General features: G+C 38.2%; 5 protein-coding genes and 1 pseudogene across 8 annotated transcripts in view; 4 read left to right on the top strand and 2 right to left on the bottom strand.

Moving 5' to 3' along the window:
• Positions 1-3,090, bottom strand: part of TRIM5 (tripartite motif containing 5) — a 25,827-nt gene extending 22,737 nt beyond the window's left edge. For both annotated transcript variants that reach the window (XM_017507271.2, XM_017507272.2), the window contains exon 1: positions 2,998-3,090. The gene's annotated coding sequence lies outside the window, so the exon portion shown is untranslated. The remainder of the gene's footprint in view (positions 1-2,997) is intronic.
• Positions 3,091-8,121: 5,031 nt separating this feature from the next.
• TRIM22 (tripartite motif containing 22) lies at positions 8,122-24,560 on the top strand. 3 transcript variants are annotated; one of them, XM_017507270.2, is made up of 9 exons: positions 8,122-8,273; positions 8,361-8,452; positions 13,848-14,342; positions 15,541-15,636; positions 16,286-16,516; positions 20,496-20,518; positions 22,019-22,119; positions 22,447-22,473; positions 22,729-24,560. In XM_017507270.2, the coding sequence occupies exons 3-9, from the start codon at positions 13,923-13,925 to the stop codon at positions 23,322-23,324; spliced, it is 1,494 nt and encodes a 497-aa protein (XP_017362759.1). In that variant the 5' UTR covers positions 8,122-8,273; positions 8,361-8,452; positions 13,848-13,922; the 3' UTR covers positions 23,325-24,560. The 3 variants fall into 3 exon arrangements, with proteins under 3 accessions (XP_017362759.1, XP_017362757.1, XP_017362758.1); XM_017507268.1 differs by lacking the exon at positions 8,361-8,452; XM_017507269.2 differs by lacking the exon at positions 8,361-8,452 and having other exon boundaries at positions 8,123-8,273; positions 13,865-14,342.
• Positions 24,561-35,376: 10,816 nt separating this feature from the next.
• On the top strand, positions 35,377-37,313 carry LOC108288293 (olfactory receptor 52H1-like). The gene has a single exon (XM_017507177.2). The coding sequence runs from the start codon at positions 35,388-35,390 to the stop codon at positions 36,327-36,329; it is 942 nt and encodes a 313-aa protein (XP_017362666.1). The 5' UTR covers positions 35,377-35,387; the 3' UTR covers positions 36,330-37,313.
• An 11,645-nt stretch (positions 37,314-48,958) lies between these two features.
• Positions 48,959-49,902, top strand: LOC108288264 (annotated as a pseudogene).
• A 5,292-nt stretch (positions 49,903-55,194) lies between these two features.
• LOC108288263 (putative olfactory receptor 52P1) lies at positions 55,195-56,447 on the top strand. Its single transcript, XM_017507151.2, has one exon. The coding sequence runs from the start codon at positions 55,195-55,197 to the stop codon at positions 56,173-56,175; it is 981 nt and encodes a 326-aa protein (XP_017362640.2). The 3' UTR covers positions 56,176-56,447.
• Positions 56,448-64,142: 7,695 nt separating this feature from the next.
• Positions 64,143-68,643, bottom strand: LOC108288292 (putative olfactory receptor 52P1). The gene is made up of 3 exons (XM_017507176.2): positions 68,420-68,643; positions 65,640-65,750; positions 64,143-65,321 (listed from the first exon to the last, which is right to left on the bottom strand). The coding sequence occupies exon 3, from the start codon at positions 65,207-65,209 to the stop codon at positions 64,238-64,240; it is 972 nt and encodes a 323-aa protein (XP_017362665.1). The 5' UTR covers positions 65,210-65,321; positions 65,640-65,750; positions 68,420-68,643; the 3' UTR covers positions 64,143-64,237.
• Positions 68,644-72,089: the final 3,446 nt, after the last annotated feature.

The following is a 72,089-nucleotide window of genomic DNA, read 5'->3' as shown; positions in this document are numbered from 1 at the left end:
ACCTAAAAAATGGAAACATCCCTGCCCCCCACTAAGAAATAAGACTCCCATAGTGGGGTGGGCTAATTACAAAATAAGCCAATTGGCTTTGTGTTGCCTTGTAATGAAACACACAGTAAAAGTAGAACACTGTCTTCTCCCATAGTATCTGCCTCCTTTCGGGGACCCAAAATCCAGTATAAAGTAGCACTCTTAATTTTAGAAACCTGACTTTGCCTTCAGCTGTGCCTGCTTATTAGGCCCTAAATATGCATGCTACCTGGTCCTGTTCCTCAAAGGGCTCCATCCTAAAGCCAGTAATCCAATTAAAAAACTGGCAAATAAAAAAATCTTACAAGTGCTGAATCTTCTGTCTGTGTTCCTATATATGTGTTGTGTACAATGTCTATAAAAAGAGATTTAATTAATTGGCTTAAGGAAAATTAAGCACATACATCAAATATTGGTTAGTTCATGTAACTTGAAGAAATAAAAACTGTCTTAAGGATTATTGGTAAAATGCAAATGCAAACAGGTGGTCTAAATCATACAACTTAGATACTAGGTTTGCTGAATGTTCCAAGGTTATGTACTGCTTGGTTTATAAATAGATAAGTCCCAGGACACATGGAGCTAGATGCTGAAAAGTCAGACTTTATCTGCACTTCTGTCTGGGTCCTAGGAACCACACCTGGTACCTAATTAAAATTGCTTACTAACCAGGTTTCTTAACGAAAAATAAAAGTTGCTAAAAGTTAACAGTGCAACATGTATTTGAGATCACTAAACAGTTTTACATGCAAGGCATATAAAAACAGTAAAATGTGTATTTTAGTGAAAGATTATAAGAAAGCATAGAAATGTAAATTTTGCCCTGGGATGAAGGATGTTAAATTTGATAAGATGGAGTTAGAAATTTAAGCAAGTTATAGAAAGATTGTAAAAAATAATCTTTCAAAAAAATGTGTAAACATTAACTAAACTCAAAATGGTATTATATACCCTTTTCATAAATTGAGGACCGAAATAAAAGCACAGCAGGGAGTTCTGAAGAGACTAATCTGCCCGTTAGTAAAAGGGTTATAAAAGGTTTGTAAAGATTTCACCTCATGCTCAAATTGGTTAAGATTAGATGAAATGATCTATAGGATTTCATTTAAACAAATTGGAGCTAACTTTAATAAATCAATGCAAGGGTAAAATTTGGCTTTAAACAGGATTATCATGTCATAGTGTAGGTTAATGAAAGGCTTTTGCCTTTTGAGTCATTTGGCAAAAAAATTAATTTATGTCAATTTTATAACATCAAGTGTTTTAAACCTCTAATTTAACAGATGTGCCAAAATCAAACTTCAAACTTCAAAACAGTCTTTTCTAATGCCTGGCTTTTTGGATGGTTCAGAGAGCCCCTGAAACATTCATAAAAGAAGTAAACTGGACCCCTTCCTGACACCTTACACTAAAATTAACTCCAGATGGATTAAAGACTTAAACATAAGACCTAACACCATAAAAACCCAAGAATAAAATCTAGGCAAAACCATTCAGGACATAAGTGTAGGCAAGGACTTCATGACCAAAACACCAAAAGCATTGGCAACAAAAGCCAAAAATAGGCAAATGGGATCTAATCAAACTCCACAGCTTCTGCACGGCAAAAGAAACAGTCATTAGAGTGAATCGGCAACCAACAGAATGGGAAAAAGTTTTTGCAGTTTACCCATCTGACAAAAGGCTAATATCCAGAATCTACAAAGAACTAAAACAGATTTACAAGAAAGAAACAAACAAACACATTCAAAAGTGGGCAAAGGATATGAACAGACACTTTACAAAAGAAGATATTCATGAGGCCAACAAACATATGAAAAAATGCTCATCATCTCTGGTCATCAGAGAAATGCAAATCAAAACTACATTGAGATACCATCTCACGCCAGTTAGAATGGTGATCATTAAAAAATCTGGAGACAACAGATGTTGGAGAGGATGTGGAGAAATAGGAACACTTTTACACTGTTGGTGGGAGTGTAAATTAGTTCAACCATTGTGGAAGACAGTGTGGCAATTCCTCAAGGACCTAGAAATAGAAATTCCATTTGACCCAGCAATCCCATTACTGGGTATATATCCAAAGGAGCATAAATCGTTCTACTATAAGGACACGTGCACATGAATGTTCATTGCAGCACTGTTTACAATAGCAGAGACCTGGAAGCAACCCAAATGCCCATCGATGATAGACTGGACAGGGAAAATGTGGCACATATACACCATGGAATATTATGCAGCCATAAAAAACGATGAGTTCGTGTCCTTTGCAGGGACATGGATGAACCTGGAAACCATCATTCTCAGCAAACTGACACAAGAGCATAAAATCAAACACCATATGTTCTCACTCATAGGCGGGTGTTGAACAATGAGAACACATGGACACAGGGAGGGGAGCACTACACACTGGGGTCAGTTGGGGGGAAATAGGGGAGGGACAGCAGAGGGTGGGGAGTTGAGGAGAGATTGCACAGGGAGAAGTGCCAGATGTGGGTGATGGGGAGGAAGGCAGCAGATCACACTGCCACGTGTGTGCCTATGCAACAATCTTGCATGTTCTTCACATGTACCCCAAAACCTAAAATGCAATAAATTAAAAAAAAAAAAAAGAAGAAGTAAACAGGATCACTTAATAAGAGAGTCAGCCCGGAAATGTAACCAGCCTTCCAGGAAACAAAGCCTTTTACTTTACAGCTCTCCCTTCTTTCAGAGCTGCCCACTTGCCAGGCAGCTCTGTTCCCATTAGTCAACCCTGGCAGCAGAAACTCTGTGTCTTTTCCCCACTCCAGAACAGCTTTTAGGTAAGTTAAACTCATCAAAGCAAATTCAGTTTTGTCCGAAAGACTTCCTACTTTTGCCTTCCACAAACCACTCAATACACCTTCAGACACCAGTACAGGAAGTGGTGAATCTGGGGAGAAGACTGAAGGCAGGCCAGGGAAGTTATGGTTTGGATTCACTTACCAATCCAGGGGCCTGATCTGCTCAAAGGAATCTTTCTAAGAGGAGCTGCAGGAAATTCTTGCTCACATCCTGGGCTGGAAAGTGAAAGATAAAATATTGGGCCAATGGCATTTAGCCACGTAGAGCCCGGTGAATCCCACCCCCTTAATGAGTCAGCCTGCTTTGTAGCTGTGCCATTCACAGGAGGAGCCATGGAAAATAGAGGCATTCCCACTCTATCTCCCTTTTCTCTTGAGTCTCAGGATCTTGTTATCATGCCACTTCTTTTCAACATAGTTTCAGATTAACCCAACCAAGTATTAAAAATTAGAAAAGGTGCCCTTTACTGAAATTCTTCCAATGTGCTCCTCTTGTTCCTGATCTCACATCTGGGTTCTGCTTCTGGGTGATAGATATGCCCCAAAGAGAAGGAAAAGCAAGGTTAATGATTTTTAGAGAACTGCAGTAGGTTTCTGGTCTGGACGTAAAAACCTTATAGGACCTATGAAAAGAAAAGGAGCTGCAGATAGGACAGATGTCATATTATTAAGGCTTCCAAACCCAGAGAGAGGACAGGATGCTAGAAATTTATCTGGAGAGCCATGAAGAAATACTGCATTATTACACTGACTGCAGTTCAACTATTAACTTTTCAAAGAACTCTCCAACTTCCCCGTTTTGTTTGTTTGTTTTGAGACGGAGTCTCACTCTGTCACCCAGGCTGGAGTGCAATGGCACAACCTCGGCTTACTGCAACCTCTGCCTCTTGGGTTCAAGCCATTCTCCTGCCTCAGCCTCCTGAGTAGCTGGGATTACAAGCGCCCGCCACCACACCTGGCTAATTTTTGTATTTTTAGTAGAGATGGGGTTTCACCATGTTGGTCAGGCTGGTCTCAAACTCTTGACCTCCTAATCTGCCCGCCAGCCTCCCAAAGTGCTGGGATTACAGATGTGAGCCAACGCACCTGCCTCCCACCCCCTATTGTTTTTTTTGAAGAATCTATTGGATCCCTGAGCAGGGCCAGGGCTTCCTCTCTCTTCTCTTCTGGTTACTATGCAGAACTGGTCCAGAAGGCTGAACTGTGGTCCATGTACCTCTCCATAGCATCTCTTCTAAGCCTTCCCTCACTGGGACATCTCAGGAAGTCCACACTGGAATTAGGATCATTGGTAGACGGGAGAATTTAGTTTGAAAAAGAAAACTCATGAGGAGAAGGCAATGGGGAGCACTGCAGCGGGCAGCCTGTCATCACTTAATCCCATCGCCGGTAACCCCATCCCCCCTTCACACTCTACCCCCCAGCTCTAAGTTTCATGAAGTCAGGTATGGGACTTTTACACTTTGTTCTTTATTGTCTCAGATTTATCAGAATATAGTGTAAATAAGGAGTAATATTTAAAGAGAGATAAGAAGGCATATAGTTATTAATATAATTTTAATTGAATTGAATATCTTGATGATGTTACATTTCTGTTCTATTCTTGCTGTAATGATAACTGCTGTGTCACATAGTTTAATTCAAATATTCTTCTGGCATTAGTAATAATTATGTGGCCAGGTGCAGAGGATCATGCCTGTAATCACTTGAGGTCAGGAGTTTGAAACCAGCCTCACCAACATGTTGAAATCCCATCTCTACTAAAAATACAAAAATTAGCCAGGTGTAATGGCGGACGCCTGTAATCCCAGCTACTCAGGAGGCTGAGGAAGGAGAATTGCATGAACCTGGGAGGCGGAGGTTGAAGTGAGCTGAGATCGTGCCACTGCACTCCAGCCTGGGCGATAGAATGAGACTCTGTTTCATACACACACACACACACAAAGTAATAATTATGTAATTTTTTTTTTTACAAATTTTAAATGATTTTTAAAAATATCCTCTCTTTTCTTTCTAAGTATTATTCAGAATCTAACCATATTTACTGTTACTTTGCTCCTTTTCTTGAAGAGAAAAATGTTAAACATCCATGGACCCAAAGGTGGAGATATTTCGTTTGATTCCTCTTCAGTCAGGATACATAAGGTTTACAGAGAAAACACAGATACCCAACAATAATTAATTTTTTCTACAATTTAGAACATAAGTTGGAATATGGAGCCTGCCAACATGCTCAACTCTGGTGATAAATTGTGTATGGTACATTCAGGTTTCCAGTTGGCCCAGGTTTTCTGGTATCTTGTCAGGACCTGTAATATTCCTACTGTTTTCTTTCAGCTGCAATTAATACTTCATGAGATAAATCAGACCAGGATGAAAGGTCAGTTCAGATGTTCAAAGGCAGAGAGGAATAAAAGGATGGTTATGAGATCTATGGAAGTGCTGAGAAGGGAAGAAAAATGGACAGAGAAAAGGTCTGTGGATAAATGAGTTCATTTACTTTGTCCATTGTGGTTGACACTTGGACCACACCCTGTGCACTCTGAACAAAAACATTCACTCACTGAGCCCTCACTCCCCTACAAATGTCAATAAGATAGTCTATTCACACATGGAATATACCTAAAATTACAACTCTTGCTTATTTCTCTGCATTCATGCCTGTATTAGTCAGGGTTCACCATAGAAACAGAAACACTAAGCTGTGAATTTATATGGAAAGAGACTTGAGAAATGTCTCATGTGATTTTGTAGACTGGCAAATCCAAAGTCTGCAAGGTGAGCCAAAAGGCTCTGGATTCAAGAAGGAGTCAATGTTATAGCTCAAGTCTGAAGTTTGTCTGCTGGTAGTATTCCCTTTTTTGGGGAATAAGTCAGTTTTTTCTTCTATTCAGTCTTTCAGCTGATTGAATAAGGTCCTCGTAGATATAAGTGAGTAGGAAAGAATTTATAGCCATGATTAGCTTGTTATTCTGATAACAACAAATAATACCAAAATACCTATTCTTTCAATAATAAACATTGATTAGTCAGTCATCCTACATGTGTATCATTGATTGAAGATTGCCATGCTCTGCAATGTCATTCAGGGATCCAGGCTATGGAAGCTCCATGAGTTGCTTTTTTCCCTTTTATTTTGGGGTGTTTACATGTGTGTGTGTGTGTGTGTGTTGTGCTGGGTTTGTCTGTTTTTTGTAGTGACAAGGTCTCACTATATCATGCAGGCTGGAGTGCTATGGTGCAATGGCACAATCTTGGCTCAATGCAACCTTCACCTCCTGAGCTCAAGTCATCCTCCCATCTTAGTTTCCCAAGTAATTGGGACTACAGGTGCACACCACCACACCCAACCTTTTTTTTTTTTTTTTTTTTGTATTTTTCTTAGAGATGGGATTTCACCATGTTGCCCAGGCTGGTGTTGAAGTCCTGGGCTCAAGTGATCTACCCACTTGGGCCTCCCAGAGTGCTGGGATTACAGGCATGAGACACCAAGGGCCTCCATCAGTTTTTAATGGCATTATTTGGCATATGCAGTTAAACAAGAATACAATAGACAACAGGGCACAGAAGTATGTGCATGACATATAACATGTATCGGTGCTAGTTTTTAATTGATCGTGTGAAAATGACCAAACTTTTCTTAGAAAAGTAGGGAAAAGTGGCCGGGTATGGTGGCTCACTCCTGTAATCCCAGCACTTTGGGAGGCCGAGGCAGGCAGATCATGAGGTCAAGAGATTGAGACCATACTGGCCAACATGATGAATCCTGTCTCTACTAAAAATACAAAAAAATTTAGCTGGACGTGGTGGCACACACCTGTGGTCCCAGCCACTCGGGAGGCTGAGGTGGAAGAATTGCTTGAACCCAGGAGGCGGAGGTTGCAGTGAGCCGAGATTGCTCCACTGCACTCCAGCCTGGTGACAGAGCAAGACTTCATCTCATAAAAAAAGAAAAAAAAAAAAAAGTAGGGAAAAGTGGAAAATTATGAAAGCATGAGGGTGACCTAGTGAATGATTATAATTAAACAGCATCATTTATTACTGTGACATGGTAAAAAGCCCCATAAAACTGCATACCTCAACCATACCTTAGCTTTCTGTTGAAACTGCTCTGTATAACCCAAATGTGAATAAGTAATTAAGGACTATAATCGCCACCTTACCCAGACGGTGTGTAAACAAATGCTAATCTTGATTTTTGTGAATCACTTAAAAAATAACCAGAACGTCAAAAAGGCCTCTGGCCCTTGGAATGTCCGGAGCTCCTCACCCCATCTTCGCCCAGGAATCCACTAGAATGTCCGGAACCCCCACACTGCCAGACCCTGTCCCACACCCTCACTCCCAAGGTGATTTTTATGGGTATAAAGGGTCTTCACACACTCCTTTGGGGGCCACGGGTTGGAGAGATGTGAGTCCTCCGTGGCCGCCGGCAATAAAGACCCTGCAATTTGGCATACTTTTGTCTTGGTGTTGACTTTCTATGCTCGGGCAAATACAACATTACCTTCCATGTCCTCACCTGCCTCAGTGGCAAGGTAACAGGACACGGACAGTTTAACCTCTATTATTCTCTGAAATCCATCCTCATCTGGCCTGTCTGGATTAGGAGCAGAAAGTGGTAATTAATTGATGGACTCTTAAGATTCAATGACATTTTGAGAACATTTTTTTAATGAGTTCACACTAAAGATCCTTTTATTTATAAAAATAATTTTATTTTTACCATTCACAATGACAGCTGCTAATCCTCATCTTGTCAGCCCAAATATGTTGAGCTTTCTAACTATCTTCCCCATCAGACTGCATTTCAAGAAGCTGCGTCCCAAGTCTCTGGATCTTTATTTTACTTGCTTAGGTCTTAAATATAAGATAGATTTAATCCCAGCTACGCAGGAGGCTGAGGCAGGAGAATTGCCTGAACCCCGGAGGAGGAGGTTTCGGTGAGCCGAGATCACGCCATTGCACTCCAGCCTGGGTAACAAGAGCGAAACTCCATCTCAAAAAAAAAAAAAGATAGATTTGACTAACAATTTTAGAACTCCATTGGAATTCTAAGTGTTCAGGCAAGCTGTAGAATGTATAACTGTAACTCACATTCTTTTTATTAGAATATTCTTGCTTAAGTAAACTGCATTAAGAATAATAGTGAATGAGTGCCCTCCTGGTACAGCAGAAGCTAGAAAGTACTGAAGCATTACTATTCCCCAGGGTTTATTGTTATGTAAGCTCTTGTTCAGCTTCCTTTGTTTTCTTTCACTTTTGAGAACTTAACTTTCGTTTCTCACTCAGCTTCTGTGGGGAAACGCATTTGTGGAGACCAGCCGTCTGGCTCATGAGTGAATCTGATCCACACCTTCTCCTGCCTTTCCCTCACTCTTCTCCCTTGATTCAAGACTCCTCCACTTTGGACTGAAGGTGAGTGCGGTGAGCTGAGGGAGCATAGAATGGGAGGCTTTTTTTTTTTTTTTTTTTTTTTGAGGCAGAGTCTGGCTCCTTCTCCAGGCGCCCGGCTGGAGTGCTGTGGCTCGCTCTCGGCTCACTGCAACTGCCAGGAGGCTTTGAGAAAATGAGAAGAACAGATTGATTGTGTTTGGGTGAGTTTAATTTGTGGTTCTGAAGCTGCTCTGCATAACCAAAAAGAGGCAGCTTGTGAACTGTCTGCTGAGATGGGAGAGGAAGAAAGCACTGAATTTGGGAGAGGAGTACCTTTAAAGAAGAGAGGTTTGCAGAAGCAAAAAGCCTTGTTTCATAGAGGGACCATTCATTTCTTGAACCTAGGTACCCCTATCACCTTCTTATTCTGTCATTTTGATTTTTCTACGTTGCCAACATTGATGAGAACATTCTCTTATTCAGAGGCAGCAAGTTTCTTCCTCTTTTCTCCCAAAGAAGCTTGTGCAGTGAAGCTCTGATTTTATTTTTCGTAAAGAGACCCATGATGAGGTTCAGCAGGGATGACAGCCCTTATCTGGACCTGGGTGTGGGGGGAAGGAGGCTTAGCTACTCATTCTTCAGGAGTAAGGCCCTTTCGAAGCGTATCCTTTTACTTGCCTTCTGGTAACTTCTTGGATGCAGTCCACAGCTTTCCTGATAAATTAGCAGCCCTTTGGTTCGTCTGATGAGAGAGGCTGTGGTACTGTCAGACTGCTGCCCGTCTCTGCAGATCCCCTTTGGTCACCTGCCTCTGAAGGCCCAGTCACAGGGAACTTGTTCTTCTGTGAGCGCCCATAGCTTACTCTTACCTCAGTAGTGCCTTATGGACCTCTGGTGTCCTCTCCTGCTTTAGAAGATGCTTTTTATTATTCTCAGTGCACCTTTTCATCTTGTGTTACCTCAACACCCTATTCAATTTTCCCTCTCACAGAGTTAAGGCAAGGAGTTGGTAATTTCTCCTGAGTCTTACCCTGATCGTATCTCTGAGCATTCTGTACCTTGATGCCTATGTCATCCATATTCTGATATGTACTTTTCTTTCTTTCATTTTTCAGAGGTCCAGGTAACTGTCTACTTATGTGTCTTTGCCGTACATCTTGTCAAGGTCCATATCTAGTATTTATTAATTGCCTACTCAAGTCTAGTACAGGGCCCAATAAATAAAAATGTACTTTTAATTTATTATTATTTTTTTTTTTTGAGATGGAGCTTCGCTGTTGTTGCCCAGTCTGGAGTGCAATGGCAAGATCTTGGCTCACTGCAACCTCCGTCTCCTGGGTTCAAGCAATTTTCCTACCTCAGCCTCCCAGGTAGCTGGGATTACAGGTGCCCACCACCACACCCGACTAACTTTTGTATTTTTAGTAGAGACAAGGTTTCACCATGTTGGCCAGGCTGGTCTCGAACTCCTGAGCTCATGCTCTGCTTGCCTAGGCCTCCCAAAGTGCTAGGATTACAGACTTGAGCCACCATGCCTGGCCTGAAGATATTTTTGATTAAATTCACAAAACAAAAGCATACAGCTATAGTAAAAATAAATTGCGGTCTATTTGATACATAATCAATATTAAATAACTGAAAGAGATTATACTCTAGGGAAAAGGAAGTAAACACGCAGTTGAAAAAAGGAGGTAAACAAGCAGTTCTAATGTAGCAAAAAGGTAGCAGCTACTGCAGGATAGATGTAAAACCAACAAAACAAAAGCAGGAAACCAAAAGGGTTGCGATAGGATAGGGTATTTGTAGTGCTCTTGTCAAGGGCTTTGCAATTTTAAATAGATTTCAGAGTAGGTCTCACTGTGAGAAAGTGATTTTGAGCAGTCTTCAATAAAATGATGGATTTAAGAAGTGATGAACTAACCATGAGAGAAAGCGATGAGACTGTGGTTGCTTTATGAAAACTGTCCTTTGTTACAAAATGACTCATCTGAGACATATTGACCAGAGAGTTAGAACTCTTGGAAAAAGGGTAATTAATGTGGGGAAAACTAAACCCTGGACATGTTAATGGGTCCTTGAAAAATGAACTCTGAGTTTAGAGGAATAAGAAGTGGTAACAATGTTTCTGAGTTTGCCAGGTTTCCGCATGCCTACTTTCTCCACTGGTAGTTCCTGACCCAGGGAATGGGGAAATTTAAAAGATGTTGGCTAGGCCAGGCATGGTGGCTCGTGCCTATGCCTAGCTAAAATCCCAGCACTTTCGGAGGCTGAGACAAGAGAATCACTTGAGTTCAAGAGTTCAAGATCAGCCTGGGCAATATAATGAGACCTCGTCTCAAAAAAAAAAAAAAAAAAAAGATATTGGTGGCTAAACACCTCATAGTAGTTTTTCTCCTTATGGTGTAGCCACTCTAATTTAATTTCATTTATTTTTTTTTTTTTCTGTTTTGAGACAGAGTCTCCCTTTGTTGCCCAGGCATGATCTTGGCTCACTGCAACCTTTGCCTCACAAGTTCAAGCAATTCTCCTGCCTCAGCCTCTTGAGTGAGTTGTTGGGACTACAGGTACCTGCTACCAGGCCTGGCTAAGATTTGTATTTTCTTAGTAGAGACAGGGTTTTACCGTATTGTCCAGGCTGGTCTCAAACTCCTGACCTCAGGTGATCCGCCCACCTTGGCCTCCCAAAATGCTGGGGGCTTGAGCCACCATTCCCAGACATTTTTTTTTGAGATGGAGTCTCACTCTGATACCAGGCTGTAGTGCAGTGACACAGTCTGGGTTCACTGCAACCTCTGCTTCCGGTTCAAGTGATTCTTCTGCCTCAGTCTCCTGAGTAGCTGGGACTACAAACATGTACCACTATGTCCGGCTAATTTTCTTTTTGGATTTTTTAGTAGAGATGGGGTTTCACCATGTTGGCCAGGGTGGTCTCCATCTCTTGACCTCGTGATCTGCCTGCCTCGGCCTCCCAAAGTGCTGGGATTACAGATGTGAGCGATCATGTCCAGCCCATTTGTTTTAAAATCTAAACTGTACAGATACAGAAAGCTTCTGTGTAGTTAGAATATTCTGAAATAAGGAAGCTATGGATCTAGTTAGCCTTAACCATGCCATAAAAATTACATTCGTACCACCTTCAAAAGGGAGTATGCATTTTGTTTATGTGCCTGTCTATCTGTCTTAGGTTGGAAAAGTTTCAATGGGGCAACATTTCTTCAATGTTAGGATAAAGAATGAATAAATGAAGAAAAATAAGCACTTGTATTAGTTTTCTAGAGTTGCCATAGAAAAAATACCAAAAATGTCGTTTTAAATAGCAGGAATATATTGCCTTACAATTCTGGAGGCTAGTTATCCAAGTTAAAACGTGTTGGCAGGGCTGGTTCCTTCTGAAGGCTGTGAAGGAGGCATCTACTCCATGCCTCTCTTCTAGCTTCTAATAGTTTCCTGGAAACCTTTGGCATTCCTTGGCTTACAGGTGCATCACCCTGATCTCCGCTTTCTTCTTCACCCTGGCATATTCTTTGTGTGTAAATTTCCCTTTTTGATAAGGACACAGGTCTACCCTAATGATCACATGATAACCTAAGTGTATTTAAATATGCTAGTTTCAAATAAGAGAACATTCACACATTAGGACTTCAACATTATTTGGGGAGAAACACTCCATCCCATAGTAGCATTCATTGTGTTTGAAATGGGACAGACTTTATCTCTCCATTACATATTCTCAATATATTTGGCCTCCTTTATGAATTGAGACTTTTCTCTGATGACCAACAGATGTTTCTTTGAAATATATATTCATTGAGTGTATGTCATGTGTGTGATTCCATAACTATTTTAGCTTCTTTTCCTCTTCCCTACAGACATACGCCTTTAAGTTCCTATCCTCATCCTTGTCATATGTCCAGGCCAAAGTGAAATTTCAACATTTAAAACCACAGCATGCCCCAGAACTGCATAGGTTTGGATCTCTCCATTTCTATACCCCCATAGCATTGGGCATCAATATAGCTCTTGTAGCCTTCACCTTTGTTATCTGTTTAAATCTGTGCAGTAGTGGAGAGAACTCTGAAGGAGGACCTTGGGGACAATACATTCACTCTTTACCTATTAGATTAGAATGAGTGATCTTTGTAAGTCACTTGATTCCATTGGCACACCTGAAGAAGGGGAGTATTCTTATTTCTCAAGGGTTTTGTATGAAGAATAAATAAGTCACAGTGATTTCTAAATTGTAACTGGTTATAAAATTGTTCACAGTGGTGATGGTGGTGGTCGTGGTGTGTGTGTGCGTATGTTTGTGGGGCATGAGTGTGAGGGCCTGGGAGGACTTGCTATGGGTAGATGTATTAGGATGTAAATGCTTCTTCACTGGAAACCATAATTGTGGCCCTAAGCTCAGCTATTGGGAGACTGCTAATTAATGGAAAGAAAAGTTAAAAATCTGATTAAAAGGTATAATCATCTATGGAGGGATAAGGAAGTTCTAGCTTTATGTATTCGTTTAGCATTTTACTTCTGTATGTGATTCACTCTTCTAGGTATAGAGGATATATCAATGAACAAAAATAGTACCAGGTCTGTGCATGGGTTACTTTTCAGGAGGAAGAGGTAGACATTTACATAACAATGTTATATATTACATCTAAAAATAAGATAAACCAAATGTACAGTGAGTGATATTGCTGGTGGTTTTCTTGTAAGTAAGTTATAGCATGACCTTCTAAGAAGAGGACATGTAAGAGGAGATTGAATTAAATGTAAGAGTGAGTCTTGCTCTTGCTGACATCAGGGGGAGGATCATTTTATGCAGAGAGAAGAGGAAGTGCAAAAGTGTTGAGGCAGTCATAGATTTGACAGTTTAATTGAGGAGGTGTTTTTGATGTTGGGGAAAAAGGCAGAGTAGATCAACCTTAATAGTGCAAGTAAAATAAGTTAGACACCAAAGACCCCATATATTCTGTTTTTATGAATTGGTTAAAAACCTAAAAGATTTTAGTGGTTGCCTGGAGCTTGGAATCAGAATAGGAGTGATGGCATTAGGTTGTGGGTTTTTCTTTTTTCAGGTGGTAGAAATGGTTTAAAATTGAGTTACATTAATAGTTACATGATTCCACAAATTATGAGATTATACACTTAAAATGAGCGCATTTGATGCTATGTAAATACAACTCAGTAGCTTAAAACTAGTGAATTATGCACATACTAGGGATACAATCATGCCATTCAGAGAGAAAAGCATGTGTGCAAGCCCAGGGGCAGGAGTGTGTTTAGTGCATTTAACATGGAAAATGTGTTTTGGGTTGGGGGACAAAGGGCAGGACAAATGATGGGTTAAACAAGGCTTTTGGTAGAAGAGCCTCAATCCTCTCCCGTAGAAAAAGAGAAAATAACCATAGTTGCTTTGATGGGATAAAATTTGTCCTGAGACAAAAATTAAGAATAAAGTGTTTGAAATTACTACAAAGTCCTTTTTATTCTGTCATTGGTTTATTCTTCATGTCTTTCTTTTCTCCTTTCTCTGTTAAATATTAATGTTTTGTCATGTGGTAAATCTCGGTAAAATCAGTATTCTTTCTATTCCCTCTTTTCTTATCCTGTTCTTTTCAGTATTCCCAGCGCCACAGGAGTTCGTGACCAAGAACTTCAAGGGTCAAGACAGAAAGAAGCCAAGGGAGTGGTGCAATGGAATTATCAGTAAAGGTAGACATAGGGAAGGAGGTGACCTGCCCCATCTGCTTAGAGCTCCTGTCAGACCCTCTGAGCATAGATTGTGGCCACAGCTTCTGCCATGCCTGCATCACTGCAAAGAACAAGTCAATGATCATCTCAGGAGGGCAAAGCAGCTGTCCTGTGTGTCAGACCAGATTCCAGCCTGGGAACCTCCGACCTAATCGGCATCTGGCCAACATAGTGCAGAGAGTCAGGGAGGTCAAGATGAGCTCAGAGGAGAAGCAGACAAGAGATGTCTGTGAACACCATGGAAAAAAACTCCAGATCTTCTGTAAGGAGGATGGAAAAGTCATTTGCTGGGTTTGTGAACTGTCTCAGGAACACCAAGGTCATCAAACATTCCTCATACACGAGGTGGTCAAAGAATGTCAGGTAGGTTCCAAGGTAGAGGAAGCAAGAGCAGAGAGCAGAATATGGCACCTGATATGAAATCTCCACTTTTCTTTTTAATCCTTTTTTATTCCCCTATCACCAGAACTGAGAGCCATGTGATCTCTTTCCATATTCTTTGCTTAGTTTCTGAAGCTTGAAGGATGTTGCTACGCATTGTTTCTATTTAAAGACAAATACAAATTTTAGCAAAGAATTGTTGAATGAATGGAGAGTTGCTGTATAAGATAAGTTCTATATGGCACTCTGAGCAGAAAGGTGTTTTTGGGAACATGTCTGGTTAGATGTGGGAAGAGTGGCAATGAGAGGAAGTCTTTCGTTACTGCAGGGTCTGCTTTTTCTCTAGGAAAAGAATGACGCTACCCTTGATAAGGGGATGGTGACTTTGTTGGAAGTAAATGTTCGGTGCTGCCATGTGAACATAGCACTGAGGCAAAAGTTTTCTCAGCAAGGCAAATTTACTTCTATAGAAAGGTGCATCTCATGGATGGAGCAATGGCGAGAGTATACTGGACAAGGGAGGGGAAGAGGGTCTTATTCCTAATGCAGCTAGTCCCTACTGCTATGTCCTTTCCCCTATTGGCTAGGGTCGGACCACATGTCTAAGTTAATTCTAATTGGCTATTTTAAAGAGAGTAAGGATATGAGCCAGAGGGGCAGGGTGAGTAGTTGGGGCAGGAAAGAGGGTTACAGAACAGGTGACTAAGGTTGCCTAAGGACAGAACAGGTGACTAAGAATGCCTAAGGACAGAATAGGTAATAGAAGCTAGGAGGGGGTTGTTTACTGAAACTAGGGGCAAGGAGGCATAACGAACAAGGAAGTTAAACTTTAAAATGCAGAACAAAGAACAGGGAAGCTGAACATACCTGACATACTGGTACTTTAGAGAGGAATTTAGAACTCATTGATCTTAACGATTTTTCTCCCTCTTGAATTTTAAAGGAAGTTAACAGGTTAAACTTTGAAGAGGAATTTACTGTATCCTACAACTTCCATCATCCGGGAATAAAGAATACATTCATCTCCTCAGATTTTCCTCCACGCCATAGGTTCTAATCACCAGCCTCACTGTCTGTAAACTACTCCCTTCTGAGAACCACCCAATTTCTTCCTTGCTATCCTCTATCCAGGTGCTGAGAAAGCTCGTAACTTGACTCTATTATAATTTCTTTCTCACAGGAAAGGCTGCAGGCAGCCTTGCAGAGGCTGATAAAGGAGGATCAAGAAGCTGAGAAGCTGCAAGTTGACATTGGACAAGAAAGAACCAGCTGGAAGGCAGGAAGAGACACTTCCTAAGGATCATTAGACAGATAACTGAGCAGGACCTTGGGCTCTAGCATAAGGAGACCCTTCTTCTTTGCTACACTAGAATTAATGAGTGTGGAAGCCATTTGATTAGGTCTCATTTCATTCCTTCCCTGTTGGAGTTTGAGGCCTGGAGAGTAAACATATCATAAATTAACACAGTATTTGGAAGTGAAAGCATGGAGGGAAATAAAAAAGCTTCCTGTGACTCCTGTGTCCCATTTGTGTCATCAGGTTTGAGGTACCAATCCTTCCAGCAAACCCCCTGGGAAAAGACCCAGGATTCCGTTTAGGGGGTTTGGATAGAGGAATTTAAGACACAGAAAGGCAAGTTTGTCCAGGACAAGATGTCTACAATCCATGCCTCACCCAGGCATCACATTTTGTCTCAGATTAGGCCTCAATAAAACAGACTTGAGTATATTGCTTTGGGAGGAGCTCAGGTTAAAAAGTAGAAAAACATGGCTTCACTAGAAATTGCTTATTGGCTTTTGCCTACTATTCCTTTTGAGAACTCCCTGAGAAAACAGTTCTTATCCTGGCTCCCAGGATAAGAACTCATACGAAGCAGGCCTTCAGTCAGCCAGACTGACTGCCTCTTTCTCTTCTCATTCCCAAGAATTATATCCAGACTGAGAGACAGAAGATTCTGAAAGGGTTCAATGAAATGAGAGTCATCTTGGACAGTGAGGAGCAGAAAGAGCTGCAAAAGTTGGAGGAAGGTGAGGTGAATGTGCTGGATAACCTGGCAGCAGCTAAAGACCAGCTGGTCCAGCAGAGGCAGTATGCCAGCAAGCTTATCTCAGATCTCCAGCGGCGGTTAAGGGGGTCATCAGTAGAGATGCTGCAGGTAAGACCTGGGATGGAGCACCTATCTACATATGAGATTAGGGGAAAAACACAGAGGCTGACTTTCCTTTCCTTCCCAGTCCCTAGGCTTTCTAGGTGACATTAAATGGTCCCTTTGGCCCAGCAGTGCCCCCTTTATGCCAGTCATTTCAGGGGTCATGAAGATAGTTAAATATATGAATAGCAAGGGAGATTACCATTGTTATTTACTTATGATAGGCAGTGTAAAAATTTGAGCTTGTAGAGAAGATTCTTTGTACTATAAGCAAATCAGTTTTAGAACTTTCCAATCACTTCAAAAATATTTCTCATGCCTGTTTCTATCTCCATATCTGTTTTTATCTCCACTTCCTGGCAACAATCTGTTTTGTCTGTATTAATTGGCTTCTCTGGACCGTTCAATATAAATTGAATTATACAACATGTAGTCTTTTGCATCTAGCATCTTTCACTTAGCATAATATTTTGAGGTTTATTCACATTGCAGTATGTATGAGCATTTTTCTCTTTCTTATTGCTAATGCTATTCCGTTATCTGAATACGTAATATTATGTTTATGTATTCACTACTGGGTGACTATATGAATATTTTCCAGTTAGGGACTGTTAAGAATAATGCTACAGTAAGCATTCACTTACATGTTCTCATACAAACATGTTTTCATTTATCTCGAGTAGATTTTAAGAGTGTTGTGTGTTGTTTATGTATAATTTTTAAGTTATACTGTTTTCCAAAGTTGTTACTCATTTTATATTCCTGTAAGCAATATAAAAAGTTTCTAGATTCTTCACATCCTTGCCTGTACTTACGCTGCCTGCTTTTTTTGTTGTTACAGCCTTTCTAGTGGGAATGTATTGGTATCTCAATGTATTTGCTTTATCCTAATAACTAATACTGCTGAAAGGCTTCTTATTTCCACATGTAGATTCTATACTTTTTTTGAGAGTTTTTCCTTTTTTTATTTTTGGTGCTATTGCATTTTTAAAAAAAATTTAATTCTTCATTACTGGCACATAGCAAAGGTGTAGCACATAGAAAAAATGTCAATTATGCAACTTATGCAACTTATTAGTTATAGAAGAGATTTTTTTAATATCAATTCTTTGGCATTTTCTACATAGAAAATCATGTCATCTGAGAATGAAGTTTTATTTCATACTTTGAAGTTTATATAGTTTTTCATTTGTCTTTGCTTGTTTTATTGCACTAGCTAGGACTTCTAGTACAATGTTCAATAGGCATGGTGAGAGGGAATAATATCCTTTCCTTTTTTCTGAACTTAGGAGGAAAGTACTCAGTCTCTTCCTCTTAAGTATGATGTTACCTCTATAGGAGTCTCTCTTTTATTTTGTTTTATTTTTAGACTTTTAATGAAGTTGAGAAACTTCCTCTTTTTTTTTTTGAGATTTAGTCTTGTTTTGTGACCCAGGCTGGAGAGCAGTGGCACGATCTTGCTCACTGCAAACTCCGGTTCCTGGGTTCAAGCAATTCTCATGCCTCAGCCTCTCAAGTAGCTGAGATTACAGGCACATGCCACCATGCCCAGGTGATAGTTTTTGTGTGTTTTTAGTAGAGATGGGGCTTCGCCATGTTGGCCAGTCTGGCCTCAAACTCCAGTCTGGTCTCAAACTCCTGACCTCGGGTGATCTGCCCACCTTGGCCTCTCAAAGTACTAGGATCACAGGTGTGAGCCGCCTCCCGAGTAGCTGGGATTACAGGCACACGCCACTATGACCAGCTAATTTTTGTATTTTTTTTTTTTTTTAGTAGAGATGGGGTTTCACCATGTTGGCCAGGATGGTCTCAATCTCCTGACCTGGTGATCCTTTCACCTCTGCTTCCCAAAGTGCTGGCATTACAGGTGTGAGCCACTGTGCCTGGCCAAGGATGTTCTCTTTTATTACCAGTTTGTTGAGAGGATTTGTCTGAATAGATGTTGATTTTCTTGCTGAATTTTAGGACTCATTTATAGATTCTGGATATTAATACCTTATCAGATATATGATTTGTAAATATGCTTTCCCATTCTGTGGAATGGCTTTTCACTCTCTTCATAGTGTTCTTGATAACTTGGTGATTTTTTAAAGTTTAATTTTGGTAAAGGCCTATTTTTTTTTCTCACATTGCCTTTACTGTTTTTATCATAGCCAACAAATCACTACCAAATCCAATATCATGCACTTCCCCCTTTTTTTCTAGGAGTTTTATAGCTTTAGGTCTTTGATTCGTTTTTAGTTATAGTATTTATATGGTGTAAGTTATCCATTTTTGATGTTACTGTAGCCATTGTATTATGTTGTGCCATTTTTGGGAAATAGTTTGGTAGTAAGAGTGAAGAGGTGGCAGACAGCTGAGGAATGGACCATAGTGGACAATATTTGTTTGTCTGTCCAACCTCTATTCCTTTTGATTGTTTCTTTATAATACTTCTTTGAGGAACCATCCCTACCCTGTCTCATTCCAGATAGTTGGTTAAGGTTGACAAAATTAGTAGCATTAGGCATGTATATGTTACTCAGTTCTGGGTAAACCATTATATCCAATTCTTCTCTTTTTACCAACCCTACAGTCATTATTTTTACATAGATACTTGACCCAATTCATACTGATCGTTTGCATGCCTTAGTATTTTACTGTCATAAGTAAAAGGAGAATTTGTCTTTCGTGATGGATATTATATCAAGGATAATAATTTAAACCAGGAGATTCAAGCTGATACCATAATTAATCTGAAAAAAAGTCAACATAATAGGTATAAAATATAATTTGTAGAAGAAAAACCAGATTCTGATGGCAAGATTTTAGCTTAAAAACCTAACTATAAGTAAAATTATACTTGATCCCTTGAATTCGTTTTTTAAAAATGTAAACGAGTTTTAGCTGGGTTTTGTCTTATAACAACAAAAAAGCTAATACAGACAGTAAAACTATTTCTGAGGGTGTAAAGTCAACTGGAGGTCAATTCTTTGTTGGTATAAAGGGGGTCAGATCAGACAGAGGGAGACCAAATATACTGGCACATACTTGTTCAAAAAAATAAAGGAAATAATCGTTATGGTGAGGAAGAAAAGATAGCTGAAAACAATTTAAAACATAAACTAGACTAGGTTAATAAAATGTTGAAATCCAGGATAAAATTTTATAGTTTCTAAGATGATAACTAAGTGGATATTACTATTCTAGACAGTGGGGCGTAAGTAGTTGGGAACTAGTAAGTTACATTTAAGACTTACTCAGTTACTTGTTCTGTGGCTTGTTTCATACTGAAAAATGGATGAGATCACTTATGGTAGAGTTTAGTCAGCATGTAGAGTGAGTACAGGGAGGCCAGACAAACTTTTACTTGAAATGTTTGCTTGCTTTTACTCACAGCAAAAGTACACTTCTTAAGGACTGTTGTTATTAATTTTTCATAATTGAACCCATAAAACCTGAAAAAATATCTGTCAAACAGATTTCGCCATTTTGTGTCTGTTGATGTATAAAATAAAAACACAATGAATTAATATGGTTATCTCATTAAAAATGTATAAAAACAGTGGAGCTCCTCCCTCTCTTTTGTATATATTCCTTCTTGAGATACTTGAAGCATCTTGCTAACACCCTTATCTGAGTCCTCTGTAGTGGTCAGTCTGGATCTTATCTCCACACTTTGTCCCCAGTCTGTGACCATCTGTTTATTCCCACCATATCAAGGGATGATAAAAGTGAGGGGAGGAAGGTGGATAAAACTTTCTGTAAGAGAGGAGGGCCTATCGCTCTTTTGAGCATTGCTAGACAAAATACAGGATGCTCAGTTAAAGTTTAATTTCAGATAAAGGAAACATAATATGTTTAAGAGTATCTTAAATATTGCAGCGATCATACATATAACAAAAAAAAATGTATTGTTTATCCCAAATTGAAATTGAACTAGCCACTTTTATGTTTTAAATCTGGCAACCCTAATTTTGACTCATGTTTTCTATCTTTTCCCCAGGATGTGATTGACGTCATGAGAAGGTATATATGGAAGAGAGATATGGTCTTATTTGTCTGAAAAGAGGATTATAGTCCTGGGATATATTGTCAATCAGAACAACTTAAAAAATTACAAGGCTAGGAAATTTGTGTATTAAGTTATCCCAAACTGCTAATCACAGGTTAAAGTTTTCAATTGTAAGAAATTTAGGTGTTGGGAGGTCACAGAGTTAGGAGGCCTTAGGAATAAGAGTTTGCAATATCAGAACCCCATGACTTCAGTCACTATATTCAAACCTCTGTCTGTTGTTTCCATACAGCATAGATGCCTGTCTTATTGCAGCGAGGATCTGCCCTCTTTCTATGCCAGACTCAAATTTTCCAAACACCATACCCTTATATTTGCATTTCTCCCAGAGAATAAAATAAACAATAACTTTCTAGGTGGTGCTTTTTAGATTTCTGCAGAAATAGATTCGAGTCTTGAGCAACAGTGACTTTGGTCCTGGTGCCAATATAATCTTTTCTTGCTCACATACTTTACTATCTTGTAGGAAAAAATAATATTTTGTGTCTAAAGTTGCCCACCTACTTAGCAGCATCAAAGTTTTTTTAAACACATGAAAATCAGACTACTATTAATTAATTTAATCATTGTAATTTCTTCTTTGCCCAGAGAGCTTGCAACCTCAGACATTATTCTCTAGGCCTCATATTGGGATAACAGATTTTGGAAAACATTTAGCTTTTCAATATAGGACTCCCTCAACCACACAGTAGACGACAGATTCTGTGACCTCCTTAATGACCATCTCTCTGGGAAGCCACATCTCTGGCCTCTTTCTGGAGGACCCACTGAGATGGCAATGACTTTTCCAAATATTAAGTAAGTTTTTTAGAGGTACTGGATATCTTTTAAAAGCATTATTGGCCAGGTGTGGTGGCTCATGTCTATAATTCTAGCACTTTGGGTGGCTAAGGCAGGCGGATCACTTGAGGTCAGGAGTTCAAAAACAGCCTGGCCAACATAGTGAAACCCTGTCTCTATTAAAATCACAAAAATATTAGCCAGGCATGGTGGCAGACACCTGTAATCCAAGCTACTCGGGAAGGTGAGGCAGGAGAATCGCTGGAACCCCGGAGTTGGAGGTTGCAGCAAGCTGAGATCATGCCACTACACTCCAGCCTGGGCAACAGAGCGAGACTCTGTCTCAAAAAGAAAAGAAAAAACATTATTATTTTATCTAATTTTATATTCATTTTTAAGAGGTAGAAAGCATGGGGCAATTATTGTATTTCAAAGGGAAGAAAGTGAACATCTTTGAAGTGAAGACCTTTCCAAGGTTACACAGAAAGGAAGTAGGCAGACAGGTAGACATGAGCACGTTTCTAAGGGCTCCAGTGTTAGGTGTCTTCCTTCTACTGTCCTCAGGGAATAGGGTCCAAGTGCATCACTATGGTGAAAGGTGAAAGAGATAGTGGTCTTGGATGGAGAGAAAATAGGGCAAAAGTGTAATGGTTATCAATTTTTTTTATCACTAGGAGTGAAACTTGGATATTGAAGAAGCCAAAATCTGTTTCCAAGAAACTAAAGAATGTATTCCAAAAACCAGATCTGAGTGGAATGCTGCAAGTTCTGAGAGGTAAGGGGATTCAGGGGAAGGCTGTGTGTGGAATTCTTAGTATCAGGGCTCAACAGGGGAGCTGGTGGTTTTTTTTTTTTTTTTTTTTTTTTTTTTTTTAGGTTAGGGTATAGGAGAGGAGGTGGGCCAGAGAAGGAGGAAAATCCTGTGCTGTAGATGTGGCCCTATCTCAGGGGGAATGGCCAGGTGTCTGATTCCTCCTCTCATTCGCCAGTGCATAGGATCCCAGTATTCCCCTTTACTTCCCCTCCTCTTCAGGAGAAGATACAGGTGCCAGTGCTTACTCATTTGCTTCTAACAACATCACTGAAACTTTTGTCATTTCAGAGCTGACAGATGTCCAGTGCTACTGGGGTAAGATGATATGGACCTCAAATCACCTACTTTGAGAATTGTGGTTACTATTAGATCTCATAATCTGAGTTCCATGTGTTCCTCCCCAAACTTGCCTATACCCTATAATTCTTAAGTGTCCTACTAACTTCTGACTTATCAACACAAGTTCTGTTTGATATTGACACAAGTTCTGTTTTCATTATGTGTCTTCTCAATACCATCAAGACACATCTATCCCATATCTTTCCCTTGACTCTACAATTTTTTCTACAGTGGATGTGATGCTGAATCCAGGCAGTGCCACTTCGAATGTTGCTGTTTCTGAGGATCAGAGACAAGTGGCAACTGTACGCACCAGCATGTTTAAGAATTCAAATCCACGAGATTTTTCTGCTTTTGGTGTCTTGGGCTGCCAATATTTCTCTTCAGGGAAATACTACTGGGAAGTAGATGTGTCTGGAAAGAGTGCCTGGATTCTGGGTGTACATAGTAAAATAAGTAATCCGAATAAAAGGAAGAGCCCTGGGTTTACTTTTGACCCAAGTGCAAATTCTTCAAGTATTTACTCCAAATACAGACCTCAATATGGCTACTGGGTTATAGGATTACAGGATACATCTGAGTATAATGCTTTTGAGGATTCCTCCTCTTCCGATCTCAAGGTTTTGACTCTCTTTATGGCTGTGCCTCCCTGTCGTATTGGGATTTTCCTAGACTATGAGGCAGGCATTGTCTCATTTTTTAATGTTACAAACCATGGAGCACTCATCTACAAGTTCTCTAGATGTTGCTTTTCTCAGCCCGCTTATCCGTATTTCAATCCTTGGAACTGCCCAGTCCCCATGACCCTGTGCCCACCAAGCTCCTGAGTGTTCTCATTTCCCTTACCCACTTCTGCAGAGTAGCCCTTGTGCTGAGACTCAGATTCTTCACTTGAGTTCATCTCCACTGTGACCATCTCTTCCTTTCTTTTCCCTTCTTTTACTTAGAATGTCTGTATTCATTTGCTACAGCATCCATAACAAAGCATCATAGACTGGTGACTTAAACTGTAATTGTATTGTCATACTGTAGGCTAGAAATCCAAAATCTAGGTTCCCACAGAGTTGGTTCTTTCTGAGGTCTGCAAGGGAAGACTGTGTTCCGTGCCTCTCTCCTTGGCTTGTAGATGCCATCTTGTCCCTATGACTCTTCACATTGTCTTTATGTACATCTCTGTGCCCAAGTTTTTGCTTTTTATTAAGACACCAGTCATACTGGCTCAGGACCCACTGCTAATGACTTAATGAAATCATTTTAATTTTATATTCTCTACGAAGACCTTATTTCCAAATAAGGTAATATTCGGAGGTATTGGGAATTAAAACTCCAACATATAAATTTGAGGAAGTCGCAGTTTAACTCATAACAGTCTTGCTCTTTCTTGCAAGAGATGCTTGCAATCTCTTGCAAGAAAGATATTATTCCTAATATCTTGGTTTCACTACTAGTAAATATTATTATCGTTATTATTTTTGCATTTGCTAGGGAAACACACCTAATCCCTCCTATAGAAAGAACAATATTGCTGTAATTCCTTTGAACTCTCTTTTCTTCTTCGTTTCCTCTACCACTTAAAAGACTGGAGAGGAGAAATTTGTCAACTCATATCCACATTATCTAGCAAAGTACATAGGAATTTGTTACTAAATAGTGCATCCTTAAGATTGTGTTGGTTTACGAGTGACACTCCATAGTCATCACATAATTAAAGCAGGAAGTCCATAGTAATTTATATACTAATAGTGGATTTTTAATGCTCTGAGTTTCTGAGATCAAATTTTATCTTTTCACTTACAAGTTCTATAATCTTAAGTAATTTACTTAATGTATATTGGTGTATTTTCCTAAAACTAAAATTGGTGTTTAAGACTGTATCTAATTCTTTACTTTGAGAAACAAACTTTTATTAAATGTAAGGCATTTTCTATGAATTTTAAATATAAAAATAAATATTGTTCTAATTATTACTGAAAAAAATGTCAGCCATTTCGATGTCTTGGAAAACAATTGTTTTGTTTTTGTTCTGTATTCTTTTTGCTTTAATAAAATAATACTTGGCTCTACTGATGTCTCACTCCTCAGTTTACAAAATCTTGCCTCAGGTAATATGAATTTCCATATGTCAAGTAAGGAAGGTCATGTCTAGGCTCAGCTGTTCTTGATAAGAGACGGCTGTTCAGATCTTTTTCTCATAATGAAACACTTGAGTATACCATTGCGTTTACCACCCTATGTAGTTTTCTTTATTTTTTAAAGTGTTTTTCAAACACAGGATGAGGAATAGAAATACCTAGGATAGCAAAGACACAAGCCATTCTTACAGAAATATATCGTATTAGTCAGGGCTCTCCAGTGAAACAGAACAGTAAGAGATATGTATTTATTATGAGGAACTGGCTCACTTGATTATGGAGGCTAAGACTGCTCATTACCTGCCGTTTGGAAATAGGAGACCCACAAAGCTGGTAATACAAGTCATTGTGGCTCTGAAGTCCTAAGAACCAGGGAGCTGGTGGTGTAAATGCCAATACAAAGGCAGAAAAAGATGAGGTGACATGTTTCAGCTCAAGCACGGAGGCAGGAAAAGGAGCAAATTTCTTCTTCCTCGACACTTTCTTCTCCTCAGGTTCTTCATGCATTAGATGATGTCCAGCAACTTTGGGAAGGGCAAGCTTTGGGGAGATAGACATTATGAGTCCAGCTATTCAGATGCTAATCTTTTTCAGAAACACCCTTACAAATACAACCAGAAATAATATTTAATCCAGGCACTCTATGGCCAGTCAAATTAGGGTGTAAAATTAACCATCATGTATGCATCATAAATTAGGGCAGGTTATGCCACTGTACAGAATTCACATCAAAATTTTGTAGGACTTTGAAGAAAGAGGAGTAGTGGGAAAGTACCTGGTTTGAGATTGACATAGACATGTATACACACTCATTCGTATGGCTATACTTATAATATATATACATATAATATGTATAAATATAGATACACACATGAACATTATCCAAGATAATTTGTACAAATACCATAAAAAGGAGAATTTATTTATTTATTTATTTTTCTGAGATGAAGTTTCACTCTTGTTGCCCAGGCCAGAGTGTAATGGTGCAATCTCGGCTTACTGCAACCTTTGCCTCCTGGGTTCAAGCGATTCTCCTGCCTCAGCCTCCCGAGTAGCTGGGACTACAGGTGTGTGCCACTACACCTGGCTAATTTTTTTTTGTTTGTATTTTTAGTAAAGATGGGGTTTCGCCATGTTGGTCAGGCTGGTCTCGAACTCCTGACCTCAGGTGAGCTGCCCACCTCGGCCACCCAAAATGTTGGGATTACAGGTGTGAGCCACTGAGCCCAGCCAAGGAGAAATTTATATAAAGGGGTTGAAAGAGTTTATAAATTGCTAAGAGTTTTCTTGATGGTCCCAAAGCTATTGAGTAAAGAGGCAGGATTAGTACCAGGCCTGTGTTACGAAGCACCTGTGCTCACTCCTCTGCACCACACCACCATGGAGAAGGCAGCAGCTGATTTCCCAGAGAGACAGGACCAATGGGAGAGCCCAGAAAATGCTGGATCTGCAAGAGAAAGCTGGTACATTTTAAGAATAACTTTAGGTGCTATAAAATGTAAATTGATATTCTGAATACCTGTAGCCTTAAATGAGGAAGAAGCACATGGAAGCACTTTATGACAAATTTGCTATTGCAGATGACTTGAAGAATATGTTCTTTCCCCTTGGTGTGGAAGATGAACATTATAATTGAATGGTTCCAAATTTTCATTCTGAAAACACGTAGAATTTTAGGTAATGATGACATAGCCACCTAGTGGCCCTTATTAAATCAACTAATTTCTATGAGATTCAATTTTTTATTTGTAAAATGAATAAAAATAATAAGATGTAGCTGTCAGTGATATTATGAGCACTAAATAATAGTATATTTGTAATACCTTCTGCTATTTACTGGCACATATGCACTGCCACAGAGTGGTGTCTTATTTTTTTTCTTGGACTGTTTTCTCTGACTTGAGATAAATAATTCTAAGAATGCATATTAATTTAGTTTTGAAATAATTAACTTTGATTTAAGAAATAGAATAATCTGAGTAAAGGATCTCAGTCCTTAACATTTTAAAATTCAGTTAAAAATCAATGTTACATTATTGTACAGTATCCTACCCATGCAGATAAAAGTTGCATTACCTTTCTTTGCTATATAAAAATAGACTATTGCAAATTTAGAAGCAAGACAAATGTAAGATAACAAATGTTATCTTACAACGTCTGTGGATCAGAAGTCTGGACCCAGCTTAGATGGGTTTTCTCCTTCACGATCTTGCCATAATGAACTCATAGTGCCAGCTGGGATGAGTTTTCATATGGAGGTCAGAGTAGGGAAGGATCTATTTCCACACTAACTTAGATTATTAGTAGAATTCAGTTCCTTGCACATGTACGGCGTAGGCCCTCTGATTCTAAAGACTGCCCAAAGTTTCTTGCTAAATGAACCTCTCAACAGGCAGTTCACACATGGCTGTTGTCTCTTCAAGGCCAACAGGAGAAGGAGACTATTCTAGTGAGAAGGACTTACGTAATATAAGACAATCATGGTAGCAACATCCCATCACTTTTGCCATGTACCACTGGTTATAAGGCATTCAGAAATTCTGCCTACTTTAAAAGGGAAGAAATTGTATAAAGGCATGAGTATGAAGAGGTGGAAATTAGTAGGTGTCTGTTCATTACAGAGGGGTTTGAAGAAAGCTAGTGAAACAGTACCCTAGCCATTGCTTAGGGCCCTCTGTCAATGGGAATGGGCAATGGGCTTCTGCAAGCCACATTAACTCAACTCAGGTCTCTGGCCTTGATAAATACTCTGTAGTGCAGCAAGTTGTTGAAACTTCAAAGGAAAGAAAAGGGGTATAGAGCTCCTTGAGATCACTTTGCCCAGCAGCCCTAAATTGACATTAGAGACTTAAATGCCCTCCAGAGGTAATCTTTCTATAGTTAGTAAGCAAGACATAGCATAATATAGGGTGACCTATTATAGGCCTCATACTTCAGAGTGCTCCGACAGTAGCTACTGCCTTGATAAAAGCACACAAGCAGCAGCAGCAGCCACATCCTTCAGGGAAGTGCCAGAAAGCCTGTGGGAAGCCTGAGCTGAGCTCAAATCAGTCATCACTGCATGCTTCCCAGAAGTTCTGTCCATAAAACAGCCATCTACCTGGGCCATGGCTCCACTCAGCTCTCTAATCCCTCTCTCCACCCCAAAAAACATGTCTAAATCTTTATAGACAGCCTCTGTGACTCATCTGGGGTGATTTTCCTCCTACCTTTTTTCTGTGTGTCTGGGGGTGAATTAGAGGGCCCTATTTTGCTCAGATTTCTCAGTTTCAGAAATAAGACTAGGACTTAAGGTGATGTTCCTCTGTTTCTAGGAGGGACCAGAGGCTCTATGCCAAGGTTAATGTCCAATAAACAGATAAAAGAAAATTGCACTTCTTGGACATTTTAGACACTGGTGCATTTTAGATACCTGAAATCCCTGACACCAAGATGAGGGAAAAATAGATAATGCTTGCTGGTTTGGAGTCTGAGGTGACCACCACTGTTAAATAAAAAATTATTTATGATACTTACTAAAGATGTACAGTAAAAAAGACTTTATTTAAAGAGTAGAGGAAATTGGACTCACCTCTAAATACAGTAAGTCCTCAATGTCACTGATAGGTTTTTGGAAATGGTGACTTTAAGTGAAACAACATAAAACAGGTCCTCTATGTCATTTTGTTCAACTACGTTTTGTTCTAACATTGATAAGAAAAGGAAAATTGGTTTTCCTAGATGTCATTTCACTTAAACTTGCAGTTTCCAAGAACCTATAAACAACCTTAAGTGAGGGCTTATTGCCCAATAAACCAAGGTGTACGGTAGGGGATCAGTGGATAAACTAGTAAGAGGTTGGGTAATTTTTTGCTAAACTGACCTAACAGAGTTTTTGCTGAAGGCAGGTCAGTGTGGTAAGACATCAAGGAGGGTCAGAACAAGGGTGAAGGATTTTTACTAAACTGACAAGATTCTTCATAAAACTGGATGATGCAGAGAAGAACACAAAAGTTCAAAAGTCAGGGCCAAGTTGAGAAAAGATTTCAGAGGAGCCTGACTGGAATATGGTTAAGAAGAGAATGTTTGTCACGACCTAGATTTGCCCAAGCTTGACTATGGGTGGATACCTTCAGGTCCCTGCAGTCTTTACTGTGATGGCTCCTGCTGCTGAATGTATTACTGGTACTGGTAAATTGTCTGTGTGCACATTTCTGCTAGTCTTAACCCCCAAGCCATAATGGGAATTGTTGCTGTTAGGGACATCATTTTACAAGGGCGTGTTGTAAGACTGTAAACCCACCTGACTACAGCCAGGCATAGTCTGAGCTATAGCTAACAATGTGATCATTTTAGTACTTCTTGGGCTGGAATATAAAACCAGCCCCTCAGTGGATATTTGGGAGAAAATAAATTTGGATAAAATCAGTTCTTTTCCTAATAAATTTTATTACCCTTGTGTATGCTCACTAGAGAGATCTCTACACTTGACAAAAAAGCATCATCAACCAGCAGACCAGGCTTATCAACCAAACATGGAGACAAAACTATGTTTTTCTCCACTCCACAATTAAAAGGCAAAAACTATATGATCATTTACATAGATGCAAAAAAAGCTTTCAATAATGTCTAACATTCCTTTATGATAAAAATCCTCAACAAATTAGGCATTAAAAAAAAAAAAAACCTCAAGATAATAAGGACCATCTATGGAAACCCCACAGCCAACATTATACTGAATGGGCAGAAGCTGGAAGCATTTCCTTTGAAAACTGAAAGAAGAAAGAAATGCCTACTTTCAGGACTCCTATTTGACATTAATACTGGAAGTTCTAGCCAGAGAAGTCAGGCAAGATAAAGAAATACAATGAATTCAAATAGAAGAAGAAGAAGTCAAATTATCTCTCTTCACTGATGATGTGATTCTACATTTAGAAAACCCTGAACCCTTGGCCAAAAGGCTACTAGAACTGACAATTTCAACAAGGTTTCAGGATACAAAACCAATGCACAAAAATCAGTAGCATTTCTATACAACAATAATATCCAGGTTGAGAGTCACGTTAACACAATCCTATTTACAATAGCAGCAAAGAAAATAAAATACCTAGGAATACAGCTAAGCAAAGAGGTAAAAGATCTCTACAAGGAGAGCTACAAAATACTGCTGAAAGAAACCAGCAGATTTCACAAGATGACACAAATAAGTGGAAAAACATTCCATGCTCATGGATTGAAAGAATAATGTTATTAAAATTGCCATACTGTCTAAATAAATTTACAGATTCAATACTATTCCCATCAAACTACCAACATCTTTCTTCACAGAATAGCCAAGGCAATTCTAAGCAAATATAATAAAACTGGAGGCATCATTTAATCTGACTTCAAACTATATTAAAGCTGCAGTAACCAAAACAGCATGGTAGCACAAAAATGGACACATAGATCAATGGAACTAAATAGAAAACTCAGAAATAAGGCTGCACACCAACAGCTATCTAATCTTCAAACAGGGCTTACAAAAAACAAGCAATGAGAAATAACTCCCTATTCAATAATGTGTTGGGATAACTGGTTAGCCATGTGCAGGAGAATGAAACTGGACACTTAACTTTCACCATATAAAAATAATTCAAAATGGATTAAAGGCTGGGTGTCATCACTCTTGCTTATAATCCCAGCACTTTTGGAGGCTGAGACAAGAGGATTGCTTGAGCCCAAGAGTTTCAGGTCAGCCACGGCAACATAGGGAGACCCCACGTCTTAAAAAAATTTAAAAATTAGTTGGCTTTGGTGTCCGGTATCCTGCACCTGTACTTCAAGCTACTTGGGAGGCTGAGGTAGGAGGATCACTCAAGCCTGGGAGGTTGAGGCTGCAGAGAGCTGTGATTGCAGCATTGCACTCTAGCCTGAGTGACAGACAAGACCCTGTCTCAAAAAAAGAGGGAAAAGATTTAAATGTAACATCTAAAACTATAAATGTCCCAGAAGAAAACTAAGGAAATACCCTGTTGACATCAGCCTTGGCAAAGAATTTTTGGCTAAGTCCCACAAAACAATTGGTAACAAAACCGAAAATGGACAAGTGGGACATAAAGAGCTCCTGCACAGCAAAAGAAACTGTCAATGGAGTAAGCAGGCTACCTACAGAATAGGAGAAAATATTTGCAAACTATGCATCTGACAAAAGTCTAGTATCCAGAATCCATAAGAATTTTAAACAAATCAACAAACAAGAAACAAATAATCAAAATAAAAATGGGCAAAAGACATGCACAGACACTTCTCAAAAGAATACATACAAGCAGCCAACAAACATATGAAAAAATGTTCAATATCACTAATTATCAGAGAAACGCATATCAAAACTACTATGAGATACCACTTCACAGTCATCTGAATGGCTATTCTTAAAAAGTCCGAAACAAACAAACAAAAAAAACCCCAATGGATGTAGCAAGGCTGCAGAGAAAAGAGAATACTTGTATGCCTTTGGTGGCAATGTAACTTAGTTCAGCCACTGTGGAAAGCAGTTTGGGAATTTCGCAAAGGACTTAAAACAGAGCTACCATTGGACGCATTACTGTGTATACACTCCAGGGAAAATAGACACATGCATTCAAATGTTCATTGCTGTGCTATTTATAATAGCAGACATGGAATCAACCTAGGTGCCTATCAATGGTGGATTAGATAAAGATAAAGAAAATATGGATACTATGCAGCCATAAGAAGCAATGATATCATGTCCTTTGTAGCAACATGAGTTGGGGGCTATAATCCAAAGCAAATTAATGCAAGAACAGAAAACTAAATCCTGCATGTTCTCACTTATAAGTGGGAGGCAACCACTGAGCACACATGGACATAAACATGAAAACAATAGATTCTGTGGACTACTAGGGGGACAGGGAGGGACAGAGATATGAGCTGAAAAACTACCTGTTTGGTACTATACTCCCATTTGGGTGCCATATACCAAGTAGCAAACCTGCACATGTGCCCCTGTATCTAAAATAAAAGTTTAATTAAAAAACAATTAGAGTAATAAGTGTGGCAAATTTAATTTACAAATGATGAAACTATGCAGAGTAATGTCCTCCAGTAGAAATTCTCATCCCAAACTCTAGAAACTGTGATTATGTTGGATTACATGGCAAAAGAGAATCATCAGATGAAATTCTGATGAAACTAATTGATTAATCTTAAACTAATGGCTAAACCATAGATTATTCTGGTTTATCTGAATTGCCCAGATACAATGATAAAAGTTCTTAAAAGCAGAAGAGGAAGTGAGAATGAGAAATTCAGAGGAAAATATGACTATGGCAGAAATATATTAGTAACATTGCTGGCTTTGAAGAGGAAAGAAAAGAAACTTCTAGCGGCTAGAAAAAGCAAGGAATCAAATTTTCTTCTAGTGTATTCCAAAAGGCATGCTCTTTTCCATACACCTCGCTTTAGTCCAGTGAGACTCATCCAGACTCCTGAACTACAGAACTATAGTTCATAATACATTTGTGTCATGTTAAGCTGTGAAGTTTGTGATAATTTTTGTATAGTGAGTATAGGACACTGATACATCCTACTTCTGAAAAAGGGAGGTATTTGCATGTTTTAAGAACATATAGAACATATGGACATTTTAATCTATTATTGAGGAAATCAAAAGAGGCTATATTAATGAGATGATACATAATATTTAAAATATTTGTAGTATGAATATACAGTATTATACACATATCAAATATTTCCCTAAAATATTTTAGTGATTAAAAAAAGATTTAATGCAATCTAAAAGTGTGCATATGTGTGTGTGTGTGTCTGTGTGTGTGCCAATTAAGAACTGATTATGAAACTTTCTTGACAATGCTAAGTGTAAAAATAAATAAATAAATAATTGGAGGATTTACCTTCCAAAATCAAGTATATAGAAAAATCCCAATTGTATTTGTATAGTATTGGTGCAATTTTATACAAATACACTAATTAAAGAATACTGAACATACAGAAAAATTCTTATGCTTTTGAGAATTCTATCTGAACTGACTGAGTTTGATTTGTGTTAGGCTGACTCTCCCAGGAATCTGATATCCACAAGCTACTACTAAAATCCCAAGATACATTCCATCTGAAGGGAACATAGTTAATATGGTTAGTCCCATCCCTTATGTGGTACTAGAAAATAGAGGACAAACTGTCATCTCCTGGGAACATGAGAAACTGAATAAATGTTTTCATTTTATCTCTTAGCAGAATTCTCCTCAGCCTAAAATTTTGTTTGCATCCTTTTAAATAGATACTTCCTACTAATTATGTGACCCAGAAGAGAAGAGGGCCTGGTAAGTAAAAAACTGCAGTCAGTTAGTGAGAAGAAAAACCCTACACTGGCTCTTTGATTTTATCTAATAACAGAGCCTTTAGTTTAATCAATGTTCAAATAGAGGTTGTGTTCTGGAAGACACGACCCTGGGAGAAAGAGGTTTTTATGACACAAATGATTCTATAATAAGGAAATAAACAATGGTGGGAGAATACTGACTTCATGTGTAGACCAGCTTATGTGACCAGTAGTGCAAAAGGAAACTCAGAATGAAAGAGGGATTAGGTGCTGTGGCACATCCCTTTAATCTCAGCACTTTGGGAGTTTGAGGTGGGAGGATTGCTCTAGTTCAGGAGTTTGAGACCAGCCTGGGCAACATGGTGAGACCCCCTCTCTATAAAAAAAAAATATACAGCAATTAGCTAGGTATAGTGACACATACCTATAGCCCCAGCTACTCAGGAGGCTGAGATGGGAGGATCACTTGAGCCTGGGAGGCAGAGGCTGCAGTGAGCTGAAAGAGCTCTTTGGGTAGAGGAAATGAGATCAGAATAAGATTTGGCTGAACCAACAAACCTCAGTTTGGATATTTTCTTAGGCTTTCCTTCATAGTTTTAATAATTAGTTATTAATTTTTTTCACCTTTAAATGTATTACCTGTAACCCTGGCGAAATGTGCTCCAAGAAGGACAACTGCAATTTAGCACAAATTATAGAGATCTTTTTTTTCATAGTTCATTTTAGTCTACTACTTTTTAGACCACAAGAGATCATGTGACCACCATTTTAGGGAGGACTTCATGAAGACTCTGCTGATACATGTTATTCCCATAAGCTCAGTGCCGGTAAGAGTTCAGTCTGCATCAGACCAGGAGATATAACTTGGAACAGACTTTCATTCAGAGGGTTGCCTTTGGGCAGTGAGAACTAGTTACATGTCTCGTAGGAAAATATAATATGCCCACTTCAGCTAATTAATGACTGTCAGTGACAAAATTAAGGGAGGGAAGCTCACCCATGTAAAGCTTTGACTAGGGACTTGGCAGATGTCACTAAACCTACTTGGCTTGACCTGCCCTTCCTTATGAAGAAGGCTACAGATCCTCACCAAACATAATAATATAGAGCTGGTGTGATAGTGCACAAAATCCACTCTTTCCTTAAACGCTTTTTGAAGGACTTTGTAAATATGTTGGGGAAGGTAAGACCCAAACTATGGCTCGTGTTCTGGGGTGCCTCTCTAATGTTGTGGTTCCCTGGTATCATGCCCCTGATTTTCTTTCTTTTACAAAAGTACTCTATAAAATAGGTCACAATAGCAAAGTTAAAACTCAAAGGGTGTTTTCAATGTAAAAGCTACCTTCAGGGGTGGCCTCTGTTTAATGCAAAGCTGGAGGTTCTCACAGATGAAGTCCAAGAACTGGCAGGCCATAACTGAGAACATTGGGGTAAAATTTCTTTTATTATTCTTTATTTTATCTTTAGAAGATATGAATCTGCTGTGCTGACTTTACCTAGGACTAATTGCCCTTGGTGTTCTCTGTTATGTAGACATTTTCAAACTCATGGAGTGGTAAAGTTGCCTCCTTTGTTAACATCAGAGATCCTCCAGAGCTTAGGACATTGACCTTCAAGTCATAAATTATCCTCTGAACTCACTGCTCTCTGCTTGAGTCAGGGTAATGCTGTTCACTTGTCCCTGTGTGTTTTCTGATACATGCTTTCTCTCATATTAACAATCCCAGAAAACATACACTCTGAACCATATTTCAATCCCAATGAAACGAAACTCTACCAAAACACACAGCACTGGAATCTGCCTTTTATTTTTTATTCCTTTTATTATTTTTTCTTTTGCTTTATCCACATTCTTCAGTTAATTTGATCAGACCCATTGTCTGAAATGTATTTGCTCTATAAAAGTCAGTTGCTCCCCTTTTCTCATAGCTCATCGTCATCCAGCTTGATATTTTTAATATTTTTATTATTCTCTCTCCCTACCCTGTCTCCCCACTCCTTCTCCTTATGCTTGGTTTTTCCTGTTTTTAAAACCTGAGTCTATCCTTAATAATCTGCATTGAAAAAAGAAAACAGTGAATTACATTTAATCATATGAAATTGCTGACCTACAAAAATAACCATTTCATAGGTTTATTAGTAAATAAAGAAAGTAAATATCTAAAGAAATATCTAAACAAAATAAAGAAATGAGGTGGGTGTGATGCCAAAGAGAAGGGACAAGTGAAGGATCTTATGCCAAGAGAAGGGTCCGTTTTACAGGTACCAGCTCTTCCTGGAACAGGAGGAGCTTCAGGTGGTTACACTGGGTGTGACAGTTGCAGTCCTCAGCAATGTTCAACACCTGGGTTAAACACTGTAGGTTTCACAGCTCATTCTGACAGTTGGTTTGTCTTCAGGGTTCAAGAACCTGTGGATCCCAGACTGAAGAGACCATGTATAACTTGAGTTGTTACAACCCCAGCTCCTTTATCCTTGTTGGAATACCTGGCCTGGAGAAGTTCCACATGTGGATTGGGATTCCCTTTTGTGTCATCTATGTTGTGGCTGTTGTGGGCAATTGCATCCTTCTCTACCTCATTGCAATTGAACACAGCCTCCATGAGCCCATGTTTTTCTTCCTCTCTATGCTGGCCACCACAGACCTCCTCCTGTCCACTGCCACAGTGCCTAAACTGCTCAGTAACTTCTGGCTTGGCTCCCAAGAAATAACCTTTTCTGGTTGTCTCATTCAGATGTTTTTTCTCCACTTCACCTTTGTGGTGGACTCAGCCATCCTGCTGGCCATGGCATTTGATCGCTTTGTTGCCATCTGCTTCCCCTTGAGATATACCACCATCCTGACTCCTCAGGTGATCGTCAAGCTTATGGTGAGCATTGTTGTGAGAAGCTTCTCCATCATCCTGCCAGATGTTTTTCTGCTAAAACGGTTGCCCTTTTGCAGGACACATACCATCCCACACACATACTGTGAGCACATAGGTGTTGCTTGGCTTTCGTCTGCAGACATCTCTATCAACATCTGGTATGGGTTTGCTGTACCTCTCATGACTGTTATCTCAGATGTGATCTTTATTGCTGTTTCCTATGCCTTCATCCTTCATGCTGTGTTCCAACTCTCATCCCAGGGTGCCCGCCAAAAAGCCCTCAGCACCTGTGGTTCCCATGTCTGTGTCATCCTCATGTTTTACACCCCTGCCTTCTTCTCCATCCTTGCTCATCGCTTTGGGCACAGTGTCCCTCGAAATGTACTTATCCTGTTTGCCAACCTCTACGTGGCCATCCCTCCTGCTCTAAATCCTATTGTTTATGGAGTGAAAACAAAGCAAATCCAGGACAAATTTATTCTCCTCTTCTCTTTGAAGAAGTCACAATAAGTGGACACTGAAGGAGAATATACATAAAATTGATTTGGTGAAATTTTTTGTAACATAGGACGGTAAAAAGATAAAGATGTAACTCTTATTAATTTGAAATTTCTGCTTTTTACCTATGTGCAAAGTATAGACAAGAGGAAGAGGGAAGAAAGAAAAATCTTATAAACATCTAGAAAATAGAGGATTTTCTTGATTTAGTTTTTTCACCACTTGTGTGAACACAGTAGAGCACTAAAACTAAAGCTTATATTTTTCCTAATGCTAACCAACATATTTGAAGGATAGGTTATTTCCTAACATGCAAATTCAGCCCCGTGTTTCTCAGCTTATGAATTAAAGGCAAAGCCTTTTGCCTTTCCTTATTAAGTAGTTATCAATCCTTTATACTATAATTCTCAAACACACAGCTTCACACTTCTTCAGTTCAGATTCTCTACCTTATTAATGCTTCCTTCTGTGCCCTTGACTTTTTTCTCTTATCCACCTCTTATCACTAGAGTTGCTTATACTTTGTATCTACTTTAATTGTATGCTCTAAGAAAATTCCAAACTTGGTTTTTCCATAACCTTGGATCTATATTTTATAAGTATTTGTATATTTAATTAAGAAAATAATTATGAGAGGATAATATTAGTTAATTTGGTTTACAAACGAGGAAACCAAAACTTACAAAGATTACAGAGAGATAATTAATAGATCTAGGATCTAACCCAGATTTGAATGATTCCAGAATCTACACTCTTAGCCAATAACTTTCTGGGTATCTACTCACACAATTGGTTTACAAGCTACTTAAAGTTAATTTTTCCAAAATTTACCTAGAAACTTACGAACTTTCCCTGCCCCCTCTCTCTCAAAAATCAAACAAACAAAAAAACCACCTATTTCTTTTGTCTTCCTAATTGGTAAATGGCAGTATGAAAAACAGAAATTTCCAAGCAAGAAATCTATCATTTACTCTTTATTTATTCTGTTACTCTCAAAGAAAATTAAATCAACATTAAGTTTTTTTTTTGTTTGTTTTGTTTTTGTTTTTGAGACGGAGTTTCGCTCTTGTTACCCAGGCTGGAGTGCAATGGCGCGATCTCGGCTCACCGCAACCTCCGCCTCTTGGGTTCAGGCAATTCTCCTGCCTGAGCCTCCTGAGTAGCTGGGATTACAGGCACGTGCCACCATGCCCAGCTGATTTTTTGTATTTTTAGTAGAGACGGGGTTTCACCATGTTGACCAGGATGGTCTCGATCTCTTGACCTCGTGATCCACCCACCTCGGCCTCCCAAAGTGCTGGGATTACAGGCGTGAGCCACCGCGCCCGGCGATAACATTAAGTTAAATATTTGAGTTTGAAGTGCTTCTAAATTATTCCAGTGGATATATACATAACATTACCTTTATTAGGGCTGTTGAGCTTGACTAGGCTCTAATCCATTATCTGTCTCTCAGAGAGTATTCCAAAATCTTTTTGAAGTGGTTCCAATCTTGGTCTATCCAATCCACTCTCACTATAAAAGCCAGAATGATCATTTTACAATTCACATATGATTATGACACTTTGTACCTTGAAACTCTTCAATGTTTCCACTGTCCTCAGGGTCATGCCTAGGTACGTCCTTCCTTAGGGTCATTGTAGAGAATGCAAGACTTAAATAAAAAGAGAGACCTTCTGTAAAACTAAGAGCTTTACACTTTATTTACATTTGTTTATATTTTATTTATGTTTAATTACACTTTATTTGCACTCCCCTGACTCTTAGAGCAAATAATTCCAGAAGTGATATTTTTCTTTTATGTTGCCATACTCAGTGTCCTGTTTTTGTTTTTGCTTTATTTTACATACAAGAAAACCTGGTGTGGGTGGAGTGTGTGTTGGAGTTGGGTAGGATTTATTCATGTTCCTGTTAGGAAACTGTCCCAAGATAACAACACTTATTTCTTTCTTTCTTCTTTTATATATATATATATATATATATATATATATATATATATATATATATATAAAATTGCACTTTAGGTTCTGAGGTACATGTGAAGAACATGCAGGATTGTTGCATAGGTACATACACGGCAATGTGGTTTGCTGCCTCCATCCCCATCACCTATATCTGGCATTTCTCCCCATGTTATCCCCCACCAACTTCCTACCCCCCACTGTTCCTCCCCTATTCCCCCACAACAGACCCCAGTGTGTGATGCTCCCCTCCCTGTGTCCATGTGTTCTCATTGTTCAACAGCCGCCTATGAGTGAGAACATGAGGAACAACACCTATTTCTTAAGATCTCCATTGTAAAAGAAGACATACATTGAATCAAGACAGACATGTTAAATTACCCGGGAGGAAGAAGTAAAGAGTAAAATTGGCATTCTGAGATAAGAACCTGTGTGTATGTGAGTGTGTGGTATGTGTGTGTGGTGTATGTTGACATTTTCTTTGTTCTCTGCAGTGCCCTGCAGCCAATTCAGAAGAGACATATGCAGAGGCTGCTTTATTTATGCCACTACTAAAAATTGGCATATTTATTTGCTTATACATTTATCTATCCACAGCTATGTTATTGGCGCAGAATTTTTCTCAGCCACTTTTGCCAGCCAGATCTCTGGCTGGTGATACCCCTGCCCAGGTCTTGCTCAGGCCTGGGTTTGTTGCAGAAGATGCCCCATACATTCAGCCTGCTGGGCCATTCCCGGCCTGCTCTCTGGTGCAAATGCTGCAGCAGCTGTGACTGCACACTTAGCCCCTGGCAGTAGAAGGTGTGTGAGTGAGAAAGTGTGGGGTTTGGCCAGCTGTTTAGAGTGCCAGCACTGTAGGGGGCTCTATGCAGGGCTTGTGGCTAGATCAGGGACCAAAAGTGTCTCAAGCTTCTCTTATAATGGACTCTGGCATCCAGACAAAAGGAACTTGGTGGCACCCAGGCAGTGGTGCCCTGACCCAGAAGCCTCAGAGATGTTATAGTGTGCTAATTAGCTCTTTTAGTCCTGCTGTCTGGAGCCCAATGGATGGCAGCAAGTTAGCAGCTCTGTCAGTCCCTTGCCTTGCTCCAGTCTATGACTCTGGGTCTGGGTTGGCTCCACTGCTGCTTCCTGTTGCATGGGTGACTGCCCTCTGCCATCAGAGGGCTGAGGGCCACAATTGTTACAGCCTTCAGTATACCTGCATTTGGTGGGTCCCAAGTTCTTGTCCCATGTCCAAAAATAAGATCACACTGAAAATCAATGGGTGAGGAGGGCAGAGAAGAATTTTATTGAGCAACGAAATAGCTCTCAGCAGAGATGGAACATAAGGATGGACCCCCACCAGAAGTTGGGTGGTTTCTCTCTGTGTGTGGCTGGATCTGGGGCTTTTATGGACTCAGAATGGGGAGTGCATGCTGATTGGGCTGAGAGTATGCAGAAAAGGCTAAAACAAAAGCATTAAAAGTGGGCATGACAATGTAAAAAACCAATTAGGGAAGGGTAAGTATATGTAAAACAGGTGAAGGGTAAGGATCAATCAGAGGAAGGTGCACCACATGGGAAGAGAGGTTCTCAATCCAGTCTGTGGATTTACCCAAGACTTTTAGCTTGTGTTTCAGGCTTTAAACTGTCTTTAGTTTGAAGATGGGGTTTCACCAGGGACCCACCACTGTCTGCCTAGGATTTGTCTGCCTCCTGCTGCCATTATTATGAACTCCTTGAAGGCAGAAATTTCATCTTAGGTACCTTCTTATACTCTGTCCAATGAAAATACCTGCCAAACCATATGTTCTCAATACGTTCATGCATATCCAAACTTCATCAGAAATATATTCCTTCAAGCTATCAGCCCTAACTTTTTCTTTCTTCCTTCTCTAGCCAGCTTACATTCCCTGATGCATTGAGCCATTGTCTTGTTTGTGTCCTAAACTCACCTGTCTCCCCTACATACTCAGTTGAAAAAGTATTCCTGGAATGTTGATGAAGTTAGTTCTGTATTTTGGAGAACCTGGCAAAGGTGACCCCACAGGGCAAATTGATACTACTGCAAGTGAATTGCGATAGTAGAGTTGTCATACTTGCCTGGTTTCAGCCCCTCAAATAAACCGAATTTTTCCTTGTTCCTTCTCTTTACTATTCTTTGCTTGACAACTCCTGTTTAGGCTTCAATTAAAATTCCTTCCTCAGATATTCCTTCTTTAATCCTGCACACTAGATTAGTAACACTTGCATACATTTTCATGACAGCATGTAGTTTTTTAATTTTAGGGCTATTCACAACTTGAATAAGGTGATTTCTTATATTCTTTGTTTTTATGTTTGTCTTTTCCATTAGGTCACTGAAGACCTGTTTAGAGTCTGCTTTGTTCATCATTGTTTTCTCATCACTTGTAAGGTTTTTTAGCACAGATAAGTGCTCAATAAATACTTGCTGAATAAATGGGTTGAAACAAATGAGTTTTAATTAATTCCTGAAGTCTCTGCTTCCCATGGTAACGAACTGCCTGAATTTGTAACTCAGCCTAATCAGAAAGATAATTCTAAAGAGTCAATGAGAAAAGTTTATTTTCTTCATAGAAAGTTGATAATTTTTATTCTGCTTATTCCTTGGACTTTGTCCATAAGCATTTTCAAGTAATTTTCTTTTTCACAGATGTAAAAACTAGTTTTCAAAACAGTTAAGAATTTTGCTATGTCACAAATGAAGGAATGAGGAAAACAAGGAATAAATTCTAGATTTTTTGCCACTTGGCTTCGAAGTTAGATTCCTTGTTGGACTTATGGAAGGCTGTGTTTAGAGTTTTTCTAAGTACTCATGTTGGATATCTGTGATTTTTAGACCTACATATAATTTGTGTTAGAGATCTGATTAGATAATGCAGAATGCCATAAGAGTATAGCACATTGTCTAATTTGAATATTGGTCAGAAAACTTACTGGGGATAGTAAATGAGTGGGAGTTATCTAGAAGAAGAGAGAAATTGACTAAGCTGAAGAAATATCCACAATTAAACATGAGTGGAGAAGAAATTCAGAAAATAGTATTCCCAAGAACTGAAAGGTGAATTGGCAGAGACATAGCTGGTGGACTAAAGTTATCTCACTTTTGACATGGTAGAGGCTGTGTGGATTCTTCTATGTTGATGTTAGCATCTGAGCTGTAGCGTTAGTTAATATAATATTTGCTTAAGACTGGACAAATAAAATTATTGAAGGTTTTAAAAGTGTCATGTGGAAGCTACAGGGCTGTGATGATGTCAGTAATGCCACAGATCTGATTAAGTAAAAAGCCATAATTTATATGCATGTTGTTCAGTTATATGTACCCCAGATACAATGCCGGCAAGACACCTAAGAATGTAGATCCACACACTCAGGTAATGTGTCTTTAATTTAATGCCTGTTTGCTTAACTTGGTGGATAGTAAACAAATGGGCGTATTTTAAGTAACACTTAAAATTGTTTTCTTAAATTAGAAGAAAAGTGGTAGCCAATAAAAAACAAACAATGAACACCCCCCCCACCAAAACACTTGGTTTATAGTTTTTGGAGATGAAAGAATTTGTTGTTTCAACACCTTTGACTACTCTTTTCATCACACCTTTATCAATTGGCATATTCTACCAATTTTGCCTTCTATTTTAGAAATCAATTTGTTAAATTTCTGCTTTTACACTAACTCAGGCTTCCATTATCTACTTCCTTACAGCAATTATTATACTCCATTGCTTACTTACAGATATTAAGACTTAAGTCTTAATATGTGCCTTGCTGTATCTGGGCACATATTAAAACTTAAAAAATATTTAAATAAATGACTTAGGTTTTTACAAAACAAATGTAATACCCTGTAAAATAAGCCTAAAATACTTTTCCCTCTATGCTCAGAAATCAATTGTATCTTACACGAATTATCTTCTGTTTAAAAATAAAAAAGCAAGACAGGCACGGTGGCTCATGCCTGTAATCCTAGCACTGTGGGAGGCCAAGGGGGGTGGATCATGAGGTCAGGAGTTCAAGACCACCGTGGCCAAGATGGTGAAACCCCGTCTCTACTAAAAATACAAAAAAATTAACCAGGCATGGTGGTGGGCACCTGTAATCCCAGCTACTTGGGAGGCTGAGGCAGAGAATTACTTGAATCCCAGAGGCAGAGGTTGCAGTGAGCTGAGATTGCATCACTGCACTCCAGCCTGGGCGACAGAGTGAGACTTTGTCTCAAAAATAAAATAAAATAAAAAAGCTATAATTGTTTAGTAATAGATTTAATTGTCCCATATAAGCACCATTTAGAGGGAGATAGTCTCTGACAAGTTTTTCTTTTTATTTCATATATTGATCTATTTAGGTATTCTGATTATTCATAAATTATACTTGTTATTTTTAAGTTTCCTTAATATCACTAATTTTAATTCAATTATTAAAATATTAAAATTGCTGTGTAAAATATCATAATTGTTAGAAAATATATTTTATTATTAGAAATTCTATTTTTATCTCTTTATCTGAATTTCAGTTATCATGTTTATGTAATTTACTTGTTTCATTAGAGATTCAATTCCACTAATGACATTTACCACTTTTTTCTTTTTAAAACAATTGATTTCCATTTTTGGATATTTAGTATATTTATATTATTTCTTATTAATACAATAATGTGATTAAGATTAAAATCTTGCATCTTATGCAGCTTCAATTACTTTTTGAAATTATATCATTTAGTGTCATCGTTCAGTCTTTTTTTTTCATTCTATATTTACAGTTTTGCCTTTCTACCTAAATTAGCATTTATTGCTTATTTATTTACCTAAACACATTTCTTAAAAATCTTATCCTCATACAGTTAGATGCTCTTTTTTTTTTTAGACGGAGTCTTGCTCTGTCACCAGGCTGGAGTGCAGTGGCACAATCTCGGCTTACTGCAACCTCCACCTCCTGGATTCAAGCGATTCTTCCGCCTCAGCCTCCTGAGTATCTGTGACCACAGGCACGTGCCACCATGCCTGGCTAATTTTTTTTGTATTTTTAGTAGAAACAGGGTTTCACCGTGTTGGCCAGGATGATCTCGATCTCTTGACCTTGTGATCCACCCATCTCGGCCTCCCAAAGTGCTGGGATTACAGGCGTGAGCCACCGCGCCCGGCCAGATGCTCTTTTGTTAATACAATATGAAGATTTTCTTGTGATTTGATTTACATGTATTTTTTTGATTCCTGAAGAATTCTACGGTAGTTAACATAAACTATAGATCTATCTACTTTTTTTCTATAAGCAATAATGAATTATTTCTAAGCTATTTGTAGAATAATCCAATACTTTTACATTTTTACAATATAATTTTGATTCTTTCAATCACTATAGTATGATAAAAATTACAGCCAATTTTAGAGCTATATATTTTGCTCTTTGGGTATATTTATTCTTTTTTCACACTTTACCTTCTTTAATGGACACGTAGCTTTCGTTTCTTTCTCTGATAGTGTTAGGGTGCTATAACCTTTAATCATCTTCTAGCTTTTCTTACTAAATTTTAACGTAGACTCTTTTTTTTTTTGGTTCTCTATATTGAGTCTGCTATTATAACTTAATGCTTCTTATTCACTGTATTTAATGATTTTTTATTGTATATATTTAAGATGTACAACATAATTTTTTTCTTCTTTTTTAGTTGGCACAATAATTGTATAATACTGTTTATGGGTATAGGATAATAATATTTTGATATAATGTATAATAATGTAATCAGGGTGATTAGAGTATCTAGAACCTTAAATATTTAAAATTCACTTGTGTAAGAAACATTCAAAATCCTCTCTTCTAGCTTTTTGAACTGTATAATAAATTATTATTAATATATTCACCCTACAGTGATGTAGAACTCTAGAATTTATTCCTTTTATCTAGCTGTAATTTTGTAACTGTTAACCATTCTCTCCCTATTTTCCCTTTCCTCTACCTTTCCCAGTTTCTGATAACCATAATTCTACTCTCTGCTTCTATGAGCTCTTTTTGTTTAGCTGCCACATGTGGATGAGAACATGCAGTATTTATCTTTTTATGGCTGACTTATTTTACTTAACATAGCAATGTTCAGATTCACCCATGTTGCCACTGATGACAATATTTCATTTTTCATGGTTGAATAGTATTTCATTTTGTATATATATCATTTAAAAAATCTGTTTGTTGTTAGACATTTAGGTTGATTACATATCTTGGCTATTATGAATAGCACTGCAATAAACATGGGGGTGCAAATGTCTCTTGGTTATACTGATTTTCTTTCCTTTGGATAAATACATAGTAGTGAGTTTACTCAATCATATGATCATACTATTTTTAGTTTTTTGAAAACCTTCCACACTGTTTTCCATAATGGCTATATTTATTTACAGTCTTACCAACATCTTCACCAGCATTTGTTATTTTTGACTTTTTGATAATCGCCATTCTAACTAGGGTAAGATGATACCTCATGGTAGTTTTGATTTGCATATCTCTTATAATTAATGATGTTGAGGATTTTTTTCATACTTGCTGGCTTTTTTTTTTTTTTTTGGATGGAGCCTCACTTTGTGCCCCAGGCTGGAGTGCAGTGGCATGTTCTCAGTTCAGTGCAACTGCGGCCTCCTGGGTTCAAGCAATTCTCCTGTTTCAGCCTCCAGAGTAACTAGAACTGCAGGCACCTGTCACCACACCCAGCTAATTTTTTTTTGTATTTTTAGTAGAGATGGTTTCTGTGTGTTGGCCAGGCTGGTCTCAAACTCCTGACCTCAAGGGATCCATCCACCTCAGCCTCCCAAAGTGCTTGCATTATAGGGGTGAGCCACTGCACCTGGCCATATTGTTATTTGTTTGAAAGAAAGAAGTGGAATTATTTTATTCGCACTTGATATGATCTTATGTTCAGAAAATTATAAGAAATTTATTTAAAATTATTAGGAATAATAAGTTCAGTACAGTAACAGGATACAAGGTCAATATAAAAATCAGTTGTATTTCTGAACACAAAAAATAAACAATAAAAATAGCATTAAAAAATTCTAGTTATAATAGCATTAACAGCAAAATACTTAAGAATAATCTCTATCTCTCCCTCTGGGACTTTGGTTCAGATACAGCACTCCACCCAATCCCTCTACAACCCACAGAACAGGAAATATTCGCTGGGCTGAAAAGCCTCAGCAAGCTGCCTGAACAGGGCAGAACAGCAACACCACACATCTACAATCATCTGATCTTTGACAAACCTGAGAAAAACAAGCAATGGGAAAAGGATTCCCTATTTAATAAAAAGTGGGAAAACTGGCTAGCAATGTGCAGAAAGCAGAAACTGGACCACTTTCTCACACCTTACACTAAAAATAGATGGATTGAAGACTTAAACATAAGACCTAACACCATAAAAACCCTAGAAGAAAACCTAGGCAAAACCATTCAGGACATAAGCATAGGCAAGGGCTCTGTGGCTAAAACACCAAAAGAAATGGTAACAAAAGCCAAAATAGACAAATGGGATCTAATTAAACTCCAGAGCTTCTGTACAGCAAAGGAAACAATCATTAGAGTGAACTGGCAACCAACAGAATGGGAAACAATTTTTGCAATCTACCCATCTGACAAAGGGCTAATATCCAGAATCTACAAAGAACTAAAACAGATTTACAAGAAAAAACAAACAAACCCATCCAAAAGTGGGCAAAGGATATGAACAGCCACTTTACAAAAGAAGACATCTATGAGGCCAACAAACATATGAAAAAATGCTCATCAACACTGGTCATTAGAGAAATGCAAATCAAAACCACATTGAGATACCATCTGACACCAGTTAGAACAGCAATCATTAAAAAATCTGGAGACAACAGATGCTGGAGACGATGTGGAGAAACAGGAACACTTTGACACTGTTGGAGGGAGTACAAATTAGTGCATCCATTGTGGAAGACAGTGTGGCGATTCCTCAAGGACCTAGAAATAGGAATACCCAGCATTCCCATTACTGGGTATATACCCAAAGAATTATAAATTGTTCTATTATAAAGACACATGCACATGTATGTTCATTGTGGCACAGTTTACAATAGCAAAGACCTGGAACCAACCCAAATGTCCAACGATAGACTGGATAAAGAAAATGTGGCACATATACACCATGGAATACTATGTAGCCATAAAAAAAGATGAGTTCGTGTCTTTCATAGGGACATGGAAGAATCTGGAAACCATCAATCTCAGCAAACTGACACAAGAACAGAAAATCAAACACCACATGGTATCACTCATAGGCGGATGTTGAACAATGAGAACGTGGATACAGGGAGGGGAGCACCACACAGTGCGGTCAGTTGGGGGGTGCTAGGGGAGGGTCAGTGGGGGGGTAGGGGTGGGATAACATGGGGAGAAATACCAGATATAGGTGATGGGGGAAGGAAGGCAGCAAACCACCTTGCCATGTATGTACCTATGCCACAATCCTGCATGATCTGCACATGTACCCCAGAACCTAAAGTAAAATTAAAAAAAAAAAGAATTAACTTCACAAAAGCGTCAATTTGAACACTGGAAATTCCAACATGGCTAGTGTTAGAAACACCCAGATATCATCCCTGAGCCTCCTTTCTTTGGCTTTGAGGACTTGGCATTTCTAGGGAAAAAAGGAATTGCATTCTAGGCCTTTACATTATTAGACATGGGCTTTTTAAAAAATCTCAAACTTTTCTTCATTCTTCAAATGTAATAAAGACCACCCAGTTTGTGTGTATGCCTCAGACTTCAAGTCTTCCTTCCCCCCAAAAGTGTTATATTTAGAGATCCATCTCTACATTTCAATTTTGACTTTGCTGTACATGGCATCAAAAGTAGGATCCAGCTGGCTGTGGTAGCTCACACCTGTAATCTCAGCCATTTGGGAGGCTGAGGAGGAAGGGTTGCTTGAGGACAGGAGTTCAAGACTAGCCTGGGTAATATACAGAGACACTTTCTCTATTGGTAATGAAATGACCCTTACCTAGACTTTAGCAGAGATAAAATCCACTGCTGCTGACTGCCAGCTTTGTCATTTTCTTCTATATGGAAGTGATAGGCTTTCCACTTTCTTTTTCTCTTAATTTGGGATACACCCTATGTCACATATTTTTTAAATATTCTGTTCATTATATGTACATAATTTTATTTCCTTTATCAGCTTTCAATTGCTCAAGCAAAATGAATGCATTCATGTTAGAAAAACTATGCAAAGGTCTTGATGAGAAATGGTGGCATGTAGGATAAAGCAGTCATTGTAGGAGTAGCAATAAGTGGATGTAACATGGATACCTACTAATTGAATACTTACGTATAATACAATAATTATTTAGAAGATGAGGATTATGATTGTGTGTGAGAAAAATTTGATGTAGAGAGCTTCAAGGTTTCTAGACTGAGAAATTGATTGTGTTGTACTGCCATTTGTAGAGTTGGAAACTATTATAGGAGAAACAGGTCTGGGGCAATAGAAAGACAAATGGAATAGTTTGGAACATATTGACTTGGATGCACATGTAGGATTTCTAAGTGAAGATTACAAGCATAATATAACTAATTTTTAAACTGAGAAGAGAGGAATATTTTTAAAAATTATACACTTCATAATCTTCAACATAGGGGTCACAGTTAAAGCCATGCCATTGCGGAAATCTTCTAGGTGCATTTTGTACACCAAGAAAGTAGCAGGCATGGACGCATGGGTAGAGCACTGCAGAATTCCAACACTCAAGGGACAGACAGAAAAAAAAAAAGTGAATACTGAGGTTGGAGGAAAAGAGCCGTCTATCATGACATGAAATGAAAGGATTTTGGAAGAAGGATTCAACTGTTTCCATGCAGTCTCAAAAAATGAATCGTTAAATGGATTAGGCAGGGAGAAGAATGCTATTGTACAGTATTGCCAGGAGAGTGGACTTCCCCTGCCGGTGTATGCCTTCTTTGTGGAACAAGAGGAGGGTTTTACCTTCCTTTCATGAGACAAATTGATGTAGTAAATTACTGGAGACTGCCTTTTCTTGAAAAATTTTCCAACCTAGGAGTGTCTGAAGGGGCAGATTAAACCACCTAAACCTTATAGAGAAATGTTCCCCACTTCTTCTTTATGTTAGTGAGCTTTTCTGTAAGAGTAATGGCAACCCAGGCAGATGTTTTAGTGAAGGGGTTAGGTGGAGAAGCAAGGAAGAAAGAGACACCATTGTCTACTTAGGTTTTAGAAACCAAGCCTGCTTTTGTTAAACTTCTTGTGATCCTCTACAGTTGTTATTTCAGTTCCCCAGAACAGGAGATTTCACAATAAATTTTTGCTTCAAGTCTCTGACTAGTAGTAGTGTTTCTCTGCCTAATGTTATTTTATGCATATATTTTGTTAGAGAACTTGCTGGGTTGCTGAGAGGTAGGCAAGACTGGTTTAAGTTATGTCTTGTATTTCTAAGAAATATTGCAATGCCATTTTTATTATGGCTTAAAATTATAACTAGAAGTTTGACACATCTTTATTGTAAAGAGAAGAAGGATAATTTGTCATTTCCTAGAGCTGAAAGTGAGGGGATAATACTGGAGAAGGATCCTTCTGATCAGAGGCAGATCTTTGTAGATCACTGTAACAATCAGTCCCACAATTTTTGTTTTCAGTTCATGTGACACAACTAATTGGTGACCGTAATGGCGACATTCAACTTGAACAGCTTCAATCCAGGCCCATTCGTCCTACTGGGAATTCCAGGGCTGGAGCAGTTTCACATCTGGATCAGGATTCCTTTTGTTATTACCTACCTTGTGGCATTTGCAGGCAATAGTGTCCTTTTCTGTCTCATTTCTATGGAGCAGAGCCTCCAAGAACCCATGTTCTTTTTCCTTTTCATGCTGACTACTGCAGATCTCATGCTGTCTGATATCATGTTTTCCAAAAATGTTCAGCATCTCCTGGATGAGTCCTCAGGAAATCACCTTTCTTGGATGTCTTACTCAGATGTTTATTCCCTGGAAAAACTTTACCATGGATTCTGTCATCTTGCTGGCCACGGTGTTGCTATTTGCTTCCCTCTAAGATACACTGCTGTTGTCACTCATAAAACTATTACTAAGATTGTGATGGGTATCATCAGCAGGAGCTTTTGTATCATCTCCCCAGTTGTGTTCCTAATAAAGGAACTGCATTTTGTAAAACACTCATCATTCCTCACATATACTGTGAGCACACAGGCATTGCCCAGCTTGCCTGTGTGGACATCTCCATCAAGATTTGGTATGGCTTTGCTGTGCCTATGATGACTGTCATGTCAGACCTGATTCTTACTGGTATCTACATTCTTATCCTTCATGCTGTCATCAACCTTCCATCCTGGGATGCCTGCCAGAAAACCCTCAGCACATGTGGTTCCCTTATTTGTGTTATTCTTATATTCTATACACCTTCCATATTCTCTGTCCTTGCCCACCATTTTGGTCACAATATTCCTCACTCCTTCCACATACTATTTGCCAACCTCTTTGTAGCCATCCCCACTGCCCCCATTCCGATAATCTATAGAGTGAAGACCAAGCAGATTCGGGACAAAATCATCCTCCTCTTTTTCTCTAAAGGGAACCAGTGACAAGAAGCTGAATGCATGAAAAAGAAAATAGGTAATCGTGTTTATTTTTTAGCATTTCTTGTTTTTTAAAAGCTGGAATTCTTACAACATTGACTTAAATGTATATTAAATCCTGGAAATCCACTATGTGTTATAGGAAGCAGTGAGACAAGATAAGTAGGTAGATGTCAAGAGAAGCCGAATAAAATTTGAAGAAGGAATGCTTATATAAAAGGATCAGAGGGAAATTTATATCTCATATTCTGATAAGATTTCCAAGATTTAGAAGATAGCATGTTGATCATATGTAACTAGACAGATTAGTCTTGTAAACAGGTTAAAAGACATGAGTAAAATCCTCACAATTTGGGATACCTTGGTAGGGCACTTTCCAGATGAGTCAGTAAAGATAGCAGCAAATAATTAAGGAATCCTTCAGGAAAATAAATCATCTAAGACAGTGGTTCTCAAACTTTAGTGGTCATCACGTTCAGCTGGGGAACTTGGTAAAAATGTAAATGAAAAAATGAAAGTAAGCTTTATCCTGCTTTAATGGGCTAATACATTCTTTTTTTTTTTTTTTCCCATTTATTTATTTTATTGTATTTTAGGTTTTGGGGTACATGTGAAGAACATGCAAAATTGTTGCATAGGAACACACATGGCAGTGTGATTTGCTGCCTTCCTCCCCATCACCTACATGTGGCATTTCTCCCCCTGCTATCCCCCCCCAGCTCCCCACCCCCCACCGTCCCTCCCCTATGTCCCCCCAACTGACCCCAGTGTGTAGTGCTCCCCTCCCTTTGTCCATGTGCTCTCATCGTTCAACACCCGCCTAATACATTCTTTAACAGTTCTGGTGATTCTGATACCTAAGAAATCTTGGCTCTTTCCATATCAAGTCTGATCCTTTGAAAAACACATAGCTTGGATCTTATAGTAATTTTCTGGGTTTAAAAGTGACACAGCTCTCTTTTATGCTCCATGTAACTACTTCTTAACTAATACTCACTTATCCTAAAATTTCCCAGCTTTAAATCTTACATCATCAAACTATATTATCAATTATCTCTACTTGTTGCAGTTATTTTCTGAGACTGAGACTGGGTCATTCTTTCTTTGAAGATTTTTGGCACAATGTTATTTTCTCCCCCCCCCCAAAACACACACACACACACACACACACACACACACACACACCCCAAAAAACAAAAAAACCCTCTTGACATGATTTTTGATGATTTTAGTGTCTATACAGATGCTGTTTTAATAATTTGATATGGCAGAAGGCGTTATCCAAAGATGGCCATAGCAATATTTTCCGTCTTCTATGCTCTTTTGCATTGTGAACTTCTTGCCATTTCTGCATCAATAAAGTCCAATCCCCTTTCTCTTGAATCTGAGTTAGACTTAGGAATTCCTTGAAATAGCATTCGCCAGAAGAAACATTCTGGAGCCTCTGAAGTTAGGTCATAATAGTCTTTGCAGTTTCCAACCCAGTCTCTTAAAATGCTTAATCTTAGTAGGCTCCCTTTGAAACCAAACTACTATCCTACGAGTGTCCTAAGCAATATGGAGAAGTCATATTTAAATATTCTAGTGAGTAGCCCCAGTGGATATCCCAGCCAACAGCCAACAACTGTTAGCTATGTCAGTAAGCCATCTTGGACATTCAGTCCAATTAAGATATCAGACATCTGGAGCAATAACATGAAAAATTGAAAAGTATCTTAATAAACAGATGTATTTGGCTAAGGAGATTTCAAAGCAAAGTACTGGAAGTACCAACACAATTTTTATGCTACATATGATAATGCACGTAAAAAGAAATATAAAGTAAAAATGAAATTGTTTAATGTTCAAACAACATTCAGAGTAAATACAAAGGTGTCATATCTGGCTAGGTTCAAAGAAGAAATTAACTCTCTCCACCACCGGCTTCTCCAATGACAAAATATTCTCACAGTGAAAAATGGTCCCAGGGTGTAGTATCATCTCCAGGAAAAGGCTGTAAGATCTTTTGCTAACAATAGAGAAATACAGGTTTTCAATTAGACAAAGAAGCTTCTAAGAATCTTTAGAACATTTTTTCAGAGTACTGTAACTGTCAGATAAAATCAGAAAGATAAAAATCTGAAAGGTATTTGTGGGTATGACTTTTGTCTAATAGAGTAAACTCTAAAATTTTTGTAGCAAGCTCAGTTTTTAAGAAAAATGTACAGATATAAGTACCATGAACCTTGGCGGAAAAGGCCATAACCATTGCAAAATAAAAGAAGTCTTTAGGTTTTTAACTTTATTAAGCAGGAAGAAGTTTGAGAAAGCTACTCATATGTAAATATAGGTCATTTTTTTGCTACAAAAATAAGATGACGTAGAATATAGAGTCAATTTCCCTGTGGTTGTAACCAAGCCATGGAGAATTATTCTCAGGGAGCAGGATTGGGTCCTTATTAGGAAACTGGTAATATATTTCTGGCTGTACTTTAGAATTACAATATACAAGTGGGAGTTACATAACTTTTCCACTATTTCACATACAAGTATCCATTGCAGTTGTTCTATCTCTGTATCACAATTGTATATTGGCTGTGTAGGATGCAGATAACTCATTTAATTTACTTCACAGATCTCCAAACCGAAAGAAGCTGTACTCATGGTGCTGTATAAAAGGAATGGAATCCAAAGGGTCTTCTTCATACTTTATCCTGATTTTGAGGCTGAGATTCTGGGCTTCAAATTGATCCCATAATGAGAAGGAGACTTTGGGATCTTCAAGAAGAGACAAATGTATTTTGCATATATGAGGATATGTGTATTGTGAATGTTGTAGGTTTTATTTTTCAAAGATGGCAAAACAATATTTTGCATCGCATTCACTTTTCTGCAATATTACCTCACCATTCTTCTAATAGGTAAAGTCTAATTTCTTTCCCTATTTTTCTTGTCTGCCCTTAGCAATGTTTTTTAAAAATAGATGTGACATTTGGGGATATTTGAGGCAAGATTATAAGAAATCTTACAGCTTTGTCATTGGTGTTTTTGAATATGTACTTTTTGGGCACTATAGAACACAACCAACACGCTGTGATAATCTAAAGTCATATGGAGAGGTCATGTGGTTGACAGCTTTGGCTGAGCTCCTAGTTAAGAGCACCAGTGCTAAGCTTGACTAGTTCTTCTGATTATAGCCACATAAGAGAGATATCCCAAGTGAGAAATGCCCAAATGACCTCAGAAAAACCTATAGCATCATAAGGGATAATAATAAATTGTTTTAAAACCATTGTTTGGGAGTGGTTTGTTATGCAACAATAGTTGACTAGAATAATTTAATTCTTAGTACACTGATCTTTCTTCCAAAGATCTTCACCACTGTGCCCCATCTACTTAATTCCTTGGAAATATTTCTGGAGTGCAAAGGATTGCTGAAGATGCCCCAAGGAATGTCTACAGCAAAGCAATTGGCCTGGGATGAAGGTGAGAGACTAAAAGTTAGAAAAGGCCAGAGATAGAATATGAGGCTGCTAACACTATTTTGCCAGTGTATCCATCAACAGAAGTTATACCTCTGATGCTTTAATTGGCATAATTACGCCAGCCACACAATAAACATCTCCCTGGCTCCCATACCTACACATGCTTGGGAATGAGGGCCTTTAGGATGCCCAAATGGTTAGTTCCCAGTCTAGTGACAGATTCAACTTTTTTTAAAAAATAAATTTTATTGTGTATATTTAAGATATACAACACGATGTTATAAGATACCTATATCTCTAGTATAAACATGTTCCACTATTGTGGAACACATTAACATATTCATTGTCTCACATAGTTACCCATTTTCCCCTTGCAGCAAAAGCAGCTACAATCTACTCATTCAACAAAAATCCTTGATACAATATACTGTTATTAATGATATTGCCCATGTTGCGTATTAGGTATTTTAACTTGTTCATTCTACATGTTTGCTATTTTGTATCTAATATCTCTATTTCCTCTCTGTGGCCCTAACCCTGGTGATCATTTTATCCTCTGTACGTTTTAAACATCCCCTGTTTCCAAATTTCACATGTAAGTTAGATCATGTGGTATTTGTCTCTCTGGGATGGGCTTATTTAATTTAGTATAATCTTCTCCAGGTCTATGTATATTATGTCAAATGACAGATTATCCTTCTTTTTTAAGCCTGAATAATATTTCATTGTACATATACACCACGGTTTATTTATTCATCCATTGATTCAGTTTTAACTTCACCCTCTCTCTCCTCAAACTCCTCCAAGATTGGCAAAGACTGGAACATTTCCTGAATTCCTCAGATTAATTATCTTCATCTCTTGGGAGCTCAGGCAACCTCCAGGGTCAGTTTTACACATAATAATAGTTGTGCCTTGTGTGTTGGGGAGTGGAAGGTTGGGGTTGGCAGAAATAAGCAAAGAGCTAATGCTGGGCACCCTGAGGACCTTTACTTAAGTTACTTAAAAGGCCACACCATTTATTTTGGACACCCAGAAGTGAAGTGTGGAGAGATGCAGGGCCATGAGTGTGCTCTCCAAGAGCCATATGGGTGTTTGGTAAGGTATACCTACATACATATGTACACACTCACACATACATTTGCAGAAGGTGTCTGGACCAGCTGCCTACCCTCTCACTGCCTCCCTTTCAGGTAAGTGGTTCTAGATAAGGGCAGGCTTTATATTCACATTCTGGTGAATTTCAGCTGTCCAGCATCCCACTGCCTACTTCATTCTTCATTGTCAATGCACCATTCTCATCAATAATGTTCCCACTCCCTCATATCCTGTATCTGCTGAAAATGTGGATTCCTTAATTTTTGGATGCAGAATTCTATCATACGCGTTTAAGTTATCTTAATTTAAAAAAATCAGTTTTGTTGAATACATTTCATCTTTTGGTTTCTGAGAGGGCTATATTGCATTTTGTCAGCTTCTCTTTCTATTCCATGCATTTTTGTTGCACATATCTCAAGTTCTATTCTTTATGTTGATACATGTTTATTTCTTAATATTGAAATATATTTAATGAGATATTTATTTAATAAGAACCATTTTGTTTTTAATAAAAGCATTTAGCATAGAATATATCCTCTTGAATATTAATGCAGTTATACCTCATTATTGCTACTGTACTGTTACAACTGTACTTTATGATATATAATATCATGATTTCAGAGTCATTTTTGCGTATAACATTTCAATCTTTGTTTTCCATTTTGAAGCTCTTTTAAAATTGAAACTCATGTCGCCTCTTTATTGTTCTCCATAGATACTTCAGCAGGGTGCCACCATGACTGCTTGCAATGCCTCACAGGGCCATCCTTCTTTCTTCATTCTCCAAGGCATTCCTGGCATGGAGGACAAACACAAATGGATAGCTATCCCCTTCTCCTCCATGTATTTCATTACTGTGCTTGGGAACTGCACCATTCTCCTCACCATTTCCACAGAGCGCTCCCTGCACAAACCCATGTTTCTGCTCCTCTGCCTGTTGGCCCTCACAGACCTGGGCATGTCTACAACCACCATTCCCAAGGTGCTGTGCGTTTTCTGGTTTGGCCAGAGTGAGATCAGCTATGAAGGCTGCCTGGTTCAGCTGTTCTTCATCCACTCCATCTCGGCCATGCAGTCAGCTGTCCTGATGACCATGGCCTTTGACCGCTACGTGGCCATCTGCAAGCCCTTGCACTATGCCACTATCCTTTCCAATAGCCGCATTGGACTCATTGGTCTAGTGAGTTTGGTGAGAGCTATCCTCTTTATTCTCCCCATGCCCATCCTCCTTCAGCAAATGCCCTATCATGCCAATCATGTCATCCCCACCACCTACTGTGAGCACATGGCTGTGGTGAAGATGGTTTGTGTAGATACAACACTCAACAGGATTTATGGCCTGGTGGTGGCCTTGTTGGTTGCTGGGTTAGACCTCTCAGCTATTGCTTCATCTTACGTGCTCATCATCCAGGCTATACTGCGTCTCTCTGCTAAGGAAGCCCACCACAAAGCAGTCAACACCTGCACCACACACATCTGTGTCATGCTTATTTCTTATACTCCCTCACTTTTCTCTTTTCTCACTCACCGCTTTGGCAGAGGCATTCCACCCCATGTCCATACCATTCTTGGCAACCTCTACTTCCTTGTACCTCCAATGCTCAATTCTATAATTTATGGAGTGAAAACGAAGGAGTTCCATGACAAAGTGACCAAATATGGTTGCTGGAGAAAAGAACCCGCAACCACTGCCCATGGTCAGAAACTTGTCTGCTAATCCAGCATCTGTGAGTTTGAGGAAGGAATGTTAAGTAGATGCAGTTCCTGAGGAAATCAACTAGTGATAGAAATGTGTTATATTGTCAGATTTAGCTGCCAAGATGTTTGTCGTTGGTCAGAGAGGCTAAGGCATAGGAGACGTTTTGGCCTCAGTAACTCCAAAGCAAGGAAATTATCCCCACTGTGAAATGAAAATAATGACATTTGCTCTCTATACCTGACACAGGCATTGGACCAATTACATGTTATAATGTCTATAAAAGCACTTTGAACAACACACACACACTGAACACATGTAAAATGAGGTAGAATGTTTCCATGCGGTGAGAACATATGAGCAACCAGTAACTTGCCCACCTTCAAATCAATGAGTTGTAGAATGCTACTTACTTTGCCAAGATAAGGCTGAGTTGTGTATGTAGGGGTGTGTGTGTGTGTGTGTGTGTGTGTGTGTGTCTGTGTGTGTTCAAGGAGAAGGTAAAATGGAGAAGATTGTTTAGGGGGAGTGAAAAGGGATAATGAAAGTGCAAAATTGAATTTAGTCACTATGTTATCCTTACTGCAGAAACCTTACGCTTGAGCAGCAGAACTGGTTGCTTCCTTATAAGCCTAGGGAATATGTACAGAAAACATAATCTGAAATTCCCAGAGAAATTTCAAAGGAAAAGGGGAAAATGGGAAACTCTTACTCTTAAAAAGTGGATATGCATTCTTACAAATTTTTATTTGTAACAGCTCCTAGAGGCAACTGTTCTGTTTGTCTCAACTAATTCCAGCATACGACAAGAATCTCTAGCAAAGAGAAAATTCTGAGAATGTTCTTTAAAGAGTCATAGTTATAAAAATCAGTTTTATATTGGAAATCTTGGTTATATAACTCTGCCAGGCCATTTCTCTGTAAATCCAGGAAGAAATCATAAACAAGCACTTGGGGTGGCGTGTAGAGTTCAGATCATGTGCCACGATACGTGAGCACATTAAGTTCAGGAGATATTGTTCATCACTTCTAGACATTGATTTGGGGTATAGTGTTAAACATTTTAAGACACATAAAGTTTGTGGCCCAAAATATTTTAGGGGTTGTCCTCACATTGTACAGCTAATATATAAAGGCAGAATTCAATGAAAAAGATACCTACTTTAAAAGCCACATGACCACTACTTAAATGAAACTCTTAAAATGGCAGGAAAATAAACGAAACTTCTCCAGAATGTTCTTCTAGTTATACTAATAATTAAGGCTTCAAATAAACAAAAAAAATTAATAGCGTAAGCTGAGAAAGGTGGGATATTTCAGATATTTCAGCTTGAAATAAAAGGTCCAACTTTCAAGAGGGGAAAAAAAAGAGAACTGACTAGGAAGCGCCTTTTCTATAAATGCAAGACCAGAGATCAAGGAAAATTTGCAGGAGCATTAATGGCTGAAGAACAGAGTACTGCTTATCTGAAATAAGTATTAAGTAGATATTTAAGCCATCACAAACCTACAAAGAAAAAAAAGTCATCAGCAAAATATTATAGTTAAGAATTTAAAGCAGCCTGAGGGAATCTTACCTTGACACTTGTGGCAGCACTGAACTTCCTTTTTGCTAAAATCTTAGAGTGAATTTGTTTGTTTGTTTACTCTGGTTGAAATAGGATTGAGGGACAAAAGCAGAGTTCAAATGCTATATGATATTATGGTATCTCTCTCTCTCTCTCTCTTTCTTTTCCTTCCTTCCTTCCTTCCTTCCCTTTCTTTCTTTCTTCCTTCCTTTTTTCCTTCCTTCCTTCTTTCCTTTCTTTCTTTCTTTCTTCTTTCTTTCTTTCTTTCTTTTTTCTTTCTTTCTTTCTTTCTTTCTTTCTTTCTCTCTCTTTCTTCTTTCTTTCTTTCTTTCTTTCTTTCTTTCTTTCTTTCTTTCTTTCTTCTTTCTTTCTTTCTTCCTTTCTTTCTTTGTTTCTTTCCTGATAGTTTTTATAAAAATTATGTCACTATTCAACCCAATCCAACATGTATCTGTTCATACCTATTTCTTATGTAAACAAAAATCTTCAAGTATTGTCACTATAAAATGGAAATATGTTTACACATTGTATTTTGAAATTTATTGTATAACCTAGCATTGTTTGGCATCAACCCATGATGGTATATATAAATTTACAGCTCTTTAAAAATTATCTTATAGTATTTTTTAACCAATCCTGTATTAGTAGACATGTGCATTGACTCCATTTCTTCATTTGTATAAACAATACCATGACTATAGAGCAGGGATTAGAAAACTGTGATATGTGATTTAAGTTTGGTCTGCTGCCTGTTTTTATAAATAAAGTTTTATTGGAATACAGTCAGACTCATTTACTTACATTATAATTTATGGCTGCTTTTGCACTAGAGTGGAAATGCTGATTAGTTGTAACAAAAACCATATCACCTGCAAAGCAAAACATGTTTACTCTCTGAAACTTCACAGAAAAATTAAAGGAGTAAAGGAGCCAGAGACGAAGAGAGTGTGGGGAATAATTACTCATAGTACCCTCTTCTCTTGCCCTCCAAATTCCTTTTAGTGTCCTGTGATGGTCATATGAATGTGTTACAGAGGCTTCCTACTACATGGAGCCTAATTGACTGAAGGGCCTAACTCCTGCAATTTGAAATCTATCATTGAATTTGAACCCAGGTGATGCCTCCCATTGGCTACTCTCCACTATGACTGAGTGTGGTGAGGATGCTGAAGGAAACCCATTACTGGGGAATGTGGGACATGTTGGTAGGCTCCTTGGTAAGCTGACTTCTGCTTTGCATCACAGTCTAAGATACTTTGACCAAAACTTCTCTTTCTTTCTTTTTAACTTGGGATTGAACTTACATTGTGATGTGACTGCTGTCCCAATCTATGATGATTTGCTTCCTTATTTTCTTTCACATGGTGTTTCTTTGACTAAAATTCTTATATGGTAAATCCCATCTTAGCATCTGCTTTGCTCAAGGGTCATAGTAATGCTAGTAACACTGAGAGTGGTACAAGTAGATAAGAAACTGGGACTTTCTGTCTGGCAGGCAGAGGATGCTCTCTTGATTGGCAGGTGGGGCACGATAGTACCTGAGAAGAGGTGGTAGTTCAGTTGTTATTTCGCCAGTGGAAGTAAAGGTGGTAAGTGCGATGATATATCCATTTGAAATATATGGAGGAAGAATTGCCTACAAAAATAATAGAGTTTACTGATTACTGGTGACTTATTTTGATGTTGTTTCGAAAGATGAGAGTCTCAGAGCCACTAATAATAGCTCATTGTAAGAACCAGAAAGCCTCAGTGGTGGTAGTTTATGAAGAGGCTTTTTATCACCTATAGTGGAAGGGCATACACAGTCAATGGCAGGCTGAAGACTTGCTTGGGAGACTCACAGGGGTCCAGTGAAGTCTAAACATTCAACTAAAGTGGTTCTATTACATGTAGGTCAATATGTTGGTAAAGAAAAGCTAGAATTTTGAAAACTGGGACAGAATCATTATTATCCAAATGGGGGCTTCTGAAGACTTATACTCAATAATGTTTGTTGGACCTTCTAGACATGCAGAGATCTCTGCAGCAGTCTGTTATTACTTCTGTACTAGATGATGCTATAGAAACTTATGCTCCAAAAGACAACAGGCACTTACTCACAAGGTGCTTCCTCCCCTTCTCCTGGCTGCCAGGCTTATAACTAAGGCTTCATTACTGCATAATGCAGCTAGGTACACTCTAGATCTCATCAGAGAATAAAAGAGCTGTATATCTAAAGAATTACAAGAACTAGCTGGCATGTATTGGCAGGAGCCAAAGGCAACCCTTGGGTTTGGATTTTGAAGATGCTTGATTGAAAGTGCTAGAACATAAAGGCTAGATGAGCAAAAATTAACTTACCTTCTCAGAAACAGAATGCTAAAACTTAGTGTCATCATTAAAGACTTGAAAGATGCCAAGGTTGTGGTGCCTATCACATATCTGTTTAATTCTGGTCCATGCAGAATGTAGATGAATCCTGATGAATAACTATGGACTATTTTATACTTACATAGAAACTCTGATTGCATCTATTGTGCTGGATATGGTATCACAGATAGATCAGCATACTTAAGGCCTGATGTACATAGGATGTAGTCATTGACTTGTATAATGTATTTTTCCTAATAATAGCTAATTGTAAGAACCAGACAGCCTCAGTAATGGTAGTATATAAAGTAATGGCAGTATATGAAGAGGATTTTATCACCTATAGTGGAAGGGTGAGTTAGAAAATTGAATTAGAAAAGTGAATCACAAACAGCATTCACATGGAGAAGCAATATTCATTTATAGTTCTGTTTCAAGACTATGTTAACTCTCCCGCCCTATATTATGACAGAGTCCACAGAGATCTAGACTTCTTGACATCCCACAAAATATCACGCTGATCCATAACGTTGACAATATCATGTCGAATAGTTGGCAAGATGAGCGATATTGTCTAAATATTATTATAGGACTTTCTCAAATACAAGCACTACAGAGGTAGGAGACAAATCCTATGAAGATGCAAGAACTTGCCAATTTAGTAAAGTTTTTCAGGGTACAGAGATCAGGGAAATACCAAGATATCCCCTCAAAAGCAAAAGTCAAATTGATATATTTTGCATACTCTCCTCCAACTCCATGAGGAAAGAAACACAGAGATTAAAAATATCCTTTAGAATCTGGGTGACACATCCCACATGTAAAAATATTGCTTAAGTTCAAATACTGGGTGATGTAGGAGGCTGTAACTTTAACTGGAGGCCGGGAGCAGCAGGCTCAGGCCATTGTGCAAGCATCTCTGCTGCTTGGGCCACATGATCTGGAAAACCTGTTATTGGGTATCAGTCGTGGGACAAGATGCAGGATGGAACTAATGTCAAGTTCCAGTAGGAGTATCACAATGAAGAATCATGGGATTTGGGAGTAAGGCCATACCAACTGCAGCAGAGGCTTTCTTGCCTTTTGATAAACAGCTTTTAGTGTATTATTGAGCCTTGGAAGAGATAAAACATTTGAACACAGACACTTCGGTAACCAGATTCCATGATGTCACCCAGTGACTCACGTTTCCTGGTACACAAGGCCTTTTTAGTCCTGTTACACATTGTGTCAGGGTTATTCTGCATGGTCAATAGAAAATGGCAGATGTGACAGTAGATTGTAACAGAGGCTAGGTCATAAAACGTTTTGAATCTTTTTCTCTCTTCCTGGTTTACTAACTCTTGGGGAAATCAGCTTCCATGGGCATACTCTAGTAGCCTCATGGAGAGATTTATGTGGTAAGAAATTAAGGCCTCCAGTCAACAGTCATGTAGGTATATATTCCAGCTAATGTTTTGTATTTTTAGTGGAGACGGGATTTAACTGTGTTAGCCAGGGTGATATCGAGCTCCTGAACTTGTGATCCACCCACCTCAGCCTCCCAAAGTGTTGGGATTACAGGCATGAGCCACAGCACCCGGCCACTCCACAACGTTTTTATTTTATATTCTCAGTTGTCTTTAAAAAGACAATATAAGCATAACAGAATGGAAAGATGTCTTATGATTAGATATATTAGGGTTAGAGTCCAGGCTAACTACTCACTACCAGTAAGTGTAACTTATGTAAAGAAATTGAGCCTTTGTAACTTAATCTGCAAAATGGATATTATTATATAAGTTGAGTTAAATTTAAAATAATTCAATGAGATATTATATGTATAAATACCTAGAATAACTATCATGGAGCCACCTAAAGAGATGGTATTTTTGCTGGAATTAATAGAATGTGAGGAAGATAATGTGGAACGCTTTATTTGTTCCTTTTCTAGGACAGAAATACCCCAACCTTAGCAGTTACCCTGAATTTTCTTAGAGTTTCCTATCACCCAGTATCTTCACTTGCTTTCCAATATTTGAATGCTATAATTCTTCTTCATCATTGGGATTATATTTTAATGAGAGCAGACTATTTAACACTTTATTTCTTTAGTTTTCTCTGAACTTTGCCATGCTAATCATGAAGGTGTTAGACATAAATCCTCTCTCAGTCTCCAACCTTCAGTGGGAGATCTGGCTTATGAAGAACAAAAAGGTACAAAGAGTCTAACATAAAATAATGATCTGACTATATTATTCCATTCTCCCACTGCTATAAATGACTATCTGAGACTGGGTAATATATGAAGAAAAGAGGTTTAATTGGCTCATGGTTCTGCAGACTGTACAGAAAGCATGACTAGGAGGCCTCAGAACACTTGCAATTATGGCAGAAGGTGAAAGGAAAGCGAGCATGTCTTACCATGGCAGAGCAGAGAGACAGAGACAGTAAAAGGGGAAGTGCTACACACTCTCAAACAACCAGATCTTATGAGAACTTCATCACAAGAACAGCAAAGAGGAAATCTGCTGAAATGATCTGATCACCTCCCACCAGGTCTCTCCCCCAATATTGGGAATTATAATTCGACATGAGATTTGAGTGGGGACACAGAGCCCAGCTGTATTCTGGCTTTACCTCTTTTCCTCCTCCTATGCCAACCTTTTCCCAACACAGCCTCCATAGAAACACTTTCATAGTTAAGAGTAGACTGGGCCATTTCTTGTCTAAGAGAATTAACAACAGGACTTGCTGGCTACAATTTTGTTACTCTCTTATATAGATAATATGATGTTTTCCTGCTTGTAGGCATCATCCTACTTATCTTCCTAGGCAAGACTGGGGAAGCCCAACAGAAAGGAGTGATCAGTAGAGAGCACCCTTTCTGTTCTAGATCACAGGAATTAAAGACGTTCTTAGAATTTATAGATTGTTTAGCTCACCACAGTAGAGAGGGGGTAAGAATTCCTTAGAAGTCATGGCTACAGATAAAGAGTATATATGACACTTATTCTCCATGTCAATATCTTTTGAAGAATCTCAAACTCAGTGATTTATATTGAAAAGGAGTTTAGAAATACTGGGTCCTTTCTCCTGATTCTAAACTCAGTAATCACATATGTTTAGATTGTGCTAAAGCTGTGATAATACTATGTCTCAGTAGTTCTTGTATTCCACAGTTTCAATTTAATGTTTATTAATTTTAACTTTTATCTGATTAAATACCTGTATTTATCTGATTAAATATCTGTATTTGTCTTATTATGTTGTACAATTGATCCAATGATAACTATGTATTTAAATGATTAGATAGAAATTTCACTCATTACAATGATTCAATACATATCAACAAAGCAATGCTTCATCAAAACATTATGTTAGTCTTTGTACATGACTTGAGTCACTGTGGAATATCACTTCAAGAACAGGTGGCTTCATGTTCACATATGGTTTTTTAAAGATGAAGTTCCTGGTCATTGAAGTCTTTTGAATCAGGTATACAAATACATGTTTTCCTTTGCAATAAAACTTTTTGAAATACGTATCTCAGCAGTCCCTGAATTCAGTCTACATGTATCATCCTCAAATTCCTTCATTGTTGTCATCACATCCCTATCATCACTATCATCTGGTCAGTACTGTGAACATATCACATTGTTATTTCATTTAAAATATTCTTGATGAAAAGAGCAATTGCCTGAAGAGTTATTACATGTTAAGGTGGTGTACTAAGATAATAAGTATACCACATTCCTTTCAGCAAAAGGTACTAGTTAGAAACAAACACAGGTAATTTGAGAAATAGAAAATAGAAAGAAAACTGAAGCAAATCTAAAGTCTCCATCAAGGCAAGAAAACATGGACTTGAATCATTGAAGAGCAATATTGTATGTAGTTGATAAACCTGAACACAGATGTGAATGTCATCAGGAGACCCATGCCATCAGAGTGTCCCTGGTAAACAGGTATATGAAGAGATAGCTTAGACACTCCTTTCTGTACTCCATAACTCAATGAAAGTACAAACATACTGGTCCTTCTTGTAAACTCCACCTGCCCCCCCCAAAAAAAAGAAAAATAAAAATAAAATCACTTATTCATGGTTTATTTTTTCCACAACTGATACAGAGATGCAACTGGGTATTGGATGGTTGAGCAAAAGCATTATCAATTAACCTTATTATTCATTTACTTGCAGGTTTATTGCTGGGACTCACATTCTGTGCAATTCCTCTGCACAGGCATTTGGTCACCTTGCCCCGTATTTCCTTCATTTTTATACCATAGATGATGGGGTTAAGCATTGAGGGCAGGAGAAGGTAGAGATTGGCAAGGAGAACATGTGTATGAGGTGGGATATTGTGACCGATGCGGTGGGTAATAGAGGAAAAGAGTGCAGGCACATAAGTGGCAAGGATGACAAAGAGGTGTGCTGAGCAGGTGTTGAGGGCTTTGCAGGTGGCATCTCGAGAGCTGAGGCGTACTACAGCCTGAAGGATAAGGACGTAAGAGAAGCCAATGAGTAGCAGATCAAGTCCCACAACAAGCAGGATCACAAAGAGCCCATAGATGTAATTGGGCCTGGTGTGGTTACAGGCCATCTTCACCACAGCCATGTGATCACAGTAGGTATGAGGAATGGCCATGTGGCAGAAGGTTAAACTTTGAAGTAGAAGAGGCATGGGCAAGACAAGGATCACACCCTTGGCAAGAGCCAGCAGTCCCAGGCGTCCAATTAAAGAATGGCTCAGAATTATGTTGTAGCGTAAGGGCTCACATATGGCAACAAAGCGGTTGAAAGCCATTGAAACAAGGAGGGCTGATCGTGTCACAGATGATCCATGGATGAAAAACATCTGAGTGAAACAGGCATTGGCAGCTATGTCCCCATCATTGAACCAGAAGAGGCAGAGGAGCTTGGGCACCATAGCCAGAGTGGATATGAGGTCAGCCACCATCAGTAGGGCCAGAAGCAGGTACATTTGTGAATGAAGTGTGGGCTCTGTGGCCACCAGGAAAAGGATAGAACCATTGCCAATGAGGATAGTCAAAAACATGGAGAAGAAAGGAACAGATAACCACAAGTGCTGTGACTCTAAGCCAGGTATGCCCATCAGCGTGAAGGTCACGAAGCTGGAATGGTTGAGGATTAGCATGGTAGAAAATAGTTGGTGGTTGTTAAAAAAAAGTTTAGACACCTGTCAATGAGACATGGCTGGTGCGTTGTTTTTACTGGGTTTGGGTTCTAAAGACTTGCTGAGATGGAGCCTAGAGAAAGATGGCAGAATGCATCTTTGGGATCATGAAATTCACAATCTCCTTTCAAGTCTATCTCTAAGCACCTATATTGCTTTCACAATAATTTTATTATGGGGCTTTGGCTTCTTTTCTTTATAAATGATATTGTAGTGAACATTTATTCTTACCTTTTCCAGTTCAGCAATTCCACATTTTAAGAAGTCTGACTAAATAGGATAAAATTTTACCTTTGATAGAAAGATGGAAAAACTTGATAGAAGGGCTGTAATTTTCTCCTTGGGAAGCTTCAAAAATATATAAAAATGGAGGAAATATACTTCTCCCCACCTTGTTCCAGGAGTGCTGAGCTGTTGGAAGAACTGAGTTCCTTTGATTTCATGTTTTGCCTCTCTTTTAGAGATCCACGTTTAGGTGGTGATTCCTTCTCTCCCCTTGGGGCTTTCTGGATTTGAGGGGACAAAATATGAAAAATATCTGCATTCCCATGTTTATTGTAGCACTATTCACAACAGCTAAGATTTGGAAGCAACTCAAGTGTCTATCAGCAGATGAACAGATAAAGAAAATGTGGTGCATATAGAGTGGAGTATTACTGAGCCATAAAAAAGAATGAGATCCAGTCATTAGCAACAATATATATGGAGCTGGAGGTTATCATGTTAAGTGAAATAAGTCAGACAGAGAAATACTAACATTGCATGTTCCCACTTACCTGTGGAAGCTAAAAATTAAAACAATTGAACTTATGGAGATAGAAAGAAGAAGTATGGTTATTTGAGGGTGGGAAGCGTAGTTGGGAAGGAAAGGTATGGTTAATGGGTACAAAAATAGGAAGAATATATAAGACCTAGAACTTGCTTGCACAACACTGTGGCTATAGTAAAAAAAAAAACAATTTAATTGTATGTTTTAAAATAACTAAAACAGTGTAATTTGATTGCTTTGAAACTCCAAGGATAAATACTTGGGGTGATGGATAACCTATTTGACATCATGTGATTATTACACATTGTATACCTGCATCAAAATATCTCATGTAACCCATATATATACCTACTATGTACTCACAAAAATAAAACATATAAAAATATAATTATAAAATTCAGTATCTATAAAATTAATGCATTTGTTAAAGTTGCCACAAATGATTATATGGAATTTCAGTGCCAGATTCTTCCACATACTTAAAACTGATTTTCATTCACAGAGCAACTGGACTAGGTTTAGTCTAAGCCTTCAGACAAGATATTAATTGATGAGGTATTGACTAATTTCTTTATTGATTCTGAAGCTAACAAGACATAAAGACAGAATGTGAATGATAATATAAATAAAGAGATTGGATGCACCATTACCGAGACAGAAGAATTATAGACCATAGTCTCTTACTCAATCCTCACTCTAGCCAGGACATCCTTAGTTTTTACTTGGACAACTGATAGAACTCTTTACTGATTGTTCTGCTTCTCTCTTGCCCACGTACTGCTTATTGTTCATAAAGCAGCCATGTTATCTTTAAAATCTTAAAAAATATAAGTAGCATGATATCATAACAGTTTATCATCATATCATCATAATGGCTTCCTGTTATATAAAGAACAAAATAAAAAATCTGTGCCATGATGTGCAAGGCACTGTGACATACTCCGATCATAAATACTCATGATCCTCATGATGTACGAGGAATGTCCTGGATTCAGCTCACCTCTTCAACTTCATCTTCTATACTCTCCCACTTGCTCACTTTATTCTTGGTCATTTTTCTCCTCTTTATGCATAAGTTTGTCCCTGCCTCAAGATACCTGTCCTTGCTATTCCGTCTTCCCACAGATCTTCCCATGACTTATTCTATTTTTATGTGGGTCTATGAAGATACTATTTCATCTTAAACTTCTATTTTAGTCACATTAAACAACATTTCAGCTTTTAAAACAATCTTTTTAAAAAACAAATGCCTTTATACTCGATGGAATCAAAAAGTAATTCAAAGTTCTGACAGCATCTTTGAAACACCTGAAGAGTTTAAAACTTACTGATATGTAGGTGCCAAGGACTGAATCTGAATGTATAGAACTGGACCCTAGAAACAAACTCTTTTCAGAGCTTGTGGGGGCCTTTCCCTGCATAACCATGTTTTGAATGACCAGCTCAAGAGCTGAGTCAGAAACTGTAGATTCCAGGGTGCTCAAAACTCAGTTCTTCTCTTCTTCTTTGTTCTTTCTGGCCCTTTGCTTCTCGTCTTCCTTCATTATTCTTTGTCCAGTAGGTTACCTTAATATGAACAGACAGTCACAACTCAACTCAATAAATGTTATAACTGAGATGTAAAATAATTTATGGAGTTTGAAGGGACTCTTCCTTGAAGAGGAGACAAAGAAAATTTTAAGAAAGTATGATTTATCATAGCCTGAAAAAACGACAAGAGTTAGTCAGATAGAGAGGTTGGGAGAAAGAATTCTGAATAGAGAAAACAGTAAGTGGGGAAAAGACAACATCGGAAAATGTAGGCATATTTAAGGAATGGTGAGGAATTCAGTGTGACCTTGCTGTCAAACACATGGAGTCCTGGAAACAAGATCAGAGGTGAACTTGTGATTGACAGCTTCTTTTGCCTAGAATTATTTTCACATCACATTCCTCTTTTCTTAACAAACTCATATTCAGCTCAATCTTATCCTCACCTTCCTCCTCTTGCCAATATCATGGCTTTGCCCATATCTGTGCTCCACTGCCTAACACTTAAGCATTAAATTTCTTTTCTTTAAATGATTCTTCTCATTAACTAGTATTTATTAAATACACACTGTGAGCCAGAATTTGTAAACCAACTCCACCTTGTCATGCTTGATAATGTGTTTGCATTATTTTAAAGTCCTAGATTCTTGAATCTTACACTCATTCACACCTTAAATCTTCGGTAAACTTGCTCACCTTTCAGAAGGGAGGCAGTACTTTCAGGTGTCTGGGATAGAGGGTTGCTGTAGGAAATAAATGCCAGGTAGATAGAATTAGTTAAAGCTCCTGATAGAAGGAGCTTAGAGAAAACAATCTGATTTTTAAAAGGAGAGGCAGTATTAATTTATTTAATTATTTAAATCAGAACTTACCTAGAACACTATATTCTTTCAACCATGTCCTTTTCTTCTGATTACCAGAGCATTGCCATTTGCAAGTCACAACTTAAATCTGCCCGTCTCATGTTACATGGAACACTATCTTTGCTGACCTAGGAAGAAAAAGCCCCTAAGAAGGAGCCCCTTGTCTACCCTGGCTCTCCCTTCTGTGTTTCTTTCCTGAGATCCAGCACACAAGCTTTCTTGTTACAGTGGGCCAAGCCTATCTCATACTACATAATGGAGATTTTTGAAGTCTGTGATTTTATTTTCCAAGTAATCTGGGCACAGCCATGACTCTCCAGAGATCAAGGACAGAGGAACAATGAAAGAAGTGGTTCATTAGAGTAACCCACTGGGCCTCTTACTCAAAGGGCAACATGGTCCCAAGGCAGTTCTCAGAGGAAAAGAAGAAATTTTGTTCTTTTCAGTTTTCATGTAATGATATAATAATGATGTTATGGGACTTTTTTCCATTTGCTCTAAAGTTTGTTAAAGTAAAAAATCTTTGTCAATTTTATATTACAATGATGAAATATCTTACAATACAGTGTATACAAATAAAAGTTTCTTTACTTGAGGTTATATATACTCTCACCTTTACTACATATTTTTATATTTCTTTTCAAAATATTACTGTCATTTTACACACCCATACACTATATGAAATTCCCCACTTCCCACATTCTTGATAGCAATTCTTATGGCTTATTTTTGGTAATCTGATACATGCGAAATGGCATCTCACTATTGCGTGCAATTGTATTTTCCTGCTATCCATATTAGCTAATTAAATGAACTTTCTTTTATGTATTTTTGCCTAATTTCCTTATGTACTGTTACTCTTCTTAGACATTGATTTGAGGTTATTTTTATTGCATGTTTGTATTATAAATACCCTGTCACATATATATTCCACTAATTTTCTTCTAACCTATTTACCTCAAATGCTATTGTTTCATTTTATACAAACATAAATTATAAAAAGGAGTATATCAATTGCTTCATTTGTGATTGCTACATTTTGTCTTAATTTTTCTGTGTTCAATACTCTATTCCTGCAAAATAAGGATTTTTATATAACATAAATATAAAATTAAGAATTTATTTTCAATTCGTCTGGAATTTATGTTTTTATAGCTCATTACATGGTCACATTTCATTACATAATTAAGTATATTAATATCTAACTTCAAATACTGATTAGTACATTCTATCCTTTCTAATTAGTAATGTCATATATGTTAAAAAATTAGGAATCTGTTTCTGGGCTTTTCATTCTTTTTATCCCAGTGTTATTCTAGTAAAAGTTTGACACAAACTTCTACATTTTAAAATAATTTGTAAGTATAATAGGGCAAGGCTCCCCATCTTGTGCTTCAGACTTGGTTATTTTTAGAGTTTTATTTTTTCATATTAATTTTATTATTTGTTGAGTTCTAAAGATTTCCTCTCACTATTTTAATTAGAGTTCTATCTAATGTATAGATTCATTTGAAAAGATTAGATATCTTCATGGTATTGAGTCTTTTATCCAGGTTTATGATGTGGTATTCTCTTTAATTATGCATTTTATATTAATGAAATATTCCATACTTTTTCATAATTTTTGCTTATCTCTTTATTTTGATCTTGTATCTATCAATCTCGTTGAAATCTATATCGACTAACAAACTCTCTGTAGATTCTCTTATACTTTCTATGCAAATTGTAATAGCACTCATGCTTCCTATTTTTTTAAATTATATTTTCTTCTTGTTGCATGGCTGTGACCTTTAGTACAATACTCAATATGGAAGGAGAAGGGGGATTGGGTACTCCTTTTTATTCTTACTTTAGAAGCATTTGAAAATGCTTCTGACTCTTTACAACTTATACATTCTAATTTTTAGTTCACCAATATCTCATCTACTTGTGTCTCATATTTTCTAAAAAAGTAATATAGTTAATGTAAGATTACATACCTATTTTCATTTGGCTTTTGTAGTAACATCACATTATACTTTCATTTTTGCAGTGTCTGATTTGGATCTTTCTAGTGGTTATTGCAAACACCCCAAATTCTTTGTAGAATACAATAACGGCATAGTAAAATAAATTGAGAACACACATTGGTTTCTTTATTAGTCAAACACAAAACCATTAGGGGAGATATATACATGAACATACACGTTCAAAGTATTGGCTTACATAATTGTATAGACTGTCTAGGCAAAGTCCAAAGTTCAGGGAGTAGGCAGTCAGAAAGTAAAGATTGCAAGCATGCTGGAATCTACCCAGGCATGGGATGAGGCTGGTTTCTAGAGGCATGAGCCTTTTTATTTTTTTCCAAGGAAGGTGTAAGCCCTCTTTTAAGGCATTCTAACTGATTAAGTCAGGCCCACCCCAGATAATTCGCCTAATTAAAGCCAACCGATTAGGGTATTCTAGTGCATCTCTGCAATAACTTTACAGCAACACCTGTATTCGTGTTTAAATAACTGAGAGTGGTGTGTGTGCAATACAATGGCTGTTATTTTTCTTCCAACTTAAGTCTCATAAGAGATTATTTCTAGTAGCCCACTTACCTGAAAAGATAGCAGAAAGTGAATTCCAGGAAATACAGTTATGCAAGTTGACATCCTACAGGACTATTATATTCTCCATGGACTGCATTGACCACAAAATTTCACAGAAGTTGTTGAGAGGTAGGCTTGTTTTGTGTGATGAACAAAGAAATTCCCAAAGATTTTTTTCTTCCTTTTTATTTTCATTTCTTTTTAAATTAATTAGATTGGGGTGGGTTGAAAGCTTCTAGAAGGCATCTTTAGCTCTAGAAAGATAAAAATTTTCAGGGCAAGATTCTATGAAAGGAAAGTTGCTGCAAGCCTGTTCTGTTCTAGATTTTAAGAGGACTTATTAATCCACATTGTTTAGTAGAATTCTCGAAGAATGCAGACCATATAGCAGTTTGGAGAGAAAAACCCAATCAAAAAACTTTTTTAAAAATTTGTTTTTTTAGTATAGTGGTTCTGTTGTAGAAATTTGAGCTGAAAGCAGAGACACTGAGAAACATAAGAGAATCTCTTTATTGGAGCTCCAGCTGACGGTGGCCTCACTGCCCGTAAGGGCCGCCAGGCCTGAACAAAGAGAACATATTGCTTTTATACAACTTGAGGCAGGAAAACGAGGCAGGAAAACAAGGCCAGAAACAAGCTTTGGACAAAGACAGTTAATCAAGTTTTGCAATCTTGGGCTTAGTGGTTATTGGACTTTATAACCTTGCAGCTGAGGTAGGAGGTTATAACGTTGAGGAAGACACCCAAGGAGACCAGCAAAACAGGAATTGCAGAAGTGTGTGCAGTCTGCAGACCTAAAGATATGCTCTGGTGCTCTTATCTAAGTAGAGAGGGGGTTGTACTAGGTCTGCTTTACTTCTATCTTCTCTAAATACAGGCCTTGTTAGAACCTGGAATGTGGGCTGTGAGATAAGTTTGCAGCTGCAGTTAGTTGGGCTAAGCTGGGAGGGGTTACTTAGTTTTGCTTACTATGATTTTTCTTAGTGACCTAGTCCTAATGATAACTATTACTTATTCTATTTTAATTCTGTCTCTGATTTTATTTTCCTCCTCATTTCTTTAAAGTATGATCCCTTGACCAACAGCATTCCCTTTAATTGGAAACT

The sequence above is a fragment of the Cebus imitator genome, unplaced genomic scaffold, assembly GCF_001604975.1.
Source record: "Cebus imitator isolate Cc_AM_T3 unplaced genomic scaffold, Cebus_imitator-1.0 Scaffold370, whole genome shotgun sequence".
Lineage (NCBI taxonomy): Eukaryota > Metazoa > Chordata > Mammalia > Primates > Cebidae > Cebus > Cebus imitator.
Note: the sequence above shows the minus strand (reverse complement) of the source record. Positions and strands in the feature narration are given on the sequence as shown.

Coding starts and splice junctions, on each gene's coding strand:
- TRIM22 (XM_017507268.1), top strand. CDS start 13,923: ATGGAATTATCAGTAAAGGTAGACATAGGGAAGGAGGTGACCTGCCCC. Junction 14,343..15,540: donor AGGTGGTCAAAGAATGTCAG/GTAGGTTCCAAG, acceptor TCTTTCTCACAG/GAAAGGCTGCAGGCAGCCTT. Junction 22,120..22,446: donor AATGCTGCAAGTTCTGAGAG/GTAAGGGGATTC, acceptor TTGTCATTTCAG/AGCTGACAGATGTCCAGTGC.
- LOC108288293 (XM_017507177.2), top strand. CDS start 35,388: ATGTATAACTTGAGTTGTTACAACCCCAGCTCCTTTATCCTTGTTGGA.
- LOC108288292 (XM_017507176.2), bottom strand. CDS start 65,209: ATGCTAATCCTCAACCATTCCAGCTTCGTGACCTTCACGCTGATGGGC.
- LOC108288263 (XM_017507151.2), top strand. CDS start 55,195: ATGACTGCTTGCAATGCCTCACAGGGCCATCCTTCTTTCTTCATTCTC.